Source organism: Gorilla gorilla, chromosome X, assembly GCF_029281585.2.
Source record: "Gorilla gorilla gorilla isolate KB3781 chromosome X, NHGRI_mGorGor1-v2.1_pri, whole genome shotgun sequence".
Classification (NCBI taxonomy): domain Eukaryota; kingdom Metazoa; phylum Chordata; class Mammalia; order Primates; family Hominidae; genus Gorilla; species Gorilla gorilla.
The window spans coordinates 107,782,881-107,854,969 of NC_073247.2; positions in this window are offsets into that span (position 1 = coordinate 107,782,881).

Genomic DNA, 72,089 nt, shown 5'->3' on the forward strand with positions numbered 1-72,089 from the left:
CTGAGTGGGACCTCCCAGCCAGGCTTTCCAGCAATGCCAGCCTGGATGCTTAATGGACAGGGCTCTGATTTCTCTCTAGGAAGGAGTGCCCAGGAGCGGGGAGGGCCACCACCTGGGTTGGTTGGACGACTCAGCCACTGCAGCCTGTGGGCTTTGAAGAGTCTAAGCTGACCGGGGCAGAAGTGGTTCCCTACTACAATACAGATGTTTTGTCAAGGCATGGCCAGACTGCTTCTTTAAGAGGGTCCCTAATCCTATTCCTCCTTACTGGGTGAGACCTCTCAACTGGAGTCTAAAGCTACCTCCTACAGGCACATGCAGGCCAGCAATAGGTCAATGCCTTCCCTGGGATGAAGCTTCCAGAAGAACGGTCAGGCTGCCAAACTTGATGTTTTGCAGCCTTCACTGGTGATACCTCCAGGTACAGGAAAAGTCGAAGCAATTAGGGTCTGGAATGGACCTCCAGCAAACCACAGCAGCCATACAGAAGACTGGCCAAACTGTTAAAAGAAAAACAAACAGAAAACAACAACAACAACAAAAACCACAAAAACCCCATCCACAGGTCGGCAACCTCGAAGATTGAAGGTAGATAAACCCATAAAGATGAGCAAGAATTGACACAAAAATGCTGAAAATTCAAAAAGCCAGAGTGCTCTTTTTCCTTCAAGTGATTGCAACACCTCTCCAGCAAGGGCTCAAAACTGGGCTGAGACTCCAATGGCTAAAATGACAGAAGTAGGCTTCAGAAAGTGGGTAATAATGGACTTCTGTTAGCTAAATAAGCAATGTTGTAACCCAATGCCAAGAAGTAAAGAATCATGATAAAACAATACAGGAGCTGAAAGCCAAAATAGCCAGTTTAGAGAGGAACATAACCAAACTGCTAGAGCTGAAAAAAAAAAACACTACAAAAACTTCACAATGCAGTCACAAGTTTTAAAAGAAAAATGGTTTTTTCTTTCCATCTTTAGTGCTTCCTTCAGGAAGAAAAAACCATTACCAGCCACTACAAAAACACACTGACGTACACAGACCAGTGACACTATGAAGCAACCACATAAACAAGTCTGCAAAGAAACACCTAGAATCATGATGACAAGATCAAATCTACACATAAGAATACTAACCTTAAATTGAAATGGGCTAAATTGCCCAATTAAAAAGACACAGAATGGCAACTGGACAAAGAAGAAAGACCCATTTGTATGCTGTCTTCCAGAGTCCCATCTCACATGTGAAGACACACATAGGCTAGAAATTAAGGGATGGAGAAAATTTACCAAGCAAATGGAAAAACAGAAAAAAGTAGGCATTGCAATCCTAGTTTCTGACAAAACAGACTTTAAACCAACAAACATCAAAAAAGACAAAGAAGGACATTACATAATGGTAAAGGGTTCAATTCAACAAAAAGAGCTAAATATCTTAAATACATATGCACCCAATACAGGAGCACTTAGATTCATAAAGCAAGTTCTTAGAGACCTTTAAAGAGACATAGACTCGCATGCAATAATAGTGGAATACTTTAACACATCACTGACAATATTAGACAGATCATCAAGACAGAAAATTAACTCAGCTCTGTATCAAGTGGGCCTGATAGACATATACCAACCTCTCCACCCCAAAACAACAAAATATACATTCTTCTCATTGCCACATGGCAGTTACTTTAAATTGGTCACATAATTTAAAGTAAATTACTCCTTAGCAAATGCAAAAGAACTGAAACTATAACAAATAATCTCAGACCACAGTGCAATCAAATTAGGACACAAGATTAAGAAATTCACTCAAAACCACAAACTACATGGAAACTGAACAATCCATTCTTGAATGACTCTTGAGTAAATAATTATATTAAGGCAGAAATCAAGAAGATCTTTTAAACTAATGAGAATGAAGATACAATGTAACAGAATCTCTGGGATGGACCTAAAGCAGTGTTAAGAAGGAATTTTATAGCACTAAATGCCTATATCAAAAAGGTAGGAAGATCTCAAGTTAAAAACCTAACATAACAACTACAAGAACTAGAGAATCAAGAGCAAACAAACCACATAGCCAGCAGAAGACAGGAAATAACCAAGATGAGAGCAGAAATGAAGGAGATAGAGACACAAAATCCTCTTCAAAAAATTAATGAATCCAGGAGATGTTTTTCTGAAAAAAAAAATAAAACAGATAGACTGCTAGCTAGACCAATAAAGAAGAAAAGAGAGAAGATTCAAATAAAGACAGAAATTATGAGAGGAATATCACCACTGGACCCACAGAAATACAAACAAGCATCAGAGAATACTATAAACACTTCTACGTACATTAACTAGAAAACCTAGAAGAAATGAATAAATTCTTCCACACATATACCCCCCCACAAGACTGAACCAGGAAGAAATTGAATCCCTAAATACACCAATAATGAGAACTGAAATTGAGGCAGTAAAAAATAACCTGCCAACAAAAAGGCCCCCGACCAGACAGATTCACAGCTGAATTCTACTAGAGGTACAAAGAAGAGCTGGTACCATTTCCACTGAATCTATTCCAAAAAATTGAAAAGGAGATACTCCTACCTAAGTCATTCTATGAGACCAGCATCATCCTGATACCAAAATCTGGCAGAGACACACACAAAAAAGAAAACTTCAGGCTAATATTTATGATAAACATCTATGCAAAAATCCTCAACAAAATACTTGCAAACTGACTCCAACAGGAAATCAAAAACCTAATCCACCATGATCAAGTAGACTTCATCCCCAGGATGCAAGATTGGTTCAACACATGCAAGTCAATAAATGTAATCAAGCACATAAACAGAACTAAAGACAAAACCATGTGATTATCTCAATAGATGCAGAAAAGGCATTTGATAAAATTCAACATTCCTTCATGATAAAAAACTCTCAATGAACTAGGTATTGAAAGAACATACCTCAAAATATAAGAACCATATATGACAAACCCACAGCCAATATAATAGTGAATGGGGAAAAGCTGGAAGCATTCTCCATGAAAACTAGCACAAGACAAGGATGCCATCTCTCACCACTCCTATTCTACATAGTATTGGAAATTCTGGCTCAAAGAAACCACTGCTCAAATAAATCAGAGATGACACAAACAAATGGAAAAACATTCCATGCTCTTGGATAGGAAGAATCAGTATCATGAAAATTTCCATACTGCTCAAAGCAATTTATAAATTAAATGCTATTACCATTAAACTACCATTGACCTTCTTCATCGAATTAGAAAAAAAACTATTTTAAAAGTCATATGGAACCAAAATAGAGCCCGAATAGCCAAGACAATCCTTAGCAATAAGTACAAAGCTGGAGGCATCATGCTACTCAATTTCAAACTATATTACAAGACTACAGTAACTAACACTGCATGGCACTGGTACCAAAACAGACATATAGACCAATAGAACAGAACAGAGACCTCAGAAATAACACCAAACGTCAACAACCATCTGATCTTCAAGAAACCTGGTAAAAATGAGCAATGAGGAAAGTATTCCTGATATGGTTTGACTGTATCCCCACCCAAATCTCATCTTGAATTGTAGCTCCCACAATTCCCATGTGTTGTGGAAGGAACCTAGTCGAGGGTAATTGAATCCTGGAGGCAGGTCTTTCCTGTGCTGTTCACATGATAGTGAATAAGTCTCATGAGAGCTAATGGTTTTTATAAGGGGAAGTTTCCCTGCACAAATTCTCTCTTGCCTGCTGCTATGTAAGACAAGACTTTGCTTTTCCTTTGCCTTCCGCCATGATTGTGAGGCCTCCCCAGCCATGTGGAACTGTGAGTCTATTAAACCTCTTGCCTTCATAAATTATCCAGTCTCAGGTATTTCTTCATAGCAGTGTGAAAATAAACTAATGCAATTTCCTATTAAATAAATGGTGCTGAGATAACTGGTTAGCCATATGCAGAAAACTGAAACAGAACCCCTTCCTTACACCACAAACAAAGATCAACTCAATATTGATTAAAGTCTTAAATGTAAAACACAAAACTATAAAAACCATAAAAGAAAACCTAGGCAATACCATTCAGGACATAGGAACGGGCAAACATTTCATGATGAAGACACCAAAAGCAATTGCAACAGAAGCAAAAATTGACAAATGGGATATAATTAAACTAAAGAGCTTCTGCACAGTGAAAGAAACTATCATCAGAGTAAACAGACAACCTACAGAATGAGAGAAAATTTTTTCAATCTACCCATCTGACAAAGGTCTAATATCCAGCATCTACAAGGAACTTACATAATGGTAAAGGGATCAACGCAACAAGAAGAGATAACTATCCTAAATATATATGCACCCAATACAGGAGCACAGAGATTCATAAAGCAAGTCCTTAGAGACCTACAAAGAGACTTAGACTCCCACACAATAATAGTGGAAGACTTTAACACCCCACTGTCAATATTAGACAGATAAACAAGACAGAAAATTAATAAGCATATCCAGGACTTGAACTCAGCTCTGGACCAAGGAGACCTAATAGATATCTATAGAATTCCTGACCTCAAATAAAGAGAATATACATTCTTCTCAGCACGATACAGCACTTATTCTAACATAAACCATATAATTGGAAGTAAAACACTCCTCAGCAAATGCAAAAAACTGAAATCATAACAGTCTCTCAGACCCCAGTACAAGCAAATTAGAATTCAGGATTAAGAAACTCACTGAAAACCGTACAACTACATGGAAAGTGGACAACCTGCTCCTGAATGACTACTGGGTAAATAATGAAATTAAGGCAGAAATAAATAAGTTCTTTGAAACCAATATGACAGGAGAACAATGAGAACAAAGATGCAACGTACCAGAATCTCTGGGACACATCTAAAGAGATGTTTAGAGGGAAATTTATAGTACTAAATGCCCACAGGAGAAAGCAGGAAAGATCTAAAATCAACACCCTAACATCACAATTAAAAGAACTAGCAAAGCAAGACAAAACCAATTCAAAAGCTAGCAGAAGACAAGAAATAACTAGGATCAGAGCAAAACTGAAGGAGATAGAGACAAGAAAAACCCTTCAAAAATCAATGAATCCAGGGGCTGGGTTTTTGAAAAGATCAACAAAATATATAGACCGCTACCCAGACTAATAAAGAAGAAAAGAGAGAAGAATCAAACAGATACAATAAAAAATGATAAAGGGGAGATCACCACTGATCCCACAGAAATACAAACTACCATCAGAGAATACTATAAACACCTCTATGCAAATAAACTAGAAAATCTAGAAGAAATAGATACATTCCTGGACACATACACCGTCCCAAGACTAAACCAGGAAGAAGTCGAATCCCGGAATAGACCAATAACAAGTTCTGAAATTGAGACAGTAATTAATAGCCTACCAATCAAAAAAAGCCCAGGACCATATGGATTCACAGCTGAATTCTACCAGAGGTACAAAGAGTAGCTGGTAGCATTCCTTCTGAAACTTTTCCAAACAACAGAAAAAGAGGGACTCCTCCCTAACTCATTTTATGAGGCCAACATCATGCTGATACCAAAACCTGGCAAAGACACACACACACACACACACAAAAAAAGAAAATTTCAGGCAAATATCCCTGATAAACACTGATGCGAAAATCCTCAAAATACTGGCAAACCAAATCCAGCAGCACATCAAAAAGCTTAACCACCATGATCAAGTCGGCTTCATCCCTGGGATGCAAGGCTGGTTCAATATATGCAATCAATAAATGTAATCCATCACATAAACAGAACCAATGACAAAAACCACATGATTTTCTCAATAAATGCAGAAAAGGACTTCGATAAAATTCAACACCTCTTCATGCTAAAAACACTCAATGAACTAGGTATTGATGGAATGCATCTCAAAATAACAAGAGCTATTTATGACAAACCCACAGCCAATATCATACTGAATGGGCAAAAGCTGGAAGCATTCCCTTTGAAAACCAGCACAAGACAAGGATACCCTCTGTCACCACTCCTATTCAACATAATATTAGAAGTTCTGGCCACAGCAATCAGGCAAGAAAAAAAATAAAGGGTATTCAAATAGGAAGAGAGGAAGTCAAATTGTCTCTGTTTGCAGATGACATGATTGTATATTGAGAAAACCCCATTGTCTCAGCCCAAAATCTCCTTAAGCAGATAAGCAACTTCAGCAAAATCTCAGAGCACAAAATCAATGTGTAAAAATCACAAGCATTCCTATTCACCAATAATAGAAAAACAGAGAGCCAAATCATGAGTAAACTCCCATTCACAATTGCTACAAGGAGAATAAAATACCTAGGAATACAATTAACAAGGGATGTGAAGAACCTTTTCAAGGAGAACTACAAACCACTTCTCAAGGAAATAAGAGAGGACACAAACAAATGGAAAAACATTCCATGCTCATGGATGGAAAAAATCAGTATCATGAAAATGGCCATACTGCTGAAAGTAATTTATGGATTCAATGCTATTCCCATCAAGCTAACATTGACTTTCTTCACAGAATTAGGAAAAACTACTTTAAATTTCGTATAGAACCAGAAAGAGCCCATATGGCCAAGACAATCCTAAGCAAAAAGAACAAAGCTAGAGGCATCATGCTACCTAACTTCAAACTATACTACAAGGCTACAGTAACCAAAACAGCATGGTACTGGTACCAAAACAGATATATAGACTGATGGAACAGAACAGAGAACTCAGAAATAACGCCACACATCTAAAACCATCTGATCTTCGACAAACCTGACAAAAACAAGAAATGGGGAAAGGATTCCCTATTTAATAAATGGTGTTGGGAAAACTGGCTAGCCATATGAAGAAAATTGAAACTGAACCCCTTCCTTACACCTTATACGAAAATTAACTCAAGATGGATTAAAGACTTAAATGTAAGACCTAAAACCATAACAACCCTAGAAGAAAACCTAGGCAATACCATTCAGGACATAGGCATGGCCAAGACTTCATGACTAAAACACCAAAAGCCATGGCAACAAAAGCCAAAATTGACAAAAGTGATCTAAATAAACTAAAGAGTTTCTGCACAGCAAAAGAAACTATCATCAAAGTGAACAGGCAACCTATAGAATGGGATAAAAATTTTGCAATCTATCCATCTGACAAAGAGCTAATATCCAGAATCTACAAGGAACTTAAACAAGTTTACAAGAAAAAAACAAACAACCCCATCAAAAAGTGGGCAAAGGATATGAACATACACTTCTCAAAAGAAGACATTTATGCGGCCAACAAACATATGAAAAAAGCTCATCATCACTGGTCATTAGAGAAATGCATATCAAAACCACAATGAGATATCATCTCACACCAGTTATAATGGAGATCATTAAAAAGTCAGGAAACAACAGATGCTGGAAAGGATGTGGAGAAATAGGAATGCTTTTACACTGTTGGTGGGAGGGTAAATTAGTTCAATCATCGTGGAAGACAGTATGGCGATTCCTCAAGGTTCTAGAACCAGAAATACCATTTGACCCAGCAATCCCATTACGGAGTATATACCCAAAGAATTGTAAATCATTCTACTATGAAGACACATGCACATGTATGTTTATTGCAGCACTATTCACAGTAGCGAAGTCTTGGAACCAACCCAAATGCCCATCAATGATAGACTGGATAAAGAAAATGTGGCACATATACACCACGGAATACTATGCAGCCATAAAAGAGGATGAGTTCATGTTCTTCGCAGGGATGTGGATGAAGCTGGAAACCACCATTCTCAGCAAACTAACACAGGAACAGAAAACCAAACACTGTTCTCCCTCATAAGTGGGAGTTGAACAATGAGAACATATGGACACAGGGAGGGGAACATCACACACTGGGGCCTTTTGTGGGGGTGAGTGGCTAAGAGAGCGATAGCATTAGGAGAAGTACCTAATGTAGATAACGGGTTGATAGGTGCAGCAAACCACCATGGCACATGTATACCTATGTAACAAACCTGCACGTTCTCCACATGTATCCCAGAACTTAAATATAATAAAAGAATTGACCCCTTTATCATTACATAGTGACCATTTTTGTATCTTCTTATAGATTTGTCATGAAATCTATTTTTTCTTATATAAGTATAGTGACTCCTGCACGTTTTTGTTTCCATTGGCCTCAAGTATCTTTTCTAGCCCTTTATTTTCAATCTATGTGTGTCTCAGTTAAGCTTTTATTGTCAAAATTGTTTCAGAAGCACTTTTACTATATAAATCTTTGTTCCTCAATTTTCTCTTCATGTGCCTGTCAACATCATAATCAGTCTTTAATTAATGAGATGAATAAAATGTTTAACTGTCATTTATTTATGATTTGTATGAGAGTCATACTTTTAACTTTTTAAACATTATATTTTAGTAGGAATTTTTACATCAAAAACTCATCATGTCCTTTAATCAAAACTGCTTTACCTTTTACTTTTTATGCTTTGTAATACTTTTTTGCTTTATTACATTGTTTTGAACTCTTGTACAATAAAATATTCTGTCTTTATATTTTTTCCAGTACTTTTTGAATGTGTTTGGGATTGGTGCTGCATATGTTCAAGTGAGATGGAACTGCACGATTTGTTTTTTAAAAATCTTCTTAACTTGTCCTTTTAGTCGAAAACCCAAGCTATCCCTGCCTTGCCCCCAGATCCTTTTCTCACAGAATAATCTAAGAGTTTTGACAAACAGAGAAATTTATTTCTGTACATTGCAGAGCAACAGAAATCTGGGATTTGTTACCAGGATCTTGATAGTGAATGTATTAGTTCATTTTGTATTGCTATAACAGAATACCACAAACTGAGTAACTTATAAAATATATATATCTAAAATATATATATATATAAAAAATATATATATCTTACAATTCTGAAGCTGGGAAGTCCAATCTCAAGGGGCTTATAACTGGTGAAGGTCTTCTTACTATGCCATCTGTAGAATAACAATACAGCACTTGTAAGAGAGCAAAAGAACAAGAGGGGGCTGAACTTGCTTTTATAACAAGGCCACTTTCTTGAAAACTAATCCACTCCTGCAATAACCCATTCCTGTAATAACCCAATCCTAAAATAGCATTAATCCATTCAGGGGGGCAAATCTCTCATTACCTAATCACTTATTTGGCCTCACCTCCCAACACTGTTGCATTGGGATTAAATTTGCAAAACATAAACTTTATGGGATATAGTCAAACCATAGCAGTGAGACTCAAAAATAACAATAAAAATGTTCAGGAAATAGTGATATCTAACTTGCACTAGACCTTTTCTCTTTTGGGCAAAAATTACCCATCATTCCCCCAAATTTTCCATGCATTTTGGTTATACACAACAGTGTTTTGATGGATTTGTATTGAAGAATAATGAAGATATTATTTTCCATGCTTAGAATGATGTAGACAACATAGCAGTTGCAGGAAGTAAGATGACATCAGGTATCAAAAAACATATTGTAATAATAATTTGGAGGTGGTAGGTATCAGGAGAACAGAAATTCTTTCACATACATCCCCACCCCCCTCCACACACACATATACACACAGAGAGCTACTCTTCTCATAAATTCTCGAAATATTGCAGAGCCTGGTGATAGTCCAACAATATAGAAAAATAGAAGAATAAAGTCAAATTGCTTCAATATTAAAGGAAAGTGTGAATCCAGAAAAGTGGAGAATGTGTAGATTTTGGGGTTATGCATATATCATCTCATACAGCCTCAACATTATTATCTTAAATTTCATATATTAGAAGTTTAGGCTAACAGAAATGGTTATAGAATAGGAAATGCAAATAGCCAAAAGACATATGCTCATTCTCACTATTAACAATGTGAATACAAGTTGAGATACCATGTTATATTTCTCAGGTTCACTAAATTAAATGCAAAATACCAGATATAAGTGAGGAGGTGGAAGAAGAGGACCTTGTTTCTTGGACCATAAATTGGTGTAGCCTTTAGGAGATAAGTTTGGAGATCTCTAATGTATTTGAAGATCTCTAATGTATTTGAAGATATGTATAATCTGAGACTCTGCAAGTCTACTTTTAAAATGTACAACCCAGAGAACAGTCATACACGTGAAGCATTCTTACTGTAGCTTTTTTTTGTAATACTGAAAGACTGAAAAAATATTCTAATGTCCATAAGTAGAAGAATGATCCAATAAACAGTTACAGTCATACAATGAAATATTGTAAAACAATAAGAAAAGAATGAACTAGAACTACATTTGTTACATGGCTAAATCTCAAAACCATAGCATGTTGAAAAGTTTCAGAAGGATATCTGTGTGTGTACAACAGAACATTTATGTAAAATGCAAAAATGCAAGACTACTAATTAAATATTTTATGTATACATATTTATTTTAAATGTGTACTTCATCAACAAATGAATGAATAAAGAAAATATACCAATATTCCATTGGTATATATACACAATGGAATACTATTCAGCCTTAAACAAAAGAAGGAAATCCTGCCATTTGTAGCAACATAGAAAAACCTTGTTCCTTGGAGCATAAATTGAAGTGAAATAAGCCATAAATTGGAGCGAAATAGGCATAAATTGGAGTGAATTGGGGTAAAATAAGCCAGGTGCAGAGAAACAAATACCACATGATCTCACATATATGTACAATCTAATGAAGTTGAACTCAGAAGTAGAAAGTAAAATAGTGGTCACCACAGGCTGGGGGTTGGGAAAATTGAGAAAATGTTGGTCAAAAGAAACAAAATTTTAGTTTGACAAAAGAAATAAGTTCAAGAGACCTATTATCCATCATGGTAACTACAGTTTATAGCAATATATAGCATACTTAAAAATTGTTTTGAAAGTAGATTTTAAGTTTACCCACCACCAAAATGGTATATTAGGTAATGCCTATGTTAAACAGCTTGATTTAGCCATTCCACAATGCATATATATGTATATATACACATATACACATATATATCAAAACATGCTGTACATCATAGATATATACAATTTTTATTTGCCAATTTTAAAATACATAAATGTGAGAGGACATCAGCAAGACAGCAAAATAGGATGCTATAGACCCTCTTTCCCCTAGAGAGACCCTGAGTTAACAACAATATAGGGACCAGAATAACTGAGAACTCTAGAGACTAGTTAGGAAGCTATGGAACCCAGGTTATTGTAAAACCCAGAAGGGATTCCAGTTAAAGGGGTAGAAAAAATCATTGCATTTTGTGCACCTGTTTCTGTCCCTCACCCTATGTTACATAGCACAGAGCAATAAGGAGAAAATCCCTCATGTCTGGGCTCCTCCCTCAGGAGAAAAACAAAAGAGTGCATAAAATGTTCTAACTTCCCTTGGGGCTTCCTAAGGAAAGGTTTTTCTGTCTTGCCTGATTTGGAGTGCTGATGGGACAGCAGCAAAGTTTGGAAGCCACTGAAGAAAGGGGCAAGCAGTGCATTAGAGCTGCAGTTCTACAGTTAAATGCCAGGAGATCCAAGAGATTGGAAAGTTCTGAGAGGTCCTGGAACCTCCAACCAGGCTGACTGGTGAAGATCTTTCCCTGCACAAAGCCAATACCACAAAGATTAGGAGAGGTGGCTTTTTTTTTTCTTCAAAATGCCCAAATCCCAACAAAAAATAACAAAGCATATAAAGAAACAGATAAAAGTGGCCCAATCAAAGGAACAAAATAAAACTCCAGAAATCAACACTAAAGAAATGCATACCAAGGGGCTACTCAAAAAAAGAATTTAAAATAACTGTCATAAAGATGCTCAATGATCCAAAAGAGAACAGATAGACAACTAAATGAAATTAGAAAAATGATTAGTAAACTGAGAATATCAATAAAGAGAAACTCTAAGAAAGGACCAAATAAAAATTCTGAAGTTTAAAAATATAATAACTAAACTAAAAAATTAAAAGGGTTCAACAGCAGACATAATCAAGCAGAATCAAGTCCAGTAACTTAAAGACAATTTATTTGACATCATTGAGCCAAAGGGCAAATGAGAAAAGAGAATGAAGAAAAGCAAAATAGCCTAAGAGACTTATGGGACACTATCAAGCTAGGCAATATATGCATTATAGGGGCAACAGAGGGAGAAGAGAGGGGGAAAAAAAGAAGCATAGAGCGTATTAGGAGACATATTGGGACAAAACTCCCAAATCTGAAAAAAGAAAAAGATTCAACAGGTTCAAAACTGTGATAAAACCAAAGAGAATCACATCCAGATACTTTATAATCAAACTGTCTTAAGTCAAAGAGGGAGAATCTTGAAAGCAACAAGAGAAAAGTGATTTGTCACATACAATGGAGCCCCAAGCATGGAGGTTTTGTATGCAATTGAAGTTAAGTTGTTATCAGCTTAAAACAGACAATTACAAATATGAAAGCTTTTATATATACCCCATGATAACCATGGAGAAAAAACCTACAGAAGATACATAAAAGAAAAAGAAAGGAGTTAAAGTATATCAATACCAAAAAAAAAAAAAAGACAAAGGAAGACAGCAAGCAAGGAAAAGAGGGACAAAAACTCCATGATAGTGAGAAAACATTATGATATTGGCAATAATAAGTCCTTAGACTCGCTTTAAATTTAAAGACACACATACACTGAAAGTAAGAGAAACAGATAAATGAGGGTGTCACGACTACAAATTTGGTAAAGGATAGTCTCTTCAACAAATAGTTTTGGAAGAACTGAATACATACTTGCAAAGGAATAAAACTGGACCCCTAACATACCCCATACACAAAAATCAACTCAAAATTGATTAAAGGCTTAAATGTAAAGCCTGAAAGTATAAAACTCCCACAACAAAACATAAGGGGAAGTCTTCATGACACTGGTCTTGGCAATGACTTCTTCAATATAAAATAAAGCACAGGCAACTAAAACAAAAATAGACCAGTGCCACTTCATCATGATAAAAAGCCTCTGAACAGCAAAGAAAACAATCAACAGAGTGAAAAGACAACCTACAGAATGGAAAAAAATGTTTGAAAACCATATATCTGAAAAGAAGTTAATATCCAAAGTATATAAAGAACACATACAAATAAATAGCAATAAACCAAGTGACCTTACTTTTAAAATATGGGCAATGGACTTGAATAACCATTTCTCCAAAAAGCGCCTATTGGTTGACAGGTAAATTAAAAGATAATCAACATTACTAATAATCAGGGAAATGCAAATCAAAACCACAATGAGTTGTCACCTCACACCTGTTAGGATGGTAACATGATTTGGCTCTGTGTCCCCACCCGAATCTCACTTTGAATTGTAATAATCCACACGTGTTAAGGGCGGGACCAGGTGAAGGTAATTGGATCATGGGGGTGGTTTCTCCCATGATGTTCTCATGATAATGAGTGAGTCTCATGAGATCTGATGGTTTTATAAGCATCTGGCATTTCCCCTGCTTGCACTCACTCTGTCCTGCCACCCTCTGAAGAAGGTGCTTGCTTCTCCTTTGCCTTCCACCATGATTGTAAGTTTCCTCAGGCATCCCCAGCAATGTGAAATTGTGAGTCAATTAAACCTCTTTCCTTCATAAGTTACCCAGTCTCAGGTATTTCTTCATAGCAGTGTGAGAATGGACTAATACGGATGGCCATTATTTTAAAAATTACAACTATTGGCAAGGATGTAATTGGTGAAAACGTAAAATGATTCAGTCACTATGGAAAACAGTATGGAGTTTCCTCAAAAAATTCAGTAATCTCACTTCTGGGTATATATCCAAAAGTGTTGAAATCAGGATCTCAAAGAGATACATGCAATCCCATGTTGACTGCTGTATTATTTACAATAGCCAAGATATGGAAATTACTTAAACATTCATAGATGCATGAATGAATAAAAAATATTGTATATACATACAATGGAATACTATTCAGCTATAAAAAGAAGGAAATCGTACTGTATGAACCTGGAGAACATTATGCTAAGTGAAAAAAGCCAATCACAGAAGAATTAACACTGTATACTTCCACTTCTATGAGGTACCTCAAACAGTCAACCTCATAGAAACAAAGAGTAGTGTGGTGGTTGCCAAGCGCTGAGGAGAGGAGCAATTGGGGAATTTCTGTTCAATTAGTATAAAGCTTCAATTATACAAGACAAATAAGTTTTAGGATCCTGCTGTACTACACTGTGCTTATAGTTAACAATATTACATTATGCACTTAAAATTCTGATAAGAGAACTTAACATGCAATATACGTTTTTATAACATTAAACACACACACACACACACACCCCCCTCAACAAAGTCCAGGACTAAATGACTTCACTGGAGAATTTTGTCAAACATTTAAAAGAAAAGTCCTTCCTTCAGGAGCTCTTTTAGGGCAGGCCTGGTGGTGACAAAATTTCTCAGCATTTGCTTGTCTGTAAAGTATTTTATTTCTCCTTCACTTATGAAGCTTAGTTTGGCTGGATATGAAATTCTGGGTTGAAAATTCTTCTCTTTAAGAATGTTGAATATTGGCCCCCACTCTCTTCTGGCTTGTAGAGTTTCTGCCAAGAGATCTGCTGTTACTCTGATGGGCTTCCCTTTGTGGGTAACCCGACCTTTCTCTCTGGCTGCCCTTAACATTTTTTCCTTCATTTCAACTTTGGTGAATCTGACAATTATGTGTCTTGGAGTTACTCTTCTCGAGGAGTATCTTTGTGGCGTTCTCTGTATTTCCTGAATCTGAATGTTGGCCTGCCTTGCTAGATTGGGGAAGTTCTCCTGTAAACTAGTTCAACCCTTGTGGAAGTCAGTGTGGCGATTCCTCAGGGATCTAGAACTAGAAATACCATTTGACCCAGCCATCGCATTACTGGGTATATACCCAAAGGACTATAAATCATGCTGCTATAAACACACATGCACACGTATGCTTATTGCGGCACTATTCACAATAGCAAAGACTTGGAACCAACCCAAATGTCCAACAATGATAGACTGGATTAAGAAAATGTGGCACATATACACATGGAATACTATGCAGCCATAAAAAATGATGAGTTCATGTCCTTTGTAGGGACATGGATGAAATTGGAAATCATCATTCTCAGTAAACTATCGCAAGAACAAAAAACCAAACACCGCATATTCTCACTCATAGGTGGGAATTGAACAATGAGAACACATGGACACAGGAAGAGGAACATCACACTCTGGGGACTGTTGTGGGGTGGGGGAGGGGGGAGGGATAGCTTTAGGAGATATACCTAATGCTAAATGACGAGTTAATGGGTGCAGCACACCAGCATGGCACATGTATACATATGTAACTAACCTGCACATTGTGCACATGTACCCTAAAACTTAAAGTATAATAATAATAAAATAAAAAAAAAGAAAAGTCAACACCAATCCTCCCAAAACTCTTCCAAAAAGTTGATAAGAAGGGAATACTTTCAAACTCATTCTACTAATCCAGTGTTACCCATAATACAAAAGCCAGAAAAAGATACTACAAGAAAAGAAAACTTTTCAGACCAATATCCCTGATGAAGATTGATGAAAAATATTCAACAAAGTATTAGAAAATTGAATTCTACAATACTTCAAAAGCATTATATACCATGACCAAGTAAGATTAATTCCTGGAATGCAAAGATGTTGCAATATGCAAAAATTAATAAATGTAATACACCACGTTTACAGAATGAAGGACAAAAACCAAAACCACATGGTCATCTCAATTGATGCAGAACAAAAGTATTCGACAAGATTCTACACCCTTAATAAAAAAACTTCATAAAAAAGAAATAGAAAAAAATGACCTAAATATAATACTCTTTATGAAAAGCCCAAAGATTTTTACTTTTTTTGGATAATACTCGATGATGAAGACCGAAAGCTTTTCCTCCAAGATGAGGAACAAGGCAAAGATGACTGCTATCAAATCTTCTATGCCACATAGTCTTGGAAGTCCTAGCATGAAAAATTAGGCAATGAAAATAAACAAAAGTCACCCAAACTGGAGAAGAGAAAGTAAAATTATCTTTGTGCACAGATGACATGATCTCATATGTAGAAAATCTTAAAGATTCCACAGAAAGCCTGAATTCAGCAAAGTTACAGGGTACAAAATCAACATACAAAAATCAATTTTGTTTCTATACACTAACAATGAATAATCTGAAAAGAAAATTAATAAAACAATTCCATTTGTAATACCATCAAGAATAAAATACTTAGGAATAAACTTAACCAAGGTAGTGAAAGACATGCACACTGAAAACAATAAGACATTGATGAAATTAAAGAAATCAAAGAAATGGAAAGACAAATCCATGCTCATGAATTGGATCTTATTATTTTTCAAATGTGCATAATACCCAAAATGATCTATAGATTTAACACAATTCCTGTCAAAATCCAACTGTCATTTTTCCAGAAACAGAAAAATTCTTCCTAAAATTCATATGGAATCTCAATAGACTTACTTAAAATAACCAAAACAATTTTTAAAAAGAACAAAATTGAAGGGCTCGCACTTCCTGATTTCAAAACTTATTATAAAGCCACAATAATCAAAACAGTGTGGTACTGGTACAAAGACAGACAAATAGATGAATAAAATAGAACAGAGACCCCATAAAAAAAACCCTTGCATGTGCAATGAGATGGGATCTGGTGCATTCTGAGTGGTATGGCCATAGTCCATAGTCCTTTTTTTTTTTTTTTTTTTTTTTGAGGTAAGGCCTTACTGTGTTGCCCAGGCTGGTCTCAAACTTCTAGGCTCAATTGATACTCCTACTTCAGCCTTCTGAATAGCTAGGCTTACAGGAACACAACACTGCAGCAGCTTAGATGGTCAAATGGTCTTCAACAAGGGTGCCAATACCACTCAATGGGAAAAGAATAGTCTCTTCCACAAATGGTTAGAGGAAACACTTTCAGTCCCATCCAGTTAGGAAAACTTTATATCTACATGCAAAAGAATGCAGTTGAACCCTTATCTTACAGAATGTACAAAAATTAACTTTAAAATGGATTAAAGACATAAGCATAAGACCTAAAACTATAAAATTCCTAGAGGAAAACAAGGGGAAAGCTGTATGGCATTGGACTTGGTGATGATATCATTGATATGACACCAAAAGCATACACGGCAAAAGCAAAATTAAACTAATAGGACTATATAAAACTTAAAATATTTTGTGCAGCAATGGACACAATCAGCCAGGTGTGGTGGCACGTTCTATAGTCCCAACTACTCGGGAGGCTGAGGCAAAAGGCTGAGGCAGGAAGATCAGCCTGTAGTGAATTATGCCAATCAGGTGTCCACACTAAGTTCAGCAGTAATCTGGTTAACTCCTGGGAGCAGGGTATCACCAGGTTACCTAAAAGAGAGGGAACTTGCCCAACTTGGAAATGAAGCATGTCAAAACTCCCATCCTGATCAGTAGTGGGATTGTGCCTGCATATAGCCACTGCACTCCAACCTAGGCAACACAGCAAGACCTGGTCCATTGCAAAATAAACAAAAAAGACACAATCAACAGGTGGAAAGGCAACCTACAGAATGGGAGAATAGGATAAATTATTCGTGAACCATATATCCGATTAGGGGTTAATATCCAGAACATATAAAAAACTCACTCCTACAACTTAACAAAAAAGTCAAATAACCTGATTTAAAACAGGCAAAAAACTTGAATAAATGTATCTCCAAAGATGACATACAAATGGCCAACAAGCATATGAGAAGATGCTCAACATCACTAATCATCAGAAAGATGCAAATCAAAACCACAATGAGATATTACCTCACACTGCTTAGAATAGCTATTATCAAAAAGACAAAAGATACCAAGTGTTGACAAGGATGTGGAAAAATTGGTATCCTTGTTCACTGTTAGTAGGATTGTAAAATGATGCAATTGCTATGGTAAACAGTATGGAGTTTCCCCATAAAATCATAAATACAAGTACCATATGATCCAGCAATCCAACTTCTAGGTATACACTCAAAAAAATTCAAAGAAGAATCTCAAAAAGATATTTGCCTACCCATGTTTATAGCAGCACTATTCATAGTAGCTGAGTTAGAAGCAGTCAAAATGTCCATCAAGGGATGAATAGATAAACAAAACATGATATATATCTAGAATAGAATATTACTCAGCCTAAGAAAGGAAGGAAATTCTGTCACATGATATATCATGGATGAACCATGAGTATATTATGCTAGGCGAAATAAGCCATTCACAAAAAGACAAATACTGTATAATTCCACATACATGAGGTATTTAAAGTAATCAAATTTATATAAACAAAAAGTAGAATAGTGGTTACTGGGGCTGGGGAAAAGGCAAAAAGGGGAGTTGTTTAATGGGTGTAGAATTTCAGACTTTCTAGATGAAAAAGTCATGGAGATCTGTTTTATATCAATGTGAATATACTTAATACTACTGAAGTATACAGTTAAACATGGTTAATTTTGCTAATTTTGTTTTTTACCATAATAAAAAAAGTATAAAGTCCTGCATGGGATGGATATATTACAACTCCAGGGTAGCTTTTTCAGTGGAGGATAGGAGGTGAATGAAATTAGGGCAGGGCAACTTTATTTATCATAAATAAATCTGAATCAAATAATAAAAACGTTAATATTTGTCAAACATGGATGAAGAGAACATAAGCGTTTACTATATTATATCCTACAGTTTTTTGCTTGAAATATAACTATGCAAACATTCTTTTCAATCTTAAAATTTATGAAAATGCATTGTCCAAGTTTTCACAAATAGTAAAAGAAAGATTTGAATTTGTCTGCCTAATTTTAAATTCCTTAAAAGAAACTCCTATTCTGAACTAATGATTGACTAAATTACTGAGAGCACCTAAGACGGTAGTCTGATTTTTCTTCTCTATTTATCTAGTAACAGCAGCATTTTCCACCATGCCTCCAACCTAGAGAGTTGATTACCAGCTAAATGAATTATGTTTGTTGGATATCCTCAGTTTCCAAACTAATTTCTTGCCAATTCCTACTTGCACACGCTATATCGTTTTTATCTTTGCTCTATACTTACTATTTAGCTATCTATTTATGATATATTAAATGCCTAGAAGTTTCCCCTATATTTTTCATTCCTCAAATATAGATCCCTGCAAATCTCAAGCTTAATTGAATATGTACATAGAATAGTCAAGTTAGGCAATCATGTTGACATAGGAACATGCCCAGGAGTTGAGAGTGAAAGCCACTCTTCATCTTCTGTGCACTATATGCTTTGATTCCACTGAATAGTGATCTACTTGTAAGTGCTGATTTTGAGGAATCATCATTATTTCTAGATTTTATTGCTTATCACTTGGCATTGGCCATACTATTATGTCAGATCATTTATCAACCACACTAAAGTTATAAAGTTATTGACTACACAGTTTAGTTTTGGCTTAATTATTTTACTAAATATTTAATAAATTCCTTCTTTAGAGACAAAAATTCAATTCTTCAAAGTAATCTATGTTTATTATGTACCAAATAAGAGAATTCTATTTGGCTCCATTGACTTAAAGAAATCTAATGTAAGTCTTTATCTAATACTAACAGTGATCTCATTTTCCATGGTCCATATCCGGAAATAATTTTTACTGATAAGGAACATTGGGATTTCTGTGAAACTAATTCTATATCTGTCATTATCATTAATTTATTTGTATTGCCTAAGTTTAATTGTGTCAATATTCCCTAAATGATTTTTATTAGAATTTCACCTAGGTCCTACACTTTCCTTATTAAATATATATGTGTGTTTGTGTGTGTGTGTGTATATGTACATGTGTGTATATATATATATATATATATATATATCTGTGTGTATGCATATATATAGAATGAAGTCCAGATAAAACAGTGAATTTTATTCCCTTATATCATTTAATATTTTATATTTTTCTCATCACTACAATAATATTTTATATTTTTCTCATCACTACAAATAAAAATTATTTATGTATCAATATTCTAATTTATTCTAATTATTTATTCTATCTATTTTCTACTTATTTTAGAAGATAATCTCTCATTTTTTATGATTAAGGTTTCCTTATCCTTATTATATTCAGTATGAATATAATCCCTTTCTTTGAGATTTAGATGTACTACACAAGTGTATGTTTTCTCAATCTTAAAATGTTTTCAATTTTCTAGTGTATTTATCCAAATGCCTCTTATGTTACTATCATGCATTAATTTGGAAAACTTGGTCACTGATATGATATACCTTAGCTTAGTGAAAGAGCTTCATTATTATTCAACAAGTAGAAAATTTTAGTGTATTTACATTCTTATGTTTAGTTACTGCTATTTCTGTGTTTAGATGGGACTGTTATTGACACATATTACATTACATTTCAAATAAACATTCTTTATATGTAAAAGTTATATCATACATGAAATGTAATATTTTTGCAAAATTGGACAACCTTCTTCAGAAACAAAAATTGAGTTAAAGGAAAAGTTAACTTTGAAAAGCCGTTAGCAACCAAGAACTTGGTTGCAAGCAACCAAGAACTAATCATTTTTACAATTAAATATCTTCAATATGTATTTTTATATGAGTCACTAGGGAAGTAGAAGTGCATAGCAACAAGGAGATCAATGGGAGTAAAAAGGAGAAAAAGAAAGGGCAGAGAACTTTGTTAGAAGTAAAAATAAATTAGGTGTCGAATTAAAGCACTTAGATGGACAATGCAGGTTAAAAAAAAAATCGTTTGCCTTGACTTATTCTACAAGTTAAGGAAGAAGTAGGTTGTTTAGAGTTGTACTACCTAATTATCTTAATATTCATTTAAGTTCATCTCCTCACTTTGATATAAGGTTTTTAAAGGATGATACAACAGATATAAGGAGCCCATTCCAGAAACGAGCTATTATTGGCAGTAGGCCCCAGTGTCTTCAGAGCCCCATAATACTATTCTTTGACCCTGACACCAGGGTCAATCCATAAAAGTCAAATTACACCACAGATTTCAGGGAAAAGATATAATTATGTTCTGTTATGCCAACCTGGCCGTGAAAAATAGCTAAAGTATTGGGAAGGAAGGCAGAGGTCAAAAGTGAGCTGTTAAGAGAACAAAATTAGGCATTTACTAAAAAGCTATTCACTAACTCTAAATTAGGAGCGGGAACCACTGCAGGCATGCATGTGTGCAACATTCAATACCTTTTTTTTTTTTAATCAAATGGACTCTGAAAAATTTACCCAATTATCTAAATCCTGGCATTCATAGAGTTTTCCCATTGGCCTCTAGCAATGCAATTTTGTTTTGACGTGATTCAGCCTGGAGAAAAATGTGTTCCCATGACACTGGTGTTGATTGCAGCTGTTTGATGATTGTTACAAGTGTATCTCAATGTTCTCTCACAAATGTATGTGATACTGCCAGTTCTGCAGCTCTAGTGTTCAACATACCCGGATGGTGTTTAAATGTTCCTCCATCTGACAGAGTGGTGCTGATGCAATCTGTTAAAAATTGTGACTACTCTGCCAAGTATTTGACAGATTTCTCTGAGAAACCTCCAGGATATCCATCTAGCCTCAACTGACATCCAAGGCTGTCTTGTTGCCAGTGCCTTCATCAAGTGGCATGGATTTCTGACAGCACAATGATCCATAGCAGATTTCTTCTGACTAGAGAAGAAACCCCTCAAATAGAGATAATCATGGCATTTTGTTAAATTAGGCTAACTCAACAACATAGGAAGAGAATCAAGGCAAGAGCATAATTTGAAAAGAAGCTTTAGTGATTCTTTCCATATCTGAGACCTAGTTATTCTAAAATAAATGACACTCAAAATTCTTAAACAGAAAACAAGTAAACCAAATAATGTTTTTGTTTTCAGAACTTACTTTGATATATGCATTTAAAATAAAATAGATTTTCATTCTTATTTCACAAAACCTGATTCAGAAAACCCCCTTTATTACTGTCGTTTTATAAATGCACTTCTGTATACAATTCTGTGTGTATATCCATGTAAGTTTCAGATGTGAGCCTTTTTCAAACTGATGGTTCTTGCTGTTAAAGTGTATAAATTATGAATTTGACAAAGCAGAGCATTTAAAAACACTACTATAGGAAGGAATCAAATCTTTAGAAAATTAACAAAAATGACATAGAAATAAGGCTTTTTTCATTAACTGATCAATCTAAATATTCAGACTCCAGTCACTAAACAAGAACCATGACTGAAAACAGAGAAGTCTCTTATCTTTGCTTCCTGGCTTTATAGCAAATCCCATGTTTTTGAGTTTTAATTGTTCATCAGTGATATGTTTCCAAATTTAATCTACTTCTTGGCAGTAGAATCAGCAAAACATTTGTTCCCTTTCTTCTGGATACGGCTGCAATCAATTGGATGCACAAACGGCATAAAGGATGTTATAGGGAATATCTGCCCCTTCACGAAATGGGATAGATGTTTGGATGACGGTAGTTTCAAAAGAAACAAAACAGAAAGTCAGAGCAAAAAAGTTAATCAAGCCAACACTCTTCAAGTATACAACTGAAAATACATATTTGTCCCAATTCTTAATGATTTAAGTATTCCCACATATTCATAAACTCTGTTAAAGGACATGCCAAAGTTAAAGTCACTGGTAATATAATAACCATTTGTTAAATGGGTAGGTGAGTAGGAACACAAAGAATGATTATACATTGTCATTTATCCATTAAAAGCATTTACAAAATCTGTAAGCCATTAGGATGATAGCTCAGTACTAATGCTGAGAGAATAATTCTGCTTAAAATTCAGATATGTAGGTTTATGATAGTTCGGACTTACTAACTATCCCAAATACTATTTTCATATCAAATTCCTTATAGTGATCAAAAATTATGAAAAGTGAGAATACAAAAAAAACAATAAAATTAGAGATAGTTCCCAGAAAAGTAATTGTTTAGTACAACTATAGAAGGAACTCCATAACTACAGTTGAATAACAGCAACAACCAGAGATGAGGAAGTAATTGTATATCTAGGTGTGAGGAATAAAACAATGAAGTTTCTAGATAACAAACATATGAGGTTATCAGCATGACTTTGGGATAGGAGAGAATTTCTTAAGTGGGAATCATAAATCATTAACCATAAGTGGTAAGAATGATAATTGGATTACAGTATAATTAAGAAATTCTATTCAACAAAAGACACCATTAAGAGAGTAAAAGGTAAACCAAGAGTGGAAGAGATATTTGCAATATAACAAGAGGCTCATATTCAAGATATATCAAAACACTTACAAATAAAAAAAAGACAACCCAACAGAAAAACGGGTAAGAGTCATGAACAGGCACTTTTCAAGATATGATATTGAAATGACCAATAAACATTGGAAAAGGTGTTCAACCTTATTGGTCATCAGGGAAATGCAAATTTATACCACAAATTCAAGTCATAACAAACCCACTTGCTCAGCAAAACTTATAATGACTCCAAAAACATTCCAAGCATTGCTGCAGAATTTTCATACACTGCTAGCGAGAGTATAAAAAACATTTTAAAATCTAGATTGGCATTATCTACTACAGTTGAAGATACTGTGTATTCTGTGGCCCATCAATTCCACTCATGCACCAAATACATGTATTAGGTTGGTGCAAACGTAATTGCAGTTATTGCAATTAGACTATTCTTGATTTTCTTATATTTTTTTGTAAGTGGTTAATGCCACTTTTAATGGTGAAAGCCACAGTTACTTTTGTACCAACCTAATAAAATAAAGAGTAGCATTGTTTGAAATAGCTAAAGATGGAAAACAATCCAAATGCTCACTAATAGTAAAATGGATAAATAACCTGTGGAGTATTCATCCAATTGAATACTATTGAGCAATGAAAATAAACTACAGCTATTTGCAACAACATAGATGAGTCTTATAAACATAATGTGGAACAAAAAAAGGAGCAAGACAAAAAAGAGCATATACAATATGATAACTTTCATATAAATTTTTTAAGACAGGGTCTCACCTTGTTGCCCAGGCTGGAGTACCATGGCGTGGTCACAGCTCACTGCAACCTCGACCTCCCAGGCTCAAGCAATCTTCTCACCTCTGCATCCCAAGTAGCTGGGACTACTTGGGATGCATGCCATCCCAAGGTGCGTGCCATCATGCCCACCTAATTTATTTTATATATTTTTGTAGAGACAGGGGTCTTACTATGTAACCCAGGCTGGTTTTGAACTCTTGGGCTCAAATGATCTTCCCACCTGAGGCTCCCAAAATGCTGAGATTACAGGTGTGAGTTTCTGTGCCCTGCCCATATAAAGTTTAATACGGGCAAATCTAAACTATAAAATTCTAGGGAGACATATATTAGTGGCAAGTCTATAAAGAAAAGCAAAGAAATAACTATCAGAAAAACCATAATAACAATTACTTCTTGGGGGGAGGGAAGGGGTTATAATCAGATTGGGGCACATAGGGATTTTCTGTGGGGCTGGCAATGTTCTATTTCCTGACTTTGGTGGTAATTGCATTGAAATTCACTTTATGATTCACTCATCTAACTTCATTTATGTTTTATGGAATTTTAATATGTATATCATATGTCACAATAAAATGTGTTTAAAAGGTAAAAGGCAATTCAGTAAAAGTTGGAAAACTGTGAAGTTTATAAATATACTTCTACAAGATTATTTTCAATTGTGTTAATGTTATGCAAATGGTACTTGTTTTGGAAAAATTGATAGTGGCATACATAGAGTCAGAAAGCGGGATCTCAAACTATTTAGCAGAACAGAAGAAGAAATGCTTTAGAAAACCATGATAAATGACCAAAAAGTGGCTGTAACAATGATAGACTGATATCAAAGATATATATGCAGAATTACAATAACGTTATTTCATGAAGTAAAATGCATTTTAATATCTTTTATTTGAAATGTGATTTTAATAGTCATGCCTAGCCAAATTAATAAATTAAATGTATGTTTAAAAAACCTGATCAAAGATTAAGAAGCCAGCAAGTGGAATTCTATTTTTCACCCATCTCTCTAGTCTAATCTGTTCAAACTTCACTGAAGTAAAAGCCTACTGCTCTTGTTTCATTTTTAGGCCATCATTGCTCTTATTTTTCCTTGCCTGGAAATCACCCTTTCCCTCCCTGCCCCCCAACTCCTCCTTCTCCACCTTTTCCAACTTCAACTGAGACCCTGCATCCTCCACTTACTCTACTTATTTATTTTAGCCTTTGCTTCATATTTATATTTACACATATTTTAGCCTTTACTTTATATTTAGTGCTGATCTCACAACACCAACTAGGTTGTTAGATTTATTTTATATAATTTACTCATACCATACAGAAGTTCTTCGCAACCCAGTAACAGTTCTGAAAGAAGTACCTGGAGAGTTTTACATTTGTTTAAAATATAGATCCCACAGAATGACACCCAGATTTTCTTATTCAGAAGGTCTATACTGGAGCTCAAGAATCTTCATTTTTTGAAACAGCTCACCATTGATTCTGATATGCAGTCAAGATTGAGAATGGCACCATGGTTCCTAGCATGTGAGTAGACTGAATCATTATACAGGAAGCTAAATAAATGTTTATTACTCGAGTGATGAAACACAGAGTATAATCTGTAGAAGTTTTATTCCTTACCAAATATAGTTTCATAGAATGAATATGTTTCATCTTAAAGATGAGCAAACTAACTCAAGGAAAGGTGAAGTATTTTGTCCAATGTCATAAAATTAGTGAACTAGTGTCAATTATAGAGCTATAAAAGATTTTCTTAATCCTGCTCAAAGGCTCTTTCTACCACACTAGATTTTTCAATGCCAATGGTGGAATTCCAATGAAATACAGTACTACACAAAATAATTAATTCAAAAATATACTCTAAAAGTTCCATCACTTATCAGGCACATCAAATTTTGCTGCATTTGGTTAGAATGGTCTGTAAATTACCATACCTCTGCCATCTATTAAACATTTTTGCTATAATCTAGTGAGATTTGCCCTTGGAAAAAAATACTTTTTTTTTCTAGTCAAGTGAAGCAGTGGGAGTGGAGAAGCCTTGGAAAATTTAATGATTAAAACTGATGATAGAATCCTCCTAAACTTGTTATAAAGAACTAGATACATAATATATTTTACAATGATACCAAATGTTCCAATATTTAATACAGATTTGATAAAATTTTTAAAATATTTTTTAAAAAACGGTATTTTATACTATAAGCCTTTCCTTCTTGCTGATTACTTTTTGAATAGGGAATTTTTATGTCTCTATTCATTATTTCTAATTGCTCTGATATTTTTGCAATCATGTTCTATTTCCTATCCAAAATATTCATTAGTATTAACTAGCAGTTCTGATATAACCATTCTTCAACTGAAGAAGATGATGCCACAACAATTTAGATTATGATCTAAAGTAAATTATCATTTTATAAATGGAATATTCACCTGTCCTTCTTTACCTACTCTCCTTTAATTTGCTTATTCCTCACTTCTAATTCATTCCTCTCAATATCATCACCTTTAATAAACACACCCCTCACCTACTTTATGATGACCAACAAGGTGATCTCGTCTTTATAATGCCAAGAGAGTGATGCTAGAATATTATGAGCATAGGCCATAATTTCAAATATTCTGTGATTACTAACAAATTAATTGGCTGAGTAAAACCAGTTAAAAATAAATGCTTAACTTATATAGACAAACACACTCAACCATATTTTCATTGCATACAGAAATTAAATAAGATTTTGATTTAAAAACATTTAATTTGTTAGAAACCAATGTGCTAGGAAATTTTAAAACACACATCATATTATATTTAAGAAGTCAAGATTGGAATATTTAAATAAAAGATTTCCTCCAGACTTAACTAGGCTCTCAATTCATTAAGCAGCACATGTTTTACGAATTGTAAAATCAAGCAAATTGATTTTATGTTAAGAATAAGCAATAATAGGTAGTTGATTAATATATGCAAAGAAGTAATCAACCAGTATATACAAGGTATTATGCTAAGTACTATGAGGGATACATAGCCACTTGCCTCCAAGTGGCTAAATAATTAGGGGAAAAAATGTATAATGGGATGGATGCTGCTAAGAGATTTTTATTATTATGCAGCCTCCTTTATATCTAGAACACTGGTTCTCAACCAGGGCCAGTTTTAACACTCCGGGGACCTTTGGCAATATTTACAGACACTTTTAGATGTCACAACTGGAGAATGGGTGGGCATTGCTATACAATTGCTATACAATAGAATGTTGTTAAACATTCTATAATGCACAGAGCAGCCTCACCACCAACAAACAATTAACAAGCACAAAATGTCAATAGTGTTAAAGTTGAAAAACCCAGATCTAGAGGCAGAGACAGAAAATTACTTTGGGATCAAATTCTTGTTATTAAGGGAAAACTCAGTTGAGCTACCTCCTTTAGTCATATAAATATAAGGCCAGTAGGTACATCAGTAGGCTGAGTATGTCATGTTGCTACATCTGGAATTGCCTTTGGACCTAGTCACCACCATAGAATGACATGCTTTGAGAACAATGAGGAAACACATAGGGGAGGCTAAAAGAGATGTTAGCACTAGCAAACATGTGACTGAGCAAGCGCATCACTGCAGTAGTGTATATTCAATTGGTTGGCAGGACCAATGGGTTATGCAGACTGACAATATGTAGACAGTACTAAAACAGCAAGACTAGTAAATTTTCTAGTTCTTTATATCTACAGTTAAGTATTGCTTAATGACAGGGATACATTCTGAGAGATGCATCCCTAGGTGATGCAGGGACATCATAGAAATGCATTGCTGGGAAATTTTGTCATTGTGCAAACGTCATAGAAAGTACTTATACAAATCTAGATAGTATAGACTACTACACATCTAGGTTATATTGTATAGCCCGTTGCCCCTGGGCTATAAACCTGTACAGAATGTCACCTACTGAATACTGTAGCCAACTGTAACATAATGGTAAGTATTTATATGTCTAAATATATCTAAACATAGAAAAGAAAAAGTAAAAATGCAGTATTAAAATCTTATGGGACCACTGTTGTATATGTGGTCTGTTATTGACCAAAACGTCATTATGCAGTGCAAGACTGTATTTGGCTTTCGGAAGCAGGAGTGCTTTGACTAGTTGATAGTCTTCATGGATGAATCACTGGAGAAAGAGGCTTCTTGAAGGAGATAATAAACTTTGTATAAAGACAGGTGAGCAATTAAGTATAAAAAAGAAATGCATGGGCCAGGCACGGTGGCTCACGCTTGTAATCCCAGCACTTTGGGAAGCCGAGGCAGGCGGATCATGAGCTCAGGAGTTTGAGGCCAGCCTGGCCAGCATAGTGAAACCCTATCTCTACTAAAAATACAAACAAATTAGCCGGGCGTGGTGGCGGGCGCCTGTAATCCCAGCTACTTGGGAGGCTGAGGCAGGGAGAATCGCTTGAACCTAGGAGGCGGAGGTTGCAGTGAGCCAAGATCACACCACTGCACTCCAGCCCGGGCAACAGTACGAGACTCTGTCTCAAAAAAAAAAAAAAAAAGAAATAAAGAAGTGTATGAAGCATACTGTATTGGTGCACCAAGCTGGCAAAGCAAGTTATATGTTATTGCAAATGTTGTTGTTGATTCATTAAGAGACTTGGCCATTATACCTATTCCCCACCGTTCTGTGAGTGTTGGCTGCTAATAGCTCATAGCTACCTCTGTTCTTGAGATAATTGCCCTTGGCTGACAGAAACTGTGCCACCTGGGAGGTTATGCACTCTGTCTCACTAGGTTATTGGCATAGGGTGCATAACCTCCCAGGGGTACAAAAGGTCTGGGACCCTTGTCTCAGAGAGAGACAATTCTATGCCGAGATTTATGCTCCAGAACTTTTGAATCCCACCCTACTCCACCCCTCAAGACCCTCTCCTGAGGATCAAGTGAAAGCTAGACTTTACCTGAGACCACATCCTTGCTCGTTTTTTTCCCCTTCCCTATCCTGCTTCCCTTTCTTTCTTCAAGTGTTTCATTAAGAGCTTTTGCTCAATAAATTATTTTCATGCCAAATTCCTGTTTGAGACTCTGCTTTTAGGAAAGTTGATTTACAACACACATGAAATCAAGAAACTAAAATAGAATATAGAATATGACAGTCTGTAGAGAAAGATTCATGTTCTGATTGTTCAACTCCCACTTATGAGTGAGACATGGACACGGGGAGGGGAACATCACACACCGGCGCCTGTCAGGGGGTGGGGGGCTAAGGGACGGATAGCATTAGGAGAAATACCTAATGTAGATAACAGGTTGATGGGTGCAGCAAACCACCATGGAACGTATATACCTATGTAACAAACCTGCATGTTCTGTACATGTACCCCAGAACTTAAAGTATAATAATAATGAAAAAGTTTTTGCAGGAAAGGAGACCAACCAGCCTTGTAGAGGAGCTGTTGCCAGAACTTACTGTAAAATGCAAGGACATCCAAGTGGTACAAAAGGCGAATGACAGTGGATGCTCTGGAGCACCAGCCTGATCTCCTTTAAGAACTGAAGCACTAATTTCCCCACCTGCTGGAAGTGCTGGTAGCTGATGGCCCTCAGCTGAAGAATGTTGACTCACACAAGCTTGTAGCCTCTCCCTGATGGAAACCAGCAGCCAACAGGTGGTCGAATTGAGGGTATAAAAGCCAGCACCTGCCCCCTAATGCTTGCCTCAAAGAAGGGCAACCATGGAGGGTTATCTCAATTGCAGGTTTCCCTGAGCTATGGACTGAAGCATCCATTGCAACTCCTTCACCATTCTATTTCTTCCTCTGTGTAATCATGTTTTTTTTTCAATCCTCACAAGTGTTATTACTGACAGCAATTTCCAATAAAGTTTCTGCCTACAAAAAAAATGATTCATGTTCTGTCATCCTTATGGAGACAGGGCTTGGGGCCCATGCAAGACAGACAGTTAAACGTGAGATACTAGCACAAAGCTGGGACCCTTTAAAGGCTGCTTCCTCAGAGAATAGGTAGACTAGACAAACCCTACCCACCAACAGAAGGAGACAATGGGAAGCCTGCCCTTTGGGTAACAAAAGAGAATTTCTACTAGCAAATCCAAACCCCTAGGATTCTACCACACATGAATTTAGAATCCAAATTCATGTTACCTGCATGGCCCAGGGACTTATCATCTGAGAAATCAACATAACCTTTGTCTGGGGTAATACACGGCAGGTCATGATATATGGCAGATGCAAATGCATAAAGCTCTCTGGGGAATTTTTCTCAAGGTATTCCTACAGAAGAAAATGAGTCCAAATAACAATGTGTTCATATGATAAAGAATAAGAGAAGGAGAAGAAGGAAATTGCTTGACCAGCTATCCAGTCTTATAAAGCTATACAAGGGACAGAAAAATACTATAGAACAAAATGGTGTCATATAAAGAGACCTGAGAAGTCTGGCTCTTGACCAAAAATCCGATGTGTAATTTTTTTTTTTTTTTTTTTTGCCCAACTATCGGCAATTAGAGGCTTTACCTGACAGGTCTTATGAGGAAAAACTGCCCTCCCTACACCAGACTTAGAGCACAGCCAATGCATTGCAGTCTCTGAAGGAAGCTGCAGTAAAGGACCCAACTCAGCCTCCCCTACATCCTCTTTTCAGGAGCCTCTGCCAAAACCTCTTCTGGGGGAAGGGAGGATTTTTCTCCACTCTCACTTAATTTTCAATACTTTGCCACTCCTAGCCCTTTTCTCTTGCCCTCCCCCCAGTTCTTGGTTTCAGAAAGCTGCAGGAGCCTTTTGTTTATGGCTCACTTAACAGTGAGAGGAGCCCCATGTCTGTGCCGATCCATCTGAACCTCGACTAGCACTAGCACACTATCACAAGGGGAAAAATAGAACAGGGTGCTTTCTCGGGTTTAGCCTCTTGCTTATCTAGTCTTGACTGTTAACTTTTGTTTTGGCTTAAGGTTTTAATCAGCTACTCCAAGACTTAACAACTCAGCTTTCTCCAACTCAGCTGAGGTCCTGACAAGACCTAGATAAGTGTATAACACCTATCTTGGTATATAACTAAAGTTACATTATAACTCAGTGAGGAAAGGATGAATTAGTCATTAAACTATGCTGTGACAATTGGTTCTCCATATGAGAAATGAGACAAAGTTAGATCCCTACTTCAAGTGATGGGCTGGGAAACGTTTAACAACCAGCTTCCTGGGACAGGATTGGAAACCTTATTTGTAGCGCTTGCCAATTTCTGTGGTGTAAAGACTCTCACCATGGGTAATCAAGCTACCTATGTGATGTCATGGAATGCAGAGTTGGGAACAGATGCATTTAATTATCTCTAGCGAGCTGATTCTAGTACAACACTACTGCCCTCCACAATACACAAACATAAGTTGCAGATAGAGTGCATATTTAAACGTGAAAAGAAAATTTTAAAACTTATAGAAATAAACAGATAAGTCTATATGATAAGTGGATAAGGAAGAAATTCATAGTAAGACAAAAATAAGTACAAACTTCTTTCACACTATTAGGACACATTGATAATAATAAAAATGTACTTATGTTTTCCGACTTGGAGTGTTCTATATTATTTTAGATCATCAAGGGAAACATAGTATTTATATAATACGAATGAATGAAGACAGATTTTTTTGAATGCACAGCTTTAGCTTCACACTTATAACAGATAGGTATGCTATTGTTTAGAAGATGATCTTCAAAAGTCAAAAAGTTTACAGTGAGAAACACCTCACTGTAAAAGCCTTATTCTTGCTGCATTTTATTCAAGCTCATTTCTCACTACATTCACAAGAACTGGAATTCATGCCCATCCTGCAGTCAGTAAAGGTCTCTCTTAAATTTCAATCAATGGCAGAAGGGTGTAGAATAAGAAAAAAAATCAGTTTCTGTAACTAATGAGATGATAATTTTTAGTGTAGAGTGATAATATTGTAAAAATTATTTCAATAATTAGTATATTTTATACATTAAAAGTATTATTCATTAAATTCATTTTATTATCACATTAAGTGACTTTAATACCCAAATGATGAAATGCATTAATAATCAGTTATGAACATGATCATAATAAATAACACTAACAACTAAAGTAACCAATAAACATTATAAGCCCTATGAACAAAATAGTTGGGTTCCAAACTTCCCCAAAATGTTCCTTCTTTTGCTTTACTTACTATAAGCAATTGTACATTATTTAAGTATATGATTATTAGCACACATAAAGTATTTCATGGTAAGTCAGCTAGTAGTGTCAAAAGTAAGTGAAAGAATGGAGAAAAGTGTTGAGTTTGCTGTAAAAGGAAATAAAAAATTATAAATTAGGCCACATTTTAGATGCACTGTCGTTTTTAGTTCTATTTGATTCTATCCTCACAGTTATATAGAGCAGAGCCATAATTGAGAGAAACCACTTTATCCTTCTCTTCAATCTTGATTGAAGAAGAAAATCATTGAAACATAACCAATATCCTTTGCAAATTCACGAGCTAGGACATTTTTCTGCCTTCCTTTTACAGACTCATATTAAATGGATATAAAGGGTCCTGGGTCAGTCTAGAGTTTACCACCACGGTTCACAAACCTGTCTGTGCATAAATATCTTAGGTACTTATTTAAAATATAGACTCCTGGGCCTCACACAAGTTATACTGATGTAGTACATAGTATCTAGAGATTGGTATGTTCAGTACTTGCTGTCCTCCAAAATTATTCTGATTTAGCCCATCTATAGATAGACTAGCATTTCAAAATTACTCCTAGAATTTCCTGGGAAATATTTATGTGTTTTAGGAAGGGGATTAAGGGCTGGACATGTTTATGTATTCATCTCAAAAAGTGGGAGCAAAAGAATATATGGTAGATATGTGGTTTTCATGTATAAACTCAAAAGAATCTTTGTTGTAATTGGGCTTATGGGCCAAAGAACAAAATTGAAGATTAGTATTCTTATGGGTTTACAATATTCCATATACCATTGTCCAAGTGAATGTCATGGGCATTCCAGCCATTCAACCATCTAATTATCCACTAAGTATTATCTATTTTACCTTATAAATAACCTGTTATGTCTGTCCATTTTTGTTTTTGTTTATTGACACATAATAGTTGTACCTATTTTAAGGATACATGTGGTATTTTGATACATGCATAGAGTGTGTAATGATCAAACCAGAGTAATGAGGACATCCATCACACTAAACATTCACTTCTTTATGTTGGGAATATTTTAATTCCTCTCCTCTAGCAATTTTGAACTGTACAACAAATTATTGTTAACTACAGTCATTCTATTATATTATCAAACACTAGATCTTATTCCTTCCGTATATCAGTATCTTTGTACACTTTAACCAATCTCTTTAATTCCTTTCATCCACTCAATCCTTCCCAGCCTCTGGTGATCACCAATCAAACGTCTACCTCCATGAGATCCACTTTTTTAGCTCCCACGCATGCTTTGAGAACATGAGGTATTTGTCTTTCAGAGCCTGGCTTATTTCACATAATACAACGACCTAGGTTGGAAAGTTTTCTGTTATTACATCTTTGAACAAGCTTTCTACTCTATGCTCTTCCTCACCTCCCTCTTGAACACTTTTTAATTTGCTCTTTTGTAGTTATTCCCTATATTGTGTTGGCATTATTTGTACTTTTTCATTCTTTTCCTTTTTTCTCCTCTGTGTATTTTCAAATACAAAGTCTGTCTTCAGGCTTACTGATTCTTTCTTCTGCTTAATTCACTCTACTGTTGAAAACCACCAATGTATTCTTCAGTTCAGTACATGTATTTCGCAGCTCCAGGATTTCCATTTGATATTTTTAATTATTATTTCAATCTCTTTGTTAAATTCTTCTGATAAATTTGTGAATTATTCTTCTATGTTGCCTTGGAGTTCAGAGTTTCCTTAGTACTGCTATTTGAAATTCTTGATCTAAGAGTTCATATATCACCATCTCATTAGGTTATGGTTTCCTGTTTGCTGTCATTTCTTTTTGATGTGTCTATTATTTTGCATTAAAGGATTAGTTATTTAGGCCAGTCTTCATTTTCTGGCTTGTTTCGATCTTCCTAGGCTGTGTTTGTTTGAGATGTTCTTTGCAGTTGCCTATTGAGGTCCCTTAATTCTTGATCACTGCCTCCTTTTTGTGCTGTCTGCACAATTGATCCTGATTATCAGTGAGAAATAGAGTTGCGTCTCCTCAAAATAGAGAAAATGTCTGGAAACCAGAGGATTTTATAGAGTGCCCATTAGTACTTCTATATTCAGTGGCTAAAATTAGTTGAAAATAACTAAAAGCCAATGCCAGCACCACCACTAAGAGCTGAGATTCTTCAGAAATGAAGCCATGTCTTACCATACCAGCAAATAACCATGGTCAGCAGAAGGTATCCTTCATGGCAAATGAATATGAAATGAAGAGTAAAGAAAGTTCTAAATTCCAACTATGAGTTACAGAAATGAGGACTGCAGTAGACACATTCTCATCCTTGCTTTCTTTGTATATATTTGTATAATGAACAAATATCTTTTTTAAAATGTTGCCTCCCTCCTTCCCTTATTATATGAAGACATATTAGTGGTCATTAATCTTATAGTCTTTAGGCTACAGGATACCTAAAGTAGCATATGGCTACACTAGAAGAAAAATTAATATCCCCCAGAGATAGACACAGTGACAGATAGGACTTTGGGTCTCCCTTTATTTGCATTAAAGACAGTTGCAAAAGGTTAGGTATAATACACGTTTGCTATTGTTGCGGAACTGTGTATATGGATTCTATTTGCTGATGAAGAGGACTTAATGAATGTTTTATGATGACTTTTGGCAACTGTTATATTACCTTCTATGTTCTCCCCTCCACTGTAAGAGCTGGAAACATTGGAACTACATTTTCCAGATTACCAAGCCTCTATCTTTTTACATACACATTTTATATTTTAAAAATGAGATGTTTTCACATATAATTTGGACAAAGAGAGGCAAAATCCATCTTCTTCCTCTGACAGTAGTGGTAGACAGAGGTCTGGGCATCCCAGATATGAGAGTTTTTTAAAGTCATTTCTGTATTCTCCTGCTGTTTACTCTTCTTGGGATTAAAGAAGAGCTATGAAGTCTTTTAGAAGATTCTTTTTATTTCCTAATTCCGTGTGGTAGCAACTCTGATTCTTTGTGACAGTGAGCTTGAAAGTTAGTGACGTGACCTGAAACACTCAGTCCTCCACCTTTCCAACAATTTTGTATGTATTAATTATGTCAAAATCTTTTGGTTACATAATGGCCTGATAAAGAACTTGGTCCCAGGAAAATCTTTTGTATCCACTACAGTTTTCCAATAGTTATATAATGACAAGACATAGTCTCTGAGTGTCTCCTTTCTTTCCACTAGACTTGAATCAATACTATGATTTTGTACATTGTCTTCTTGGGTCCCAAGTTCTTTATCTTCCTCTGTTAAGAAAACTCATCAACCTTTAGGGTTAATTCAGGGATAGTAAACAGGTAGTATTGACATTTTTAAAAAGTTAAAAATAATTCAGAAATACTGCACTGAGCATAATACTATTTAGTTCTAATTTTAAATGTTTTCAAGTTATCAGGTAGGAGGTGAAAAGTTATTGTGGCATATTATTTATTTTGTCTAACATCACATTTCTATTTAATCATCTAATTTTGTAATTAAGGTTCTCTGTGATATAGTTATGCAATTAATGATAGTTACAGTATTTAAAATATTCGAGTAAACCTAACTGTATAACTTTACGTGGAATCTCGTTGCCCTATCCAGAGTCCTCTTACTTCAGGTGTGAGTACTATTGTGCCTTGTCAACAGCATATACATAATGCACAGCTATGACCTTTTCCCTTATTTTCTTTTTCACATAATTTCTATTTCAGGATAAATATTAATCATGTCAGGCAATAAGTTTTTAAAGATGACTATCCTACTCTTAGGAGGATTAAGGCACTGAATCTTTGGCTTTTTTCCATTATACAACCTATCTGGGTCTCAAAGAACTAAAGTGACGGTTTATGATTGCTATACCGACTGCCTCCCAGTTGGTCATTTTCCACAACCATCCTAATCAAACAAATAATAGGCCTTATTTTTAATTAATGTACAAAATTAAATAAGGAATTCAAATAATAACAGCTATTAATTACTAGCTTCTATTTCAAATAAAATTCTGTGTTAAGTGTTTTGTATACCTTTATGTTTTTCACAAAAGGCCTTTGAAGAAGACATAATTATTTATAATTTATATACTAATAAATTCAGGTAAAATTATGTTAAATTACTGTTTAAGTAATTGGGATTAGAATCCAGATCCATCTTAAGTCAAATCACTGCCCTTTACAAAATATGATACTATACTGCTTTAAAAAGTCAATTTATAGTATTATAAGCCATGCTGATGAAATGAAGACCTAATATAACCAGTTTCACAACTGATTTAAATGAGACTATAAATAACAATTGTATAACTTTACATGATTTTAAATACTACATTATTAGAGTCAATATTGTCTAGTTTTCAGTATCTAAATCCATGAAAATATATAGTGAGAGTCGCTTACTTATGTCCGCTTTTCACACGTGAAATGACCACTTGCATCAGATATGAAGTGATTCTTAATAACGTTTGAAAACATTCTTACTAACATTTGAAAATATTTGCTCAATACGCATATATTCAGCTGCTTATGTGCCACTTCTACGTTCCTTATCTGTTATAAAACTTATAACTATTTGTTACTGTTCAATCTCACAAAATACAGAACTCAAAGGATGGAAAGCAAAATCCAGGAAATGGATACAGCTGTAGATGTGCTAACATAGCAGATAGACGGCTCCAGAAAGAGCAAATATTTTCTATTGGGGAGGAGAGATTCTCACTTTAAGACATGGTTGCTCAGAGCGAGGATCACTGAGGAAAAAAGAAAAATAAATAAATAATAAAAATAAATGAAACATGGTTGCATGATTCAGAAGCATTTCTAGTTTTTTGTTCCTCTTTTTCCTCTAATTTATCCCTCCAGTCACTTGTGGTAATAGTGATGTTGCTTTAATGATGTGTAAATGGCCCCAGAGAGCTTCCTTATGAAATGACAATGAAGTTTTTCTTAAATCTAGACTTCCTTTGGCTTCAGGTTTTCCCATATCCAATAATCAGAATAATCATCATTTACCAACTTCATGAGGTACACACCTTCTGAATCAGTCAGGACTTTTACTGTTGTAAGCAACAGAAAACAATTCAAATTCTTTAAACAAACAAAAAATAAATTATTGGTTCATGTAAAGGAAAGTCTAAAGGTAGGATGAGCCTCAGCTGTGATTTGGTCAGTGATGCTCTCAGCTCTGCCCCTTTTGGTGCGCTGCCTTTGTCCTCAGGCTGGCTTACTTTGGTGGTGAGATAACTACTGCAATTTCAGGCTTCACAATGCATAGCATGCTTTCCAGAACAACAACAACAAAAACACTCTTCTGTCACAGCATTTTACCCTGACTAAGCCACCTTAGGTTACATGCCCTGAACAAAGCATTCTAGACAGAGGGTAGAAAAATTGTGATTGACTTAAACTGAAGATGGGATCTGCTTTGCTGAAAGCAGAAAAACTTCATGAGGAATGAGTTTGGGTCCAGAAATCTGTATTCTGAGTCCTGTTTTACTGATTCAAACTGGGTGTCTTTGTATTTCCTAGTAATGCATTCAACCATACTCGAGCTGTCTGGTATGAAAGTCAACCTCATATAGGATTCTAGTTTTATATATGTTTACCTTCTTGATTACATTCCTATCCAGGTTGATTTTTCATTGAAAATTTCCCTCAAACTATAGAATGCCATCATTTGAGGCACCAAACATCCAATGACTTCAATCAAAATCATCATAGTCAAAACTACAACAAGATGACACTCTTTTTTTACTTTCATTCTTTCTTGGCATCTAACTTCTGTTGTAATGACCTTTCTCAAAAACCAAACATCCTCCAACACCCAACAGAAAAATCATTTTTTTTTGTTTTTAGGAATAATTGTTTTCTGGATCCTTTCTGAAATAACAATGAAGAAAAAAGGTTCTGATTGCAAGGTAATCACATATGTTATGGTTGCTTTAAAAATGACATGAAAGATAGCTTTTGTGAGAGTCCTTCATAAAGATATTGCCTTTTCTATGTATTTTAAAATAATATTGGTTGTTTATAATTGAATTTTAGCATGATCAGAATGGTGTAAATAAGGTAATATGCATGTATACCCTTCTTTTTAACTGCAATGTTGTAATCCATTTAAAAATTGGGCTACTTCATTTTACAGTATTTAAAAAGTGATTGTAGTATAGGCAGAAGATCATCTAATATAAATTCAACACTCCAGTTTAGGGATATAGAATAACTAATTTGTGTCATATAAGGGGTCTTAAAGAATAACTAGTCATGATGAAAATAAACAAGAAGGATAAGTAAACAAGAGCATTATTATGCAGACATTTATGAACCATTAAGCATAATCATAGCTAAGGAAATAGCTTTCTGTTTGCCAGAGATAACCACTCTGAACTAGGATACATAATACTTTCAATGACTAATACAAGAATATTTATATTACAAGCAGAGTGAAATGCAATATCTATGTACAATATGATATGAGAAGCAAATAATAACAATGTCTTTTACTAATGGACTTCTGATATAATCAAAAAAGATGATTGAATAATAATCTTTAAAGATATATTCTAAGGATACACATTTCAAAAGTATATTTTATAAAATGTGTTTTTTCATTGAAAAATCTCAACGTTTACAGACTGTCACCATTTCATGCACCAAATACCCAATGACTTCAATCAGAATCATCATAGTCAAAACTATAGTAGGATGACTCTCATTCTTTTTTTTCTTGACATTAAATTTAATGACTATCAACTCAAAGGCAATAAATAATCATACTGTATGTAGCTACAAAATATGGACAATATGTAAAGATATACTAATTTTGAAATTATTTTGCATATTTATTATGTCTATATAAAATGTGCAAATATGTTTAAAATGCAACATTAAATATAACCATGAATGGATTTATTTTTGAGAACAACAATGATCTTAGTAGCACTATCCTTTAAGAGAATAACATGCTAAAAGAACTATATCCAGATTTAAAAATATAACAATCATAATAACTTTACATTACTTTGTTTTTTAAAAAGTAATGAGCTATTTCTAGACAGTAAAGAGTTTTTCATAATATTTCTTAATTAAAATTTTTCCCACCAAAGGCATCCTGAATAACTTTATTTAATGGGAATTTAACCAACTAAATGATGACAAAATATAACCCATTGAGAAATGGAATTATTATTTAAGTTCACAAGAAGTACATAATGATCATTTCCACTCTTATCTCCTAGTCATCCAAACAAATGAGAGTCAATTTAAAGGTGGTCACCTTGTTAAGTTGGTGTCAGAGAAAATTTTTTCCTGAAAAAAATTCTGCTTTGGGCAGAATGCTGTACATTGACACAAATAAAACATTTTAATTGATGAAACTGACTATGTTTTAACACTACAGTTTTACTTGGTATATTTATCAAATATGTAACCTCTCAAGAGAAATAGTCTGAGGTTTTTAAGGATACTTTTAGTTTACTGCATCTTTCAAAATATTTGTACTAAAACCTAAACATTAACCTGACACGTCAGAATACTTACAAGAACTTGTGATATGAGACAATGACGGAAAATAGATGTCTTAAATAAAGAGGGACTTTTAAACTTAATCATTAGTTGAACGGTATTTCTGGAGTACTTGATAGATACCAAGCTGTATTAATGATGCAGAACTATCATCATCGTCATCATGATCATCATCATAGCTAACATTTATCGTGTCTTTATATACACAAGTACTCTGCTGTAGGTTTTGTTGTTGTTATTATTTATGTCTGTTTTTTTCTTATTTAATCTTTTATTTTCTCCCCTATCTGTATAAAAGATAATACTTAGATTATTAATAGGTTTTACTATTATTATAGAAAATTCAGAAATAACTTGTTCACAGCTATATAGTAATTGCTGAAGCCTATATTTAAATCCAGGAAATGTTATTCCAAAGCATGATATTTTAACTACTAAACTACAGTTGCTTATTACCAAGAATCCTACAATCTATATGGGAGACAGTACATACACACACCCGCTTGCTTGAATTTAAGGTTTTTTTTTCTATCCTATAATACTCCTACTCAAGCAGTTGCTGATACCTAGAATATATATCTCAAATCTGTCTACTTCTCTGTGTCTCCACCACCATCATCCTGACCAAATGATCTCTATCTGATCTACTGACATAGACTTATAACTAGTCTCCTTGTTTCTACCTGTGTCTTTTTAGCCCAAAAGTCAGCATCTTATTTAATGAGAAAACACTAGAGTCATTCCAACTAAAATACAAAATAATGCAAAGATGTTGATATGGTTTGGCTGTGTCCCCATCCAAATCTCATCTTGAATTGTAGTTCCCATGATCCCCATGTGTCATGGGAGGGCCCTGGTAGCAAGTAATTGAATCATGGAGATGCTAACCTGCATGCTGCAGTTCTCATGATAGTGAGTGAGCTCTCAGAAGATCTGATGGTTTTATGAGGGACTTTTCCCCCTTTTTGCTCTGCACTTCTCTCTCCTGCTGCCATATGAAGGACATGTTTTCTTCCCCTTCCGCCATAATTGTAAGTTTCCTGAGGCCTCCCCAGCCATGCAGAACTGTGAGCCAATTAAAACTCTTTTCTTTATAAATTACCCAGTCTTGGGTATGTATTTATTAGTAGGGTGAGAAGAGACTAATACAAATGCTCACTATCTCCTCTATTCTTCAGTATTGGACAGAGATATCACTCAATGCAATTAGAAAATATAAATTAATTAAAGGTAGTGAGAACTACAAGAATAAAAACTATGATATGATAGTATATCTGAAAAAAATTAGAGATTCAAAACTAAAAGTAACAAAATAATTCAGTAAGGTAGCAAGATATAAAATCATTATACAGAAATCAATAGGCTTTACAAATAAAAACAATAATAGCTAGAAAATGTAATGGTATAAAAATCCCCATTTACAGGAAAAACAAAAATATGAAACACCTAAGAATAGGATTAATAGAAAATGTGGAAAGCCTATATGAGGAAAATTTTAAAATACTCTTGAAAGATACAATGAAATACCTCAAACAAAGAGATAAAGATTCCTTTTTCTTGGATAGGTTGACTCTATATGATAAAACGTCAGTTCTCTCTGTAAGTTCCTTTATACATTTAGAACAATCCCAATACAAATATCAGCAATTTTTTTCCTGGATCCAAACATGTTGATACTAAAGTTTATATGGAAAAACAAAATCAAAATATAAACAGTAAACACTGAAAATAGAAACTTACAAGGTAAGATCAGCCTACCATACATTAAGTCATATCATAGATTTCTATTATTAAACCCGTACGGTATTCATGCATGAATAGACCAACAATCCAGTGCAATAGAATAGGGTGTCCAGAAATAGACCAAAGTACACATGGAAATTTAGTATATAATAATGTAGGCATCTCAAATCACTGGGATAAAGATAGACTTTTTTTTAATGGTGTGGGAACAACCAGTTAGCCATTTTAGAAGAAGACAAAAAGTCTATTTCCGAATAACAAATTCCGAATGGATCAGGGGTTTAAATATAAAAAATAAAACTATACAGGTACTAGAATAAAATCTGAATATAGGGAAAAAATGTCCACCTATGACTCAAATCCAGACTGAATAAAAGATCAATAAATGTGTTAATACAAAAATTTTAAAGCCATCAAGAAAACTCCAGGCCCAGAATCAAAGGATAACTCACAAACTAGGAGAAAATTTTCAACATATATCACAATTAAAGGGCTAATAGCTCTACCTTTATAACAACTCCTAAAAGTTGAAGAAAAAATCCAAAAATCCAATTGAAAATGGGCAAAAGTCATGAATAGACAAGTCACTATATCTATATCTATAACTATCTCTCTCTCTCTCTCTAGATATATATACACATATATACATACATCCCTTAAACATATGAACAGAAGTTCAACCTTATTCATCATTACAGAAATGCAAATTATAAGCACATTGTTATATTATACTTCACCTACGTGACTGGCAAAAATTATAAATTGCAACAATACATTTTACCGGTGAACTGTAGGAAAACCATCATTCTCATATATTGTGGGTGGGAATGCAAACTCATCGAACATCTATGGAAGGGAACTCAGTAATGTCTAACGAGTGCTACATATGCATTTATCTTCTGATCCAGCAACCCAACATCTAGAACTTTACCATGAAGATACAATTCCGGAAACAGGAAAATGCATATGCATAAGGTTCTTCCTTGCAGTGTTGTATGCAACTGTAAAATATTGGAAACAATCTAAATGGCTATACCTAGAAAACTATGGCAGAGCCACATAATAGAATATTATGTAAAGTGCAAAGGTATGCTAGTTTTTGCTTAAGGAAAAGGGGGAAATAAAACAATGTATATCTACTCAGTTACACCAAAGGAAACATAAGAAGGACAAATCGGAAACAAATGAGATTTGTTACCTCTAGATAGTGCATGAGAATGAAGTGGAAAGGGTGGGAGAGTGAGAATGGGATAGAAGATAACACTTCTCTCCCATGTAGTTTTGCTTACAGCTCTGAAATCATATCAACATTTCACATATTTAGAAAGTAAAACCAATCAGGATGGGGAAAATAAAAACAAAAGGAAATATAAACAGAATAAAAGAGAACTTACTGGTATTTCAAATAAATAACATCCTCAGACTGAAGGGGAGCAAAAAAAAAAACTAACCCAATTAACCTATTAACATAGTATTTTGGCTATACACCTCTGGGCTGTAGACAAACACACACATACACACACACACACACACACACACACACTCTCTCTCTCTGGACACTAAGTTAAAAGGATTGTTGTTTTTCCCAGTGCTATGGGTTAACAATTCTGAAACTGTGTGTGTGTGTGTGTGTGTGTGTGTGTGTATCTTGTAGAATTGAGCAACAAGTGGAATGTATTGCAGAGAAATGGAGATAGATTTCTTACTTTTGGAGAAGTGAGTTACAAATCTGGAAAGAGTGGAGGTTAGAATGAGTTTTGTGGTTTTATATCAGAATTGGAGACAACAGTATGAACTCATGGTTTTTCAGATAGATAGGTAGGCACATATGCATATATGTGTGTGCGCACACACACACACACACACACATACACACTTTCTAGATCTATCAGGAGGACCTGAAGCAATGGCACCCCAGAAGCAATGAGTACCTAGTGTCCAAATGTTGGTCTCTAAATATTAGTTTCCAGGACTTCTTAATGCAGGACGATTTGAGCATTAAATAAATAATGACAACAAGGATTAATAACCCATAGATTAAAATAAGAGTACTTATATACAAAAATGAATAAATGGATGAGTAGGGAAAGCTGTTATTGAAATAGTAAATGACAATTAGTAAGTGCAAAAGGAATTATAGATTTATAAAACTACTAATAGCATTTGTCTCCACCTTTGGAAGTAATAATTCAGACAAGAATCATCAATGGATTATAAATCTAGTGGGTGCATGTTTAATGAAAACCAGCATATTAAATCATCTTAAAGTATCTCTCCAAAATATTGATTACAAAAACTATAGCAACTTCAGAATTGGGAAACTTGCCTGATACCGCCATATCCAAGTTACCAAGGTTAACATCATTTCTAATGGTGCCATCTGATAGGATGCATTGAAACACATAATAACACTTCTCTGGTATTCCCGCCAAAGATGCATAAACCGAATATAATCATGAGGAAACAACAAACACACCCAAACTGAGAGACAAAATGACTGGCTAACATTCTTCAAAAATATCAAGATGATGGAAAACCTGGGACAAAATGTCTTCACCATGACTGAAGAACACTTTTCGAGTAAAGAGAACTAGAGAGACAATTAAATGCAATGTGTGATGCTGGATTGGTGTCTTTTTTTTCTGCTGCTGTAAATATCATTGGCGAAATTTTAATAAGGTGTAAAGATTAGACACCAGCATTGTATCAGCATTTATTTCCTGATTTTGGCAATTCTACTGTGGTTATTTAAGTGAATGTCTTTCTTTTTAAGAAATAAACACTGTAGTATTTAGGAGTCAGAGGGGATCCTGTCCATTTATCATCAAACAAATTTTAAAAAGACAGTACGTATCTACAGAGAGAATGATCAAGTAAAATTTGGTATTATGTTAACATTCAAAAAATTTGGGTGAATGAGTATTCAGACATCTTTGGTACTATTCTCACAACTTTTCTGTGAATATAAAATATTTAAAAGTTGAAAGTTAAAAAGAAAAATATATTGTATTTAAAATGGAGTAATAGATAAAAATGGCAAAACACTGATATTTGATGACAGCTGATAGCTTCATGTGTATCATTAGATTGTTCCCTTTTGTGTATATTTGAAGTTTTCAATAATAAAATATTATAAAAGCCTATAATTAATTGGATTCAGAAGTCTCAACTAACTAAAGTATGGAAAAACGTGTAGAACTTTTTTTTCCAGAAACTGTTATCTACTTTTCTCTGCAGCATCTACTGCCTTTTGGGTACTGGGGGATAATTTATTCTAATTTCATAACTTCTCAGTCATTTTTATTATTAAACGACTCTAATTTCAGGTTAATGTTTAATAACTTTAGGTATTATCATCTATCATCATTACATCAACTTCCTCTTCCTTCCTCAGATCTCTCTACAACTGCATTAGTCATCCGATCAGGGATGTTGAAAGCATGTAACCTGTTTTTCCTCATCTCTCTCTTCCTCCTCATTCCTCCCCTATTCTTTGTCCACCTTGCAAGCAATGGCTGTGGAGAAGGTATATAATTGCTTAGGAGATTATCTGTATCCAGTGATCACATAAGCTATTTCAAAATACAACTAAGACTTGTGGGAATTTGTTGTCAATTTTTAATTTTTTTGGGTACATAGTAGGTGTATGTATTTACGGAGTGCATGAGAAATTTTGATATGGGCCTGCAATTTGAAACAATCATGTCATGGAGAATGGGGTATCTGTCTCCTCAAGCACTTATAACACATTGAGTTACAAACAATCCAATTAAATTCTTTTAGTTATTTTTAAGTGTATAATTAAGTTGTTTTTGACTACAGTCACCCTGTTGTGCTATCAAATAGTAGGTGTTACTCAAGTCTTCTGGCTTTTATTTGTACCCATTAACCATCTCCACCTGTCCCCCAGTCCTCTAATAAGCTTCCCAGCCTCTGGTAATCATCTTTCTACTCTATCTCCATGAGTTCAATTGTTTTGATTTTTAGATCCCACAGATAAGTTAGAACAAGGAATGTTTGTCTTGCTGTGGCTGGCTTATTTCACTTAACGTAATGACCTCCATTTCCATCCATGTTATTGCAAGGGAATGGGTCTCATTCTTTTTTGCGGCTGAATAATACTCCATTGTGTATATGTACCACATTTTCCTTATCCATAAAAAACAGAAATACAGATATCTCTTTGATATACTGATTTCCTTTCTTTGGGGTATATACCTAGTGGTAGGATTACTGGATCATATGGTAGCTCAATTTTTTGCTTTTTTGAGAACCCCCAAACTGTTCTCCATAGTGATGGTACTAATTTACACTCCCACCAACAGTGTATGAGCATTCCTCTTTCTCCACATCCTCACCAGCATTTGTTATTGCCTGTCTTTTGGATATAAGTAATTTTAATTGGGGTGAGATGATATCTCATTGTCGTTTTGATTTGCATTTCTCTGATGATAAATGATGTTGAGCACATTTTCATATGCTTGTCACTTGTATGTCTTCTTTTGAGAAATATCTATAAATCTTTTGCCCATTTTTCGATAAGATTAGATTTTTTGCAATAGAATTGTTTGAGCTCCTTATATATTCTGGTAATAAATCCCTTGTCAGATGGGTAGGGTGCAAACATTTTCTCCCATTCTGAGGGGTTGCCTTTTCACTTGGTTGATGTTTCCTTTGCTGTGCAGAAGCTTTTTAACTTGCTGTGATCCCATTAGTGCATTTTTGCTTTGGTTTCCTGTGTCGGTAGGGTATTGCTCAAGAAATCTATACCCAGACCAATGTCCTGGAAAATTTCCCCAAAGTTTTATTGTAGCAGTTTCGTAGTTTGAGGTCTGAGATTTAAGTCTTTAACCATTTTGATTTAATTTTTGTATATGCCAAGAGATAGGGGTCTAGTTTCATTCTTCTGCATATGGATATCCAGTTTTCCCTGCACCATTTATTGAAGAGATTGTCTTTTCCGCAGTGTATGTTCTCGGCACTTTTGTCAAAAGTGAGTTTACTATGAGTGTGTGAATTTGTTTTTGGGTTCTCTATTCTGTTCCATTGGTGTATGTGTCTGCTTTTACGCCAGTACCATGCTATTTTGCTTACTATGGCTCTGCACTATAATTTGAAGTCAGGTGATGTGATTCCTCCAGTTTTGCCCTTTTGGCTTAGGATAGCTTTGTCTCTTCTAGGTATTCTGTGGCTCCATATAAATTTTAGGACTGTTTTTTCTATTTCCGTGAAGAACGGCATTGGTATCTTGATAGGGATTGTATTGAATCTGCAGATTGCTTTGGATAGTATGGACATTTTGACAATATTTATTCTTCCAATCCATGAACATGAAATGTTTTTCCATTATTTGGTGTCCTCTTCAATTTCTTTCAACAGTGTTTTATAGTTTTCATTATAGAGATTTTTCACTTCTTTGGTTAAGTTAATTTCTAGGTATTTAATTTTATGTGTGGCTATTGTAAATCATAATTTTTATTTCTTTTTCACATTGCACACCACTGGCATATACAAATGCTACTGATTTTGCATGTTTGTTTTGTATCCTACAATTTTAATGAATTTTTTAGTTCTAACAGTTTTTTTTGTGGAGTCTTTAGGTTTTTTTTCAAACATAAGATTATATATATCATCTGCAAACAAAGATAATTTGACTTCTTCCATTCCAATCTGAACACAGTTTATTTCTTTCTCTTGTCTGATTGTTTTAGCTGGGACTTGCAGTACTATGTTGAATAACAGTGATGACAGCGGGCATCCTTGTCGTGTTCCAGATCATAGAGGAAAGGATTTCCAGGGATATTTTTTCCATTTAGTATAATATTAGCTGTAGGTCTCTCATCTACAGCTTTTATTATTTTCAAATATGGTCCTTCTATACCCAGTTTTTTAAGGGTTTTTATCAGAATGGGATACTGAATTTTATTTATTTATTTTTCTTTTTATTATTATTATTATACTTTAAATTTTAGGGTACATGTGCACAATGTGCAGGTTAGTTACATATGTATACATGGGCCATGCTGGTGTGCTGCACCCATTAACTCCTCGTTTAACGTTAGGTATATCTCCTAATGCTATCCCTCCCCCCTCCCCCCGCCCCCACCCCACAACAGTCCCCAGAGTGTGATGTTCCCCGTCCTGTGTCCATGTGTTCTCATTGTTCAATTCCCATCTATGAGTGAGAACATGCGGTGTTTGGTTTTTTGTCCTTGAGATGGTTTACTGAGAATGATGATTTCCAATTTCATCCATGTCCCTACAAAGGACATGAACTCATCATTTTTATGGCTGCATAGTATTCCATGGTGTATATGTGCCACATTTTCTTAATCCAGTTTATCACTGTTGGACATTTGGGTTGGTTCCAAGTCTTTGCTATTGTGAATAGTGCCACAATAAACATACATGTGCATGTGTCTTTATAGCAGCATGATTTATAGTCCTTTGGGTATATACCCAGTAATGGGATGGCTGGGTCAAATGGTATTTCTAGTTCTAGATCCCTGAGGAATTGCCACACTGACTTCCACAAGGGTTGAACTAGTTTACAGTCCCACCAACAGTGTAAAAGTGTTCCTATTTCTCCACATCCTCTCCAGCACCTGTTGTTTCCTGACTTTTTAATGATTGCCATTCTAACTGGTGTGAGATGGTAACTCATTGTGGTTTTGATTTGCATTTCTCCGATGGCCAGTGATGATGAGCATTTTTTCATGTGTCTTTTGGCTGCATAAATGTCTTCTTTTGAGAAGTGTCTGTTCATGTCCTTTGCCCACTTTTTGATGGGGTTGTTTGTTTTTTCTTGTAAATTTGTTTGAGTTCATTGTAGATTCTGGATATTAGCCCTTTGTCAGATGAGTAGGTTGCAAAAATTTTCTCCCATTCTGTAGGTTGCCTGTTCATTCTGATGGTAGTTTCTTTTGCTGTGCAGAAGCTCTTTAGTTTAATTAGATCCCAGTTGTCAATTTTGGCTTTTGTTGCCCTTGTTTTTGGTGTTTTAGACATGAAGTCCTTGCCCATGCCTATGTCCTGAATGATATTGCCTAGGTTTTCTTCTAGGGTTTTTATGGTTTTAGGTCTAACGTTTAAGTCTTTAATCCATCTTGAATTAATTTTTGTATAAGGTGTAAGGAAGGGATCCAGTTTCAGCTTTCTACCTATGTCTAGCCAGTTTTCCCAGCACCATTTATTAAATAGGGAATCCTTTCCCCATTGCTTGTTTTTCTCAGGTTCGTCAAAGATGAGATGGTTGTAGATATTCGGTGTTATTTCTGAGGGCTCTGTTCTGTTCCATTGATCTATATCTCTGTTTTGGTACCAGTACCATGCTGTTTTGGTTACTGTAGCCTTGTAGTATAGTTTGAAGTCAGGTAGCGTGATGCCCCCGGCTTTGTTCTTTTGGCTTAGTATTGACTTGGTGATGCAGGCTCTTTTTTGGTTCCATATGAACTTTAAAGTAGTTTTTTCCAATTCTGTGAAGAAAGTCATTGGTAGCTTGATGGGGATGGCGTTGAATCTATAAATTACCTTGGGAAGTATGGCCATTTTCATGATATTGATTCTTCCTACCCATGAGCATGGAAGGTTCTTCCATTTGTTTGTATCCTCTTTTATTTCATTGAGCAGTGGTTTGTAGTTCTCCTTGAAGAGGTCCTTCACGTCCCTTGTAAGTTGGATTCCTAGGTATTTTATTCTCTTTGAAGCAATTGTGAATGGGAGTTCACTCATGATTTGGCTCTCTGTTTGTCTGTTATTGGTGTATAAGAATGCTTGTGATTTTTGCACAGTGATTTTGTATCCTGAGACTTTGCTGAAGTTGCCTGTCAGCTTAAGGAGATTTTGGGCTGAGACAATGGGGTTTTCTAGATATACAATCATGTCATCTGCAAACAGGGACAATTTGACTTCCTCTTTTCCTAATTGAATACCCTTTATTTCCTTCTGCCTAATTGCCCTGGCCAGAACTTCCAACACTGTGTTGAATAGGAGTGGTGAGAGAGGGCATCCCTGTCTTGTGCCAGTTTTCAAAGGGAATGCTTCCAGTTTTTGCCCATTCAGTATGATATTGGCTGTGGGTTTGTCATAGATAGCTCTTATTATTTTGAGATACAGCCCATCAATACCTAATTTATTGAGAGTTTTCAGCATGAAGGGTTGTTGAATTTTGTCAAAGGCCTTTTCTGCATCTATTGAGATAATCATGTGGCTTTTTGTCTTTGGTTCTGTTTATATGCTGGATTACATTTATTGATTTGCATATATTGAACCAGCCTTGCATCCCAAGGATGAAGCCCACTTGATCATGGTGGATAAGCTTTTTGATGTGCTGCTGGATTCGGTTTGCCAGTATTTTATTGAGGATTTTTGCATCGATGTTCATCAAGGATATTGGTCTAAAATTCTCTTTTTCGGTTGTGTCTCTGCCAGGCTTTGGTATCAGGATGATGCTGGCCTCATAAAATGAGTTAGGGAGGATTCCCTCTTTTTCTATTGACTGGAATAGTTTCAGAAGGAATGGTACCAGCTCCTCCTTGTACCTCTGGTAGAATTCGGCTGTGAATCCATCTGGTCCTGGACTCTTTTTGGTTGGTAAGGTATTGATTATTGCCATAATTTCAGAGCCTGTTATTGGTCTATTCAGAGATTCAACTTCTTCCTGGTTTAGTCTTGGGAGAGTGTATGTGTTGAGGAATTTATCCATTTCTTCTAGATTTTCTAGTTTATTTGCATAGAGGTGTTTGTAGTATTCTCTGATGGTAGTTTGTATTTCTGTGGAATCGGTGGTGATATCCCCTTTATCATTTTTTATTGCATCTATTTGATTCTTCTCTCTTTTTTTTCTTCATTAGTCTTACTAGTGGTCTATCAATTTTGTTGATCCTTTTAAAAAACCAGCTCCTGGATTCATTGATTTTTTGAAGGGTTTTTTTGTCTCTATTTCCTTCAGTTCTGCTCTGATTTTAGTTATTTCTTGCCTTCTGCTAGCTTTTGAATGTGTTTGCTCTTGCTTTTCTAGTTCTTTTAATTGTGATGTTAGGGTGTCAATTTTGGATCTTTCCTGCTTTCTCATGTGGGCATTTAGTTCTATAAATTTCCCTCTACACAGTGCTTTGAATGTGTCCCAGAGATTCTGGTATGTTGTGTCTTTGTTCTCGTTGGTTTCAAAGAACATCTTTATTTCTGCCTTCATTTCGTTATGTACCCAGTAGTCATTCAGGAGCAGGTTGTTCAGTTTCCATGTAGTTGAGCGGTTTTGAGTGAGTCTTAATCCTGAGTTCTAGTTTGATTGCACTGCGGTCTGAGAGACAGTTTGTTATAATTTGTGTTCTTTTACATTTGCTGAGGAGAGCTTTACTTCCAACTATGTGGTCAATTTTGGAATAGGTGTGGTGTGGTGCTGAAAACAATGTATATTCTGTTGATTTGGGGTGGAGAGTTCTGTAGATGTCTATTAGGTCTGCTTGGTGCAGAGCTGAGTTCAATTCCTGGGTATCCTTGTTAACTTTCTGTCTCGTTGGTCTGTCTAATGTTGACAGTGGGGTGTTAAAGTTTCCCATTATTATTGTGTGGGAGTCTAAGTCTCTTTGTAGGTCACTCAGGACTTGCTTTATGAATCTGGGTGCTCCTGTATTGGGTGCATATATATTTAGGATAGTTAGCTCTTTTTGTTGAATTGATCCCTTTACCATTATGTAATGGCCTTCTTTGTCTCTTTTGATCTTTGTTGGTTTAAAGTCTGTTTTATCAGAGACTAGGATTGCAAGAATTTTATTAAATGATTCCCAGCATCAATTAAAATAATCACGTTTTTTATTCTTCATTCCATTGATATGATACACCACATTGATTGATATGAGTATTTTGAACCACGCTTGCATTACAGTGATAAATCTCACTTGTTCATAATGAATGACCTTTCTAATGTATTGTTGAATTCGGTTTGTTAGTATTTGGTTGAAGATATTTGCATCAATATTCATCAGAATTATTGGCCTTTTTCTTTTTCTTATGTGTCTTTCTGTGTTTTTGGTATCAGGGTAATATTGGCCTTGTAGAATGAGTTTGAAATTATTCCTTCCCCCTGTATTTTTTGAAATAGTTTGAGTAGCATTGATATTAGTTCTTCTTCATATGTTGGGTAGAATTCAGCAGTGAAGCCAATGGGTCCCAGGCTTTTCTTTACTGGGAGACATTTTCCTATGGCTTTGATCTCATTTGTTGGTATTGGTTTGTTCAGGTTTTGGACTTCTTCCTGGTTCAATCTGTGTAGGTTGTATGTGTCTGGGAATTTGTCCATTTCTTCCAAATTATCTAATTTATTGGCCTATAGTTGCTCATAGTAGCCAGTAAAGATCTTTTGAATTTCTACAGTATCAGTTGTAATGTCTCCTTTTTCATTTCTGAGTTTATTTTTATCTTCTCACTTTCTTTCTTAGTTAGTCTAGCTAAAGGTTTTTCAATTTTGTTTAGCTTTTCAACAAAACAACTTTTTGTTTCATTGATCTTTGTAATATTTCCATTTTATTTATTTCTTCTCTGATCTTTATCATTTATTTTCTTCTACTAATTCTGGATTTGGTTTGCTCTTGCTTTTCTAGTTCTTTAAGATGCATCATTAGAGTGTATATTTGAAGTTTTTCCTCTTTTTTAATATAGGCACTTACAGCTGTAAACTTCCATATCAGTACTGCTTTTGCAGTATCCCATAGGTTTTTGTATGTTGTGTTTCCATTATTATTTGTTTCAAAAATATTTTTCAATTTCTTTCTTAATTTCTTCCCTAACCCACTGGCTAATCAGTTCATTCACGTCATTCAGACATATTGTTTAATTTCCATGTGTTTGTGTAGATTTCAAAATTCTTCCTGTTATTAATTTCTAGTTTTATTCCATTGTGCTCAGAAAAGATACTTGATATTCTTTCAATTTTTTGAACATTTTAAAACTAGCTTTGTGACCTAACATATGGTTTGACCTTGAGAATGATCCATGTGCTGAGGAAAAGAATGTGTATTCTGCAGCTCTTTGATGAAATGCTCTGTAAATATTTATTAGATCCATTTGGTCTACAGTGCAGATTAAGTCCAATGTTTCTTTGTTGATTTTCTGTGTGGAAGGTCTTTCCCATGCTGAAAGTGGAGTGTTGAAGCCTCCAGATCTGATTGTATTGGTGCCTATCTCTCTAACTCTAATAATATTTGCTTTATATATCTGGGTTCTCCCATGTTGGGCACATATATATTTAAATTGTTGCATCTTCTTGCAGAATTGACTCCTTTATTATTATATAGTGACCTTGTTTGTCTCTTCTTATAGTTTTTGTCTTGAAATCTATTTTGCCTAGTTATTGCTACTAAGACTTGTTAAAATTAAAAACACAGAAGACAATGTAAATGGTATAATCCTTAACAATGTAAAAATAATCATTTAAATAACTAATTAGGTAAGAGGAGGCAAGCTTACAGGTAGACAAGAGAAGTGGCCTAAGATTAAACCTCATGAAATTTTTAAAAATGAAATAAAGAAACACTTCAAAATATCAGGTTCCCCCAAACTTCTTATGCAAAAGGGAGGATGATTGCAACACTCTCTTCCAAATGTATGGCTGTTACTAACATTATGCATCAGTCAGATTGCCATGGAAAGGTAAAAGACCTCAGGCATTTGGGATCAGGCTTCCTTGATCATTCATAAATAACTTATTGGCTGGCCTCTCAGAAACAAAGACATGCCAATTGTAAGTTTAGATCTAAGTGTAGCTCTTAAAACTAAAGTCTGTTCCATTCCACACTGACAATGTCATTACAGTTTTGTCTTCCCAGGTAATAGAACAAAGTCAGGACTCATTCCTCTGCCTACCAGAGACGTCTGCATAATTGACTTTCTTTACTCCCCTTTTCTTATCAGACATTCACTTTAACTTACGGAAAATGTAGATTTAGTGGGCACTAACTAAAGTCTCACAAGAATGTAAGTATTTACCTAACTGGCTACCTGTCCCTCTTTCTACATGCCGCCCCTCGTCCCTTTAATGAAATGTATAAATACTAAACCTCCTGAAAAACCTCTTCGGGAAAATAGCCACAGATGTATCTGTGGCTCATGTTTTTCCCAGTTGTGCCCTAAAAGTAGCTTAATAAACCTTGATGATTAAGAATTAAGCTTCAGTCACTCATTTTGTTTGTCAAAGACAAAACCCAATGAAATCGCCTTTGCAAAAATTCAAATAGTGAGAATGAATAGTGAGTGATGAATCCATTCACCCATTCTTTTATCCATTTATATCTAGATTTACTTTTATTTGCTTTTCTATCTGTATATTTACATAGATGAGATGTATGTCTGAAATATTTCTCACCAACTATTAATGATAGTTATTTCTAGATGATGACATTCTGTGCAAAATGTTTACATTTTCCTCTTCATACTCTTCCGTATTGATTGAATGTTTAAATTCTACGCATATATCATTTTCAAAAAATGAAGTCACTATTCCTTTAAAAAAAAACAGTGTACTGTACAATGTCATAATACTTTTCAGGTATCATGAACCTCACTTTAAATCATAATCCCAATTCTGTGGCAGCTTCCACTCAAACTCATAGAACAAAGGTATCAGCTCTTTAGAACAAAGCAATATGCCATTATAATATCTTTAATTTAAGGAACCTAAAATATTGAGTGTAGTATAGTTAACTGTATAACTCCAATGCAGTTAAATTAGAATTTCTGATTAAATTCTAAATGGTTATGCCAAATTCTTAGCTGAGAGAGCTGAAATATATCTTTATCATAGACAATTCCTTTCCAGGAAAGTTAAATGAAAAGGGGAGATAGAGGAGTCTTTGAATTAAAAAGCTCCAGTAAAGAATACTTTGCTGTGAATGCAATAATATAACAAGCTAGAACTAGAATCACTAATGAGAAAGTGTATACCAAAATACTGTAAACAAGCAGTACCACTAGCTGAGAGGAAATAATCTCAAACACAGCTGAGTAGAAAGCAAAAATCAAGTATCTGGGGATACCTGTAAAACAAAGTGTATATATGTGCATATATGATACTAAAAAGCACTATATCAAGTATATGTTAATTCACTTATTCAGAATTCAAAATGTGCACTACTATTCTAGGGTAAAAATGGTGATTAACAGTGATGACATGAAGTCTATCACTTGAAATAATAAACAAAATTTATTATCTCCAAATTATGTTACTCATGGATGTTAGACAATCTTAAGCATTTTGCTTAAGATCATAGTGGCCTGGAATAGAGCTAATGAAATGTGGTAATGCCACCATAGGCCATCAGGTAATTAATGTCATTAAAATTACACTAAAAAGGAAACAAAGAAAAACATGTGTTTTCTTCATGTGACCAGATTTTAATTTTGAGAAATAAACTCTGAAAGCATTTTAAGCCATAAATTAGTCTCAAATGAATAGGAAAAATAACAATTTTTGCTTACATCATGCAGAGAGAGGCATTCATTTGTTATCCAGAAGAAAATTTCATGTGGTGTGTTTATAGCTAAACATCTTGAAGCAAATCATCACTTAAATTCACAGTGTCTCCATTGGCCTTTCATCAAAAGAGAAACATACTTCAAAACTTTACTTCAATTTGCTCATTAACTATGATTTCACCTTTTCTACCCTATAACATTTGAAAACTAGATTTAAGAGAATATCACACAAACCCTAAAATATTGATAAACATGTTTAGATAAGATGTTTTTCTTATCAACCGACCATATCAGAAAAGAAGAGATAAACTGTTAGACTTTCTTTCTTGCCCCTAATTATGTGTCAGAAAGGAAAATGAGGCCAGGTGCAGTGGCTCACACCTGTAATCCCAGCACTTTGTGAGGCCGAGGCAGGCAGATTACCTCAGGTCAGGAGTTCAAGACCAGCCTGACCAATATGGAGAAGCCCCATCTCTACTGAAAATACAAAATTAGCCAGGTGTGGTGGCGCACGCCTGTAATCCCAGCTACTCGGGAGGCTGAGGCAAGAGAATCGCTTGAACCTGGGAGGTGGAGGTTGTGGTGAGCCGAGACTGTGCCATTGCACTCCAGCCTGGGCAACAAGAGTGAGAATCTGTCTCAAAAAAAAAAAAAAAAAAGGAGAAAAGGAAAATGAATCACACCTTTCTCCTTCTGCAAGTCACAAGATTCTTTTCCATTAAATGTGGTGGTGCAAAAAAAAGTAAAGCTTGATAAAAGAAAGACAATGATTCCATGGCACCCTTAGTACAGCAAATTTCAAAATAAACCCATTTCCAGTTGGCTGCTTTACAACTTAGTTTAACTTTTTTTGGTAAGAATCACTTTGACATAGGTTAACAACATAAACAGGTTGACTTCTTTTCCCAGAGTAACGTAAACATGTTGTTTCCAACTAGTTTACCAGTTTTGCCTCCATGCCCAAAAGTTCAGGCAAGCCCCAGATAATTTTGTCTTAGCCAGTAAACAGGATATATGTGGAAATGAGAAAAATGAGTTTAATTAGGAAACAATACTTTGTTACAGCTGAGATGATTTTAAATGAAGCAAATGGTTGTAAACCATGAATGGCAGAGCATCTATTTTGGGACATTATGGCTTATTAACAGAATGCTATTTACTTTCAACTTCACAAATAAACACAGCTGTATTGTTCTGAAACATGATGAAAGGCATGCACCTCTACTAGCAGATTTAGCACTTCTGACCATCAAAAACACCAACTTCCTTAAAACTGTGCTTCATGCACTGTATTAGATTTCATTAAGATATACATTTTAACGCCTTATTTCTTTTTTGAACTTGAATGGGAACCAGAATGGAATGATCCAGAAGATGACCTGTGGTGCTTGGGTAAAGTAATGTGTTCTGTAAGGGTTGGCCCTGGGCTCAGGGTTGTTTAGTGAGCCCCTGTGGGACCTGGAACTGGATCTTGATTTCAACCCAGAGGATCTTCAATGTTCTCTGGAACTGAAACAAGATCAGGACTGTGAACTAGAACTTCTTGAAGGGAACCTGGACCTAGACCTTGAATTTGAAAGGGAGAATGAACATGATGAAGATAGTGAATGTGAAGATTGAGATATTGAGTGACTTTTTCTATTAGATTTCTTTTTATTACTATCGCCTTCTTCACTGACGTCAACATTATATTTTGAGAGATCAGCATCATCTTCATCCTCATCTTCATCTAATTTATATTTAGAAAGATCTTCATCCTCATCCTCTTCTTCTCCCTCTGATTCTTTACTTCAACCTCCTTTCATATAGATGCAGGACCAACAGGCTTCCCTCTGCATTTTTTCTTTTTATATCCAAACTCATCATATTTACCTTCAGATTCTTCTCATTCTATATATTCAACATTATCTTTTTTTTTTTTTTTGAGACGGAGTTTTGCTCTCGTCACCCAGGCTGGAGTGCAGTGGCGCAATCTCGGCTCACTGCAACCTTCGTTTCCTGGGTTCAAGCTATTCTCCTGCCTCAGCCTCCTGAGTAGCTGGGACTACAGGTGTACGCCACCACGCTCGATTAATTTTTGTATTTTTAGTAGAGACGGGGTTTCAACATGTTGGCCAGGATGGTCTCGACCTCTTGACCTCGTGATCTGCCCGCCTCGGCCTCCCAAAGTGCTGGGGTTACAGGCGTGAGCCACCGCACCCAGCCAACATTATCTTTTATTAAAGCCACCAACATATCTGTTCTTTCTTCTAATTTAGCATACTTTGGAGTATTACATGTTACACTCTGATCTTCTGGTCCAATTCACATTACTGCAAGTTATACCTTGCCAGTCATTAGCATTAAATAGGCATCAGCTATTTTCTGTAAATATTTTTCCTATTTTAAAATGTGCCCCCAGCTTTCATCATCTTGGCCTGTCGTTTTCTTTTTAAGTATTACTATTATTAATATTATTAATAGTTGCTTTTACAAATTATGTTTTTGTTTTCATGAAATGATATTCATAAAATTTGGTCAAGTTGTATTTTTCTATTTTCAGTGCTCACCCTCGTACAATTATACCATAGCGTCCCCTTTCTGGAGATAATTTTGATTATTCATGTTTTTATTTTCCTTATGATCTCCAGGTAATGACTTGTACTTTTGTGGTTTTCTATTACAGGCTTTCAAATTCTGATTTTGAATGAAACAATATACTGTCCTACCTCTTTGCTCTGCTTAGATCCTATTTTGGATTTTTGCTAACAATATAATCATAGCTTGTGATAGACCTCTTCTGATTGAATCAATGGTATCTTTAACAACAACTAGATCATATCTAAAGTTTTGGCACTAAATTGACCGTATGCACTTTGAAATATACTTCTGACACAATTTTCTCCATGAAAAAATTAGTTGCCATTGGGATATAATAAATTCACTTGATATTTGGGTACAATATTGCTGCTTGATTAGACTATTTCACTGTCTTCCTACCATCCATAGTCAGTGCTCTTCCCCTTGAAAGGTGGAGCACAAGGTGGTAACCCTCTCTGTTAGTTTATATATTCCATATGCAGAATGGAAATATATATGGTGGAAATATTTGATAATGTTTATACACTAAGTCATTAAATTGATGTTTTTAAATAATGAGAGTCAACCTTTTTAAGTCCTCTTATTAACTGCAGCATTTTCAGGGAATTAGTCGGTAAAACTTTAATATAATCTTTTTGATTAATTTTATGTATTTTTTTCTAATGAAAGGAAATTGGATGCAATTCTTTGATTAAGTTCACATAATATTTAATATTATAGTTTTGCCTGGAATATTAACTGCCTTTGGGGGAGATTTTCAGAGATTAGATTTGGTAATCCAAGGGTCCTAGCTGATATTTTCAAAATAAATAAAATTTGCAAATTAATAAGTAGTGTAGATTCCCATTATCTTATTACATTAGGTCCAATTAAGTAATTTACACAAGGAAAATTAGTCTTGAAGTAACCTGGTCAGGAATACAATAGAGGTAGTCAGGTTCGACATTATGTCCTTTTTTTTTTTTTTTTTCTTGAGACGGAGCCTCACCCTGTCGCCTATGCTGGAGCGCAATAACATGATCTCGGCTCACTGCAAACTCCACCTCCCGGGTTCAAACAATTCTTTTGCCTCAGCCTCCTGAGTAGCTAGGATTACAGGCACCTGCCACCATGCCCAGCTAATTTTTGTATTTTTAGTAGAGACGGGGTTTGACCATGTTGGCCAGGCTGGTCTCGAACTCCTGACCTCGTGATTCACCCGCCTCAGCCTCCCAAAGTGCCAGGATTACAGGCATGAGCCACCACACCCAGCCTGACATTATGTTCTTAGACACTACAAAATACCACCTTACATTCTTTGTATGTTTATTAAAATCTTCTCCAATACTCATTGTAAATACTTGAAAAAAAAGAAGACAAACCTTTAACTTCTCTTTCTTCCCAAGAAGACGCTAAATTTATTTTATTTTACTCCATAATAGAATGAGAAATATCATAGTCCATATGTAATTTATAAATTACTAATCAAGATTTATAGAAAGTAGATAAAATCAACTTGAATTAATTCATATTTCCTTAACCCCTTCTCTAGAATAAAGAATATATTCTTTGGTTATTCGTTTTTAACATCTAACACACAAGAGAATATATATATTTTTAAAATATGAAATTTTTTGATATGTTGTAATCATTTTGCTATAAGTGCTACATAGTTTTCAAAAAAGGGGAAAAAACCTTATGCAGTGTTTTATAGTATGACAACCCAGAAAGATCAAGATTGGAAATTCATAAATGTACTATAGCACTATTTGTTATTTTTATTAGGTTTATATTTAAATACTTTCATACTAAATGTTGGGCTAATTATTAATCCTTCTACAACTCTAATAATTTTGAGGATTAAAAGGCAAAATAAAAATCTACTATAAAAGAAAAATAGAACATAATTATAGGAGAGCATGAACAACTTTATACAAAAATCTTTTAAAACACACAGGCTCACACTTGTAATCCCAGCATTTTGCCAAGGCAGGTAGATTGCTTGAGCTCAGGAGTTCGAGACCAGCCTGGGCAACATGGTGAAACCCTGTCTCTACCAAAATAAAAAAAATGTGCTGGGCGTGGTGGTGCCACTCTGTGGTCCCAGCTACTCGGGAGGCTGAGGTGGGAGGATCACTTGAGTCTGGGAGGCAAAGGTTGAATGAGCCAAGACTGTGCCACTGCACTCCAGCCTGGGTGACAGAGTGAGACCCCATCCCAAAATTTTTTTAAAAACATAAATAAAATATAAAACCAATGTTCTAAAGTATGTAATTTTCCAAAACCAACAGAAAAGAAGCTATGACTAGACATAAAGCTACTTAAAAATCATGGATTTGTACTTTGAAATCTACCCAAAAACAAACTAACAACCCACTACACTTCTTTAGGCAGGCATTTTTATAGCTGAATTACATAAAAACTCAAAGATCATGAAAAAATGATGGCATAGATGTAAGCTGGCTTCGCTATCCCCCCACAGAAAAGCAAAAATGAATATACAGTGCTGAGATTATCATCAGCAATATCCCAAAACTCAAATATGGGTATGGTCAGTTCCCGAAGTCACAGAGAAGTAAAAAAAAAAAAAAAACAAAAACAAAAATCCAAGCAGAAAGCAAAATAAGCACATTTTCACATCTTCAGTGACCCTCCTCCCAATTTTCCCAACACCAAGTGCATGGAAAATTTCCTCTGACTCACAGTTTCTCCACTGGAAAAAGTGAGATCAAGGTGGACAACCAGCTTCCTCACCATCTTGAATATGCTGGAAGGAGATCTATCCCTACCTCAAACCACAGGAAGCATTTGGGAGTACCAGAATTGAGAAATATCCTCGAGGACAGCCAGAGACAAAGAGGGAAGGCAGGACTGCCATCCCCAACCTTGGAATTTCTGCTCTATAACTTGGCCAGAGGAGATAGCAAATTACAGTAGCTATTCAGCAGCATCATGTTGTAGGAGGTTTGTTCCACAGGTCCCCTGGGCAGGAACCCCCAAGCCAGCCTTCCCACAACACCACTATATTTTGTTTGGTATGACACTCATTCCATTCAGGACAGGCTGCTGCACTCTGTTTACTAGAACCAAGGAAAACCTGGGATTCAAGAGCCATCTAATGCCAAAAAGAAAAAAAAAACTAGTAGAAAAATTAAAAAAAATCAGTAGATAAATTACAAACAATATCTAAGAAAAAATATCTAATAAATACCAAAACAAGACAGACTGGAATAAATAACTAGTCCTTCAATTCAAAGACATAGATATACAACCACAAGAAACAACGGCAAACAGGGAACTATGACCTCAACAGACGGAAAGAGCAAGGAATCAGTGACTGACCCTAATGAGATGGCAATATGTAAATTATCTAAACAAGAATTAAAAATAGCGGGTTTTTTTAAAAATTATACTTTAAGTTCTGGGGTACATGTGCAGAACTTGCAGGTTTGTTACATAGGTATACACATGCCATGGTGGTTTGCTGCACCCATCAACCCGACATCTACCTTAGGTATTTCTCCTAATGCTATCCCTCCCCCAGGCCTCCACCCCTCAACAGGCCCAGGTGTGTGATGCACCCCACCCCCGTGTCCATGTATTCTCATTGTTCAACTCCCACTTATGAGTGAGAACATGCAGTGTTTGGTTTTCTGTTCTTGTGTTAGTTTGCTGAGAATGATGGTTTCCAACCTCTCCATGTCCCAGCAAAGGACATGAACTCATTCTTTTTTATGGCTGCATAGTATTCCATGGTGTATATGTGCCACATTTTCTTTATCCAGTCTATCATTGATGGGCATTTGGGATGGTTCCAAGTCTTTGCTATTGTAAACAGTGCCACAATAAACATACGTGTGCATGTGTCTTTATAGTAGAATGATTTATAATCTTTTGGGTAAGGAATGCTTTTACACCGTTGGTGGGAGTGTAAACTAGTTCAACCATTGTGGACGACAGTGTGGCGATTCCTCAAGGATCTAGAACTAGAAATACCATTTGACCCAGCAATCCCATTATTGGGTATACACCCAAAAAAATAGTGGTTTTAAGGAAACTCACTGATTTCCAAGATAACACAAAAAGTAATTCAGAAATTTATCAAATAAATTTAACAGAGATAGAAATAATTTTTAAAAGATCAAACAGAAATCTAGGAAATTAGATATGCATTTGCTGAACTGAAAATTAGAGGCTTTCAACAGCAGAATGAATCAGGCAGAAAAAAAAATCAGTGAATTTGAAGATAGAATATTTGAAAGTACAGAGTCAGAGAAGAAAAAGAAAAAAAGAATGAAGAAGTATGAACAGTCGTTAGCTCTTTAAAATAACTTTGTGTGTTTGCTTGTTTTTGAGACAGGATCTCACTCTGTCACCCAGCCTGGAGTGCAGCGGCATGAACATGGCTCACTGCAGCCTCAACTTCCTGGATTCAAGTGATCCTTCCCCATCAGTCTTCCCAGTAGCTGGGAGTACAAGCATGTGCCCTGACACTTGGCAATTTTTTTTTTTTTTTTTTTTTTTTTTGTAGAGATGGGATCTTGTTGTGTTGCCCAACCTGGTCTCAAACTCCAGGACTCAAGCAGTCCTCTCACCTCAGTCTCGCGAAGTGCTGGGATTATGGGAGTGAGCCACCACACCCAGCAAAATAACTCGTTACATTAATAAGATGTTCTCAGTAAGCTTCATGCAAGCAAAATGCAAAATCTATGACAGATTTAATAAAAATTAAAACCTACTACCAAAAAAAAATCACCTAACCCCAAAGGAAGACAATATAAAAGCAAAGAAGAAAAAGAAGAACCATAAAACAACCAGAAAACAAGCAACAAAGTGGCAGTAGTAAGTCCTTATTTATCAATAATAACGTTGAATGTAAATTTATTTAATTCCCCAATTAAAAGGCATAGAGTGGAAGAATGGGTAAAGGAAAAAGACACAATGGTATGCTTCCTACTAGAAACTCACTTGATCTATAAAGAAACACATAGGCTGAAAATAAACAGGTAGAAAAAGGTATTCCTTGCAACTGGAAACCAAAAAAGAGCAGGAGTAGCTATATTATATCAGAAAAAAAAAGACTAAAAATCAAAAATTGTAAAGAGATAAAGACTGTCATTATATAAAGACAAAGGGTTCAATTCAGCAAGAGGATATAACAACTATAAATGTCTGTATACTCAAAACTGGAGATTCTAAGTGTATAAAGCAAACATTAATAGGTCTGAATCAGAGAGATAGATTTCAATGCAATAATAGTGTGGCCTTCAATACTCCACTCTGAGTAATAGACTGATCATTCAGACAGAAAATCAACAAAGAAACATTAAAATTAAACTACGTACTAGACCAAATAGTACAAACTGACATTTACAGAACATTTCTCCCAATTGCTGCAGAATACACATTCTTTTTATCAGCATATCGGACATTCTCTAGAATAGACCATACCTTAGGCCACAAAACAAGTCTCAACAAATTCAAAAAAGTTGGAATCATATCAAATATATTTTCTGACCACAATGGAATAAAACTAGAAATCAATAATAAGAGGAACTTTGAAACAATGCTAACACATAAAAATTGAACAACATGCTCTGAAATGACCAACAGGTCAATGAACAAATCAAGAAGAAAATTTTAAAATGTCTTGAAACAAATAAAGATGGAAATAAAACATACCAAAATCTGTGAGATACAGCAAAAGCAGGACTAAGAGGGATGTATATAGCAATAAATGCCTATATTAAAAAAGTAGAATGACTTCAAATAACCAACCTAACAATGTATCTCAAGGAACTAGCAAACCAAGAAAAAAACAGACCAAAAATTAGCAGAAGAAAAGAAACATTAAAGATCAGAGCAGAAATAAATACAATTGGAGACTAAAAAAATACAAAAGATTAATGAAATAAAAAGTTGGTTTTTTGAAAAGATAAAGAAAATGCACAAACTTTTAGCTAGATTAACTAAGAAAAAATAGAGAAGACCCAAATAAATACAATCAGAAACAAAAAGGGAGACATAACAACTGAGACCATGTTAGCAAGTACAAAGAATCATTACAGACTATTATGAACAACTATATCCCAACAAACTCAAAAACTAGAAGAAATGTATAAATTCCTGGACACACGCAGCCTACCAATATTGAATCATTAAGAAATAGAGAACCTGAACAAACCAAAGATGAGTAATGTTATCAAAGCCATAACAAAAAGTCTCCCATCAAAGAAAAGCTCAGGACCTGATGGTTTCACTGCTGAATTCACCAAATAATTAAAGAACCACTAATGCCAATTCTACTGAAACTCTTCAAAAGAAATTGAAGAGTGGGGAATACTTCCAAACTCACCAGCATTACACGGATACACAGGACTAGGACACACACACACATACACACACACTCTCTCTAAACCTATTGGCCAATACCCCTGATGAACATTGATGCAAAAATCCTCAACAAAATACTAGCCAACCAAATTCATAATCAATTGGGATTCATCCCAGGAATATAAGAATAGTTCAACATATGCAACACAGTAAACGTGATACACCACATTAACAGACTCAAGAACAAAAGCCATATGATTATTCCAATAGATGCTGAAAAAGCATTTGATAAAATTCAACATCTCTTTATGATAAAAGCCTTCAACAAACTGGGTATAGAAGGAAGATACCTCAAAACAATAAAGGCATATAAATATATATATATATACACATATATATATACATATATATATACACATATATATATACATATATATATACACATATATATATACATATATATATACACATATATATATACATATATATATACATATATATACACATATATATATACATATATATATACATATATATATACACACATATATATACATATATATATACACATATATATATGTATATATATATATATATATACATATTACAAACTCCTAGCTAACATCATACTGAATGGGGAAAAATTGAAAGCCTTCCCTCTAAGATCTAGAAAAAGATAAAGGTTCCCACTTTAACCACTTTTATTCAACAGAATCCTTGGAGTCTTACCCAGAGAAATTAGGCAAGGACAACAAATAAGAGGGCATCCAAATTAAAATGGAAGAAGTCAAAATAGCCTTGTTTGTAGATGGCATTATCTTATATTTAGTAAAACCTAAAGATTCCACCAAAAAACGGTTATAACTGATAAACAAATTCAATAAAGTTTTAGGATACAAAATCAACCAACAAAAATCAGTAGTATTTGTATATGTCAACACAAGCAATCTGAATAGGAAATCAAAAAAGCAATCCCATCCACAATAGCTACAAAGAATATAAAATAAATATATAGGAATCAACTTAACCAAACATGTGAAAGTTCTACACAAGGAAAATTGTAAAACAGTGGTGCAAGAAATTGAAGAGGACACAAAAACAATGGAAAGATATTCCATGATCATTAATTGGAAGCAATAATATAGTTAAAATGACAATACTACCCAAAGCAGTTTACAAATTAAATGAAATCCTTATCAATATTAATGACACTTTTCACAGAATTTCTTTTAAAACCAATTCCAAAATTTATGTGGGGCCACAAAAGATCTCCAAATAGACAAAGTCATCCTGAGCAAAAGGAACAGATCTGGAGGCATCACACTGCTTCAAGATATACTGCAAAATTGTTTAAAACAAATCAGCATGGTACTGGCATAAAAACAGACACATGGGCCACTGGAACAGAATAGAGAACCCGGATATAAATTCATGCTTTTACAGCTAACTCATTTTTAACAAAGTTGCCAAGAACATACAATAAGTAAAGGACAGTCTCTTCAACAAATGGTGCTGGGAAAACTGAGTAACCATATACAGAAGAATGATACTAGGCTCTTAACTCTCACCATGTACAAATATCAAATCAAAATCGATTACAGACTTAAACGTAAGACCTAAAACTGTGAAACTATTCGACAAAAAGATTGGGGAAATGCTTCAGGACATAGATCTATACAAAGATTTAGGGCTAAGATGTCAAATGCACAGGCAACAAAAGCAAAAATAGAACAGTGAAATTACATTAAGCTAAAGAGCTTCTGCACAGCAAAGGAAGCAATCAACAAAGTGAAAAGGCAACTCTCAGAATGGGAGAAAATAGTAACAAACTATTCATCTGAAAAGTGATTAATGTACAAAATATACAAGGACTTCAAACAACTCAACTGCAAAACAACAACAACAACAACAAAACACAAATAATCTAATCTAATTTTAAAAATGGGCAAAAGAGCTGAATAGACATTTATCAAAAGAAGTTATACAAATGGCCAACAGGTATATGAAAAAATGCTCAATATCACTAATTATCAGAGACATGCAAATTAAAACCACAATGAGATATCATGTCACCCAAGTAAACTTGGGTTTTATAAAATGACAGGGAGCTGGACATGGTAGTTAATGCCTATAATCCAACATTTTGGGAGGCTGACGTGGGAGAATCACTTGAGCCCAGGAGTTTGAGACCATCCTGGGCAACATAGTGAGATTTTATATCCAAAAAAATTTAAAAATTAGCCAGGCATGATGGCATGTGACTGTAGTCTTAGCTCCTTGGGAGGCTGAGGTGGGAGGATTGCTTGAGCCCAGGAGGTCAAGGCTGAAGTGAGCTATGATCACACTATTGAACTCCAGCACAGGCAACAGATTGAAACCCTATCTCAATGTGTGTATATATATATCATATATATATATCATATATATATATCATATATATATATCATATATATATATCATATATATATATCATATATATATATCATATATATATATCATATATATATATCATATATATATATCATATATATATATCATATATATATTTCATATATATATATCATATATATATATCATATATATATATCATATATATATATCATATATATATATCATATATATATATCATATATATATATCATATATATATATCATATATATATATCATATATATATCATATATATATATCATATATATATATCATATATATATCATATATATATATCATATATATATATCATATATATATATCATATATATATATCATATATATATATCATATATATATATCATATATATATCTCATATATATATATCATATATATATCTCATATATATATCATATATATATCTCATATATATATCATATATATATATCATATATATATATCATATATATATATCATATATATATATCATATATATATCTCATATATATATATCATATATATATATCATATATATATATCATATATATATATCATATATATATATCATATATATATCTCATATATATATCTCATATATATATATCATATATATATATCTCATATATATATCATATATATATATCTCATATATATATCATATATATATATCATATATATATATATCATATATATATATCATATATATATATCATATATATATCATATATATATATCATATATATATATATCATATATATATCATATATATATCTCATATATATCATATATATATCATATATATATCTCATATATATATCATATATATCTCATATATATATCATATATATCTCATATATATATCATATATATATCATATATATATCATATATATATATCATATATATATCATATATATATCAGATATATATATCATATATATATCATATATATATATCATATATATATCATATATATATCATATATATATCTGATATATATATATCATATATATATCTGATATATCATATATATATCTGATATATCATATATATATCTGATATATCATATATATATCATATATATCATATATATATCATATATATCATATATATATCATATATATATCATATATATCATATATATATATCATATATATATCATATATATCATATATATATATCATATATATATCATATATATATATCATATATATATATCATATATATATATCATATATATATCATATATATCATATATATATCATATATATCATATATATATCATATATATCATATATATATCATATATATATCATATATATCATATATATATCATATATATATCATATATATATCATATATATATCATATATATATCATATATATCATATATATATCATATATATATCATATATATCTCATATATATCATATATATATCATATATATCATATATATATCATATATATATCATATATATCATATATATATCATATATATATCATATATATCATATATATATCATATATATATCATATATATCATATATATATCATATATATATCATATATATCATATATATATCATATATCTATCATATATATATCATATATATCATATATCTATCATATATATATCATATATATCATATATCTATCATATATATCATATATATCATATATCTATCATATATATCATATATATCATATATCTATCATATATATCATATATATATATCATATCTATCATATATATCATATATATATATCATATATATCATATATATCATATATATATCATATATATCATATATATCATATATATATATCATATATATCATATATATCATATATATATATCATATATATCATATATATCATATATATCTCATATATATCATATATATCATATATATATCATATATATCATATATATATCATATATATCATATATATCATATATATCATATATATATATCATATATATCATATATATCATATATATCATATATATATATCATATATATCATATATATCATATATATCATATATATATATCATATATATCATATATATATCATATATATCATATATATATATCATATATATCATATATATATCATATATATCATATATATATCATATATATATCATATATATATCATATATATCATATATATATCATATATATATCATATATATATCATATATATATCATATATATCATATATATATCATATATATATCATATATATATCATATATATCATATATATCATATATATATCATATATATATCATATATATCATATATATCATATATATATGATATATATATCATATATATCATATATATCATATATATCATATATATCATATATATCATATATATATCATATATATATCATATATATATCATATATATATCATATATATATCATATATATATCATATATATATCATATATATATGATATATATCATATATATCATATATATCATATATATATCATATATATATCATATATATATCATATATATAATATATATCATATATATAATATATATCATATATATATCATATCATATATATATCATATATATCATATATATCATATCATATATATCATATATATCATATATATATCATATATATCATATATATATCATATATATCATATATATATCATATATATCATATATATATCATATATATCATATATATATCATATATATATATCATATATATATCATATATATATCATATATATATCATATATATATATCATATATATATCATATATATATATCATATATATATCATATATATATCATATATATATCATATATATATCATATATATATCATATATATATATCATATATATATCATATATATATATCATATATATATCATATATATATATCATATATATATCATATATATATATCATATATATATCATATATATATCATATATATATCATATATATATCATATATATATCATATATATCATATATATATGATATATATATCATATATATATCATATATATCATATATATATCATATGTATATATCATATATATCATATATATATCTCATATATATCATATATATATCATATGTATATCTCATATGTATATCATATATATATCATATGTATATCATATGTATATCATATATCATATGTATATCATATGTATATATCATATATATCATATATATATCATATGTATATATCGTGTATATCACATATATATATCATATGTATATATCGTGTATATCATGTATATGTCATATGTATATATCGTGTATATCATGTATATGTCATATGTATATATCGTGTATATCATGTATATGTCATATATATATCGTATATATCATGTATATGTCATATATATCGTATATATCATGTATATATATCATATATCGTATATATCATGTATATATATCATATATCATATATATCATGTATATATATCATATATCATATATATCATGTATATATATCATATATCATATATATCATGTATATATATCATATATCATATATATATATCATGTATATATCATGTATATATCATATATATCATGTATATATCATGTATATATCATATATATATCATATATATATCATGTATATATCATATATATATCATATATATATCATATATATATCATGTATATATCATATATATATCATATATATATCATATATATCATATATATATCATATATATCATATATATCATATATATCATATATATATGATATATATATCATATATATCATATATATATCATATATATATCATATATATATCATATATATCATATATATCATATATATATCATATATATCATATATATATCATATATATATCATATATATCATATATATATCATATATATATCATATATATATCATATATATATCATATATATATCATATATATATCATATATATATCATATATATATCATATATATATCATATATATCATATATATCATATATATCATATATATATCATATATATATCTGATATATATATATCATATATATATCATATATATCATATATATATCATATATATCATATATATATCATATATATCATATATATATCATATATATCATATATATATCATATATATATCTGATATATATATATCATATATATATCACATATATTTTTTTAAAGTAAAAAGACAAGGAATAATGGATGCTGGCAAGTGTGTGGAGAAAGGGGAATGCTCAGCTGAATACAGTGGTGTGCACCTGTAGTCCCAGCTACTGGAGGGGCTGAGGTGAAAGAATTACTTGAACCCAGGACTTCAAGACCAGCCTAGCCAATATAGCAAGACCCTGTTTCAATAACAAAATTTTTAAATAGGGAAATGTTCATATGCTGTTTGTGGAAATGTAAATTACCACAGTCAATATGGAAAGTTATATGGAGGTTCCTCAAAAAACTAAAAATAGAACTATCATATGATCCAGTAATTCCACTACTGGATATATAACCAAAAGAAGGAAATTCGGTATACTGAAGAGACATCTGCACTGCCATGTTTATTGCAGCACTATTCACAGTAGCCAAAATATTGAATTAACCTTGGGGTCCATCAATGGATGAGTGGATAAGGAAATCATGGAATATATACACAACAAATTTTTTCTCAGCCATAAAAAAATAAAGTCCTGCCATTTGCAGCAACATAGATTGAACTGGAAGCCATTATGTTAAGTGAAATAAGCCAAGCACAGAAAGACAAATATCACATATTCTCACTCATACGTGGGAGCTACAAAAGTGAATCTCATGAAGGTAGAGAATAGATTGATTGCTACCAGAGGCCAGGAAGGATAGGAGAGAAGAAAGTATGAGAGAGTTTGCTTCTAACCTCCAAGCTGCCCTTGTTCATTCCTGGACATACGTCAAGCTGACTATGGGAGGAATTTATAGTTTACCTTTAAAACAAAAATAATAACAGCCCTTTCCCAAAACAAACCTCCTCCTTGCTTGGGGATCAATCCTCCTTTGCAAAACTAACAAATTGGCCACAAGATTAGAAATTATAACTTTGGAGTCATGCAGCCAGGAGACACAGGATTCCTAACCTTCCCTTCCCAATTGCTGCTATAGATAAGATCAGTATTAGGAAATCTAAGATTGGTGTTTGAGGTGTTTTTCAGACCCTGCATTTTGATAGACCAGCCGGTGCCACCCAGACCAATAAATTGGCTCATCTGGTCCTGTGGCTCCCTTCCAGGAACTGACTCAGTACAAGAAGACAAGCTCCAACTCCCTATGATTTCATCCCTGACCCCAAAAATCAGCATTTCCCATACTCTATCCCCCTGCCCACCAAACTATCCTTAAAAGATCCTTGCCTCTGAATTTTCAGGAAGGCTGATTTGAATAATAGTAAACTCCTGTCCTTCCACTTAGCTGGCTCTGCATTTATTAAACTCTTTCTCTATTACAAAAACCTGATGTTCTCAGTATGTTGGTTTTTCTGGGCAGTGGGCAAGATAAACCTGTCAGGTGATTACATACTTTTAAGATATTCTCTTCTTGGTGTTTGAGTTTTATCCCTGCTTTGTAGTCCCTTTCAATCTGCAAACATATGTCTTTCTTTAATTCTAGGGTCCCTTTTTAGAGAAAACTTTCTTCTATTATTAGTTTGATTGTTACCCTCTGTTTGTTTTATTAATAGCTTTTTTTATTCATTCAAATTTACAAACAAATATTGGAACACTTCCATTGATTTTATAAATTTATATTT